This window comes from Callorhinchus milii, unplaced genomic scaffold, assembly GCF_018977255.1.
Source record: "Callorhinchus milii isolate IMCB2004 unplaced genomic scaffold, IMCB_Cmil_1.0 Scaffold5, whole genome shotgun sequence".
NCBI classification, from domain to species: Eukaryota; Metazoa; Chordata; class Chondrichthyes; order Chimaeriformes; family Callorhinchidae; genus Callorhinchus; species Callorhinchus milii.
This window is the reverse complement of record NW_024704746.1, coordinates 58,161,680-58,233,768: the sequence shown is the minus strand read 5'-3', so window position 1 is coordinate 58,233,768 and position 72,089 is coordinate 58,161,680. Positions and strand designations below refer to the sequence as shown.

General features: G+C 40.0%; 1 non-coding gene across 1 annotated transcript; it reads right to left on the bottom strand.

Moving 5' to 3' along the window:
* Positions 1-52,303: 52,303 nt before the first annotated feature.
* Positions 52,304-52,382, bottom strand: trnaa-ugc. Its single transcript has one exon. It is a non-coding gene; the product is annotated as a tRNA-Ala (tRNA).
* Positions 52,383-72,089: the final 19,707 nt, after the last annotated feature.

Sequence of the window (72,089 nt, the reverse complement as noted above, 5' to 3'; positions counted from 1 at the left end):
CGGAATTCATGCACCTGCAAAATATTTTTCAGCAAGGAAACTTTTCTCCGAAGTTTAGAATGCAACCTTTTTTTTTGCTGATAGAACTGCAACTGCTGCTCTTGTGGATCTCACAACAGCCATGGGTTCCAAATATAAAAAGATGGTGATACCTGTCTGTATAATATTTCCTGATAGCACTGCATTAACTTATTTGGAAGTCACATTATGCAGTACATCAACCATCTTCTCTTTATTATTTGATTACAAGGAGCGTCACAAAGCTCAAAATTGGGTTTACAATTCAGCCAAATGAACTAATTAGGTTTTTTCCTCTCCAATGGTTTCTAATGCATGTGTGTACTGAAATACACTTACATAGACAGCATTTAAAAGTATGTTTTGTTAACCGGCTTTTAGTTTTCTAACAATGATCAATTTATTAGATTTACCAAGGAGGAACCTGGAAAATATTCCTTCTAATCTCAAGTTTTGTGTGTAGTTTGATAACTTTTATTCTGCACAAGGTGAGTAGCTTGCATTATCCATTATTATTGGTATTTTATTATCCATTATTGTTGGTGTTTTACAAACCTGAATTATGTCCTCCATAAGAAGTTGTCATTCACCTCATGGCTGTTTATGGTAGTCTACTGGCACAAAAGGCTGAAGTGTTTGTTTCTAATACCAGCCACTGGACCTGACAGTAACTACATTACTTGTGACATCCTTTAACACATGATATGATGTTACAAAAATACAAGGTTTTTCTCAAACGTTTCTCTTGTGACTCATGGAAGCAAGTTCGGTTCTGTAAATCTCTTCTTAAAACTCCTTTGATCTCTACATCATCCCTTATTCATCAATGTTCTTTTGAAGGCAAGACTCGAAGAAATGCATGCAGTGGGGTGTTAATGTAATATTATCTTACAATATTCTTAATGGGATTCCTTTATAAGGAATCAGAGTTGTATCAGTGAGAATTCGTTTAGTAACCAGAAGCACATCACACTGACATTATTAAAGAATATCATTAAGAAGTGACACAAATGAGAGCCCACTATTCCATATATTATTCACTTGAGATGCAAAGTAGAATTTCATTAATAGCTTCATAGTTTCTGGATATTTTGTATGCATAGTCCATAATCACAACCAATCCTCTGCCTTTGATACATCTTTATGGATTCATGTTCCACATTTCCTGATCAAGTTTATTCTTAGTAATTAATAGCTTTGAAAGGCAAAGAAATAACAATTTACATTTATGTGGCACATTTCACATCGAGAGACTGAAAGCACGATTGAAGAGATAGGTCTTAAGCTAACCAATTATTATTAAACTCTTGTTCTTAATTACCTGATAATTCTATTAACATTCCAAATATATAAAGCCACCACCCGAAAGTATTACAAATGCCCATTAAGGACCTTGAAAAAGAATTACACTAATTTGAAAACAAGTCCATTTCACCCTTCCTGTATCAGGTTATGTATTCTCTCTAAATATATACATCCAGTACCTGAATGGCAGGGAAACAATAGTTTTCAGTGGTTCACAATTGTACATTTCGCAAGAAAGAATGAGCCTCAAAATAACCAATTATAATACCACACAACAGTATTATAATTAAGCTGCTTTCTCAAAGCATTTTGCACTGCTGGAATGGCACCATAGCTGGGGACTAGAGGGTTGAGGAGGGTAAAAATGACCAAAAGCATGGTCAACGTTTCACATTTTGAGTCATGCCTTCAACAAGTAAGGGAGGGAGGGAGGGAGGGAGGAGGTCAGAGGGTCTTGGAATTGAGTTCCACAGAGTAGGGGCAGATAGTTGAATATAATAGAGCTATCTCTCAATGTAATATATATTAAAATATCACAGAATCACAGAATTTGGCCCAATATGTCTGTACCCATAAGCTTTTTCATAAACAATGCATGGTATAACCATGACCTAACTAACAAATTTCTGAAAAATGAATAGATTTCACTTAAAGCATATCAAAGCTCCCTAAATTGTGGCCGAACAATATTTGTCAATTCTTGCATTTGGTGTAGCATCTTATCACATCTTCACAAGATATACTGTAAAGTGATGTGACTATATGTATTTTGTGGGCAAACATGGTAGCCCAGATGAACACAGTGATGTCCTACAAACAACTTTGGAGTGAGTGTCCAGAATTATTTTTGGGATTATTGGCCAGAACACCAGGATAAATTCCTTTTTCTTTTTGAATGGTGCCATAGAATCTGTAACATCCACCGATACAGGCAGACAGAACCTCATGTCTCATCTGAAAGACAGCATCTCCAAGCCACTGAAACACACACCAACTCTCCATTGGAGTATTTGCATAGATTATATGGGTTCCATGTCCCCATGTGGGGCTTCAACCCACAATCTTCTGACTCTAAGGTGAGAGTGCGACCAACTAAACTGGGATGACACATGACTTAATCCCAATTTCAGAAGATCATTTCCTAAAGCATCAATGCAACATTTCTCAATTTCCTCCAATCTTTGATACAAGGCCATCCCCTTATTACCTATTAATACTGTTCCTCTGTTCTACCTCTCAACCAAGACAAGAACCCTTTTGATGATATCAATTTTCCTCATCAACATATCCATCCAAGAACAGAAAGGGAAATTTATCAATACATTTCCACTTAAAATAATAACAGTCAAAGGCATTAGATAGAGATAAGGCAGACACCACTCATTCCCAGCAAGGTTACAATGGTTACAAAGTGCAATCTTTAACAAAATTCACTTAAATGTATAATACCACAAATGTTCAATAATTTCTATTACAGGCAAAATACTTAGTAATAATAATAATAATAATCCTTGCATTTGATATAGCGCTTTTCATGTCGGGAGGACGTCCCAAAGCGCTTCACAGAATATACTGTAAAGTGAATTGACTCTGTATTTGTGGGCGAATGCGGCAGCCAATTGCGCACAGCAATGTCCCACAAATAGTCGTGGATTGAAAATGACCAATTTATTACTGTTCTTTTGGAGGGATTATTATTAGGCTCTGTGTGGAGTAAGGAAACTTGCCCAAGGTTTCGCCCTCTGCCTGGAATTGAACTCAGGTCTCTCACTTGCAAAGCGAGTGCTCTAACCACTGAGCTACAGGACTCCACGTATACAACAGTATACTTGTCAACGAAACAAGGTTTCACTAATCTAGAGCATTAAAGCAATTACAAATGTATGTTTCAAGCTGGCAACACTTATCAATTGTATCTATGCACCATTCTTATGTCTCGTTGGGGGTGGGGGAGGGGGCAGAAGGTAAGTGGGGTCTCCTTGGAGCTGAAATGGCTCCAATGTGACATGCCTGGCAATGGAATGTTGTAATCGAGCCAGGTCTGTGGCGGTCTCGGTAGTCTGGTTCCTGAACCAGGTGGTTCCACAGTATTTTTTTCCCCACGTGATAAATGTGACCTCGAGATGCCCTATGCCTTTCCAGATTCCCTCTCGGAAAGCAGTACACTCGAGGGTTAGAAAGCACGAAGCACGAAAGGGTTATCCCGGGGATAAAAGGGAGGAGTGTGGAAAGTGAATTTAGCACATTCTGCAAAGTTAGCAAAATAAACAGGACATGTGGACCTAAGACTAAAAGGGCAAAAGGCCAGGGGGGCCCCTAGCCTTAAGTGAAATATATGTTGTCATAAAGTCAGCTACGGATGATCGAGATTGGCATTTTCTAAGATAGATAGGCGAATGTCTGGTATCGGTACCGCATTCTGAAGTCATATCTGGAATCGGTTCTAGGGTCAGATAATGTTCAGCAGCATTTGTCATGGTCTAAATGTCGCTTTTCCTATATGTTCCTTGTTGTATAGACAAAATGATTGTCTTCTAAAAACAGACACCCGGACACGAGGCAGACTATGTCGTAATGTAACCAATTTAGAGGGTCCCCTCGTGATTATTGATTGACGCATAGTTCAATAAGATTTTGTATAAAGGTGAAGTGCTTGCTCCCATTCAGTGTGTAGTGTTGGGAGCAGCACACGAGCAGTTGTTGCCACAATACTACACCCCACATGTGTGAAAATAAAGCTTGTTAATTGAATGCCGTACTGACTCCATTGTTGTGCTTCAGGTCATCAAGAGCAATCGCATATCGTAATTGGGTTCAACAATTTGGAGGTTCCACCGAGATCGAAAGACTGGGTTTCTCCTTCGGCTTCCTACAACTCTGCAGCTATCGGCACAAACATCGCGCACAGGTAAGCATTCTTACCATTGTTTGTGTCTGATGTGTTGATGAGACGCGGTTGCCAAAGAACTCCCGGTCTCTTCGATTTAAGGTGCAAAATTTGCGATTTGTTAGACCTACATAATTTCAGGCGGCTTAGTATTGTAAGGTATAGACATCTTGGGTATAACGAAGTGGCCAGAAATACTATAAGAAATAGTATATGTGTATAAGGAATTGGCCAGAGATACTATAAGGAAATAGTATATAGATGTCTTAAGTAAGATAAAGTCTTGCATGCATAAGGAATCGGCCGTTGAAAATAGAAATAGATAATTGATTGTTTTTTTTTGATTGTATTGGGGCAGCCACTCACCTTGTTCTTAAATTATCATGGGACAGTCATAAAGTTCGGCCCAAAAAGCCGATAAGGGGACTCCAGCTGCCTATATGGAAGCCCATTTTGGCCAACACAGTGTTCGCTATCTGCGAAGCTGGACTAAATTAACTAAGTGCCAGCCTTGCTCCTGGCCTCCAGACGGGTCCTTTAACAAAGATCGGATTTCCGCTCTTCAGGCAGCAGTACATGCCAAGTCTGAGCAGACTGGATGTGGTAGCTGCGTCTGCAGAAAGCATAACCTATCCCCACAAATAACGGCGCTTAATCTATGGGTCTCCGAAAGCCAAAAGCGACAAGCGCAGAGTATTCTGGCCAGTCGCCAGGACTCAGCGGCAAAGCTAATGGTGGCTAGGAAAAAGAAAACAGAAAGGGAAAGAGGTGCGACTGAAGAAGTTGCCCTCTCAACAGAATGGAATGAGGACGAGGAACTGACGATGGCAGCAGCTGTCTCAGCGGTGGGGGTATGCCAATATCCCAATATCGGCTCTGCCTCCACGCTGCCTTGGGTTTCCTCCTGTTCCCCAAATACACTAACCCCTTCAAGTGGTTCCCATAGATTAACTGCAAGTACTTCATCCGAACTCCCAGCTTCCTCGGTGTCTGATGTAAGGGGAGTGCCCTCCACTACTACCCTTATGTCTGAATTGTCTTCGTCCTCCAAGGGAGGAACGCCTATGCTTGCTCCTGCTGACATAACCCTGTTAACAGGCACTCCTGATCTCCGACCCTCTGCTCCACCACCATATTCCAATTCCACGCCTACTGGCGGCTCTTGGGTTTCGGAACCAGTAATGAGTGACAATGGGGGAAACATGTTCCCCATGCGCGAGTTTCCAGCCCCTATGGGCGGCCCATTTGACATTTATCGCCCATGGACGGCGACAGAATTGAAGGATTTGATCTTACAAACCCCTACCCCAGACGAGGATTTTGCAAAGGCAGAAAGGTCATTAACGATTATACGCATGTGTCACAATCCTACTTTTATAGATTGGACTGTGTTCTTGGAGGCATGGTTACCACCCTCCAAATCCTCCCAATTATTATCAGAATTACGCCAAAGGTGCGCCAATACTGACAACACTAGACCAGCTCGTCCCTCCGTGATCGCAGTCATTATACAAATTTTACAACGTCTGTATCCTCAGACCTCTGATTGGACTAAAATCAGCAGTTGTACCCAGAAGAAAGGGGAAACTCCTGATGAATATGTTGAGAGGTTTTCGAAAATCTTTTCGCGATATTCAGGGATTCAGAATGTAGCCGATAACCAATCGCCCTTCGTAGCGGCGCTGGTGGCTGGTCTTGAAAAAGACTTGCAAGAAATGTTTAGACCCTTATGTATTGGTTGGGAAGGCAAGGTAATGACAGACATACTACCGGTGTTGAGACACTGTCACAAACAGCTCGAAATAAAGAAGGAAAAAGGGACCAAAATGGCCTTTGAGATGGCGGTGTCTACGATTGCTGATGGGTTGACGTCAGCTGTGCGAGGATCGAGCCCTGCGTTGACCACAGGTACTCATGCACCCGACACCATGAGTGGGCTTATGCCTACCACCCCTGCCACCGGTCCCACCATAATGCAAAACGCCGCACCTCCCGGAGCATGGTTTTGCTCAGGAGACACGATACCTCAAATGAGAGGCTTCCAAAGGCGGAGACCCCGAGGGCAAGGTAGGGGAAGAGGGGGATGGGGCAGAGGGAGAAATAATTTTGGGTACAACCAAGGGTATAACCGACCTGCCTTTCAGCAAGGCTACCCTCCCCTTCCTCAGCCTCAGCAAGTTCCCAGGGACACTAGTCAGAATTGCTTTTCGTGCGGGGCATATGGACATTGGTCCCAAGATTGCCCCACTAGGAGTCAGAGATCCCAGATCCAGTTTTACCCCCAAGATACGGCTGCCTACTCGCCCCAGGGATATCAGCAGGCACAAACACGGTTCCCGCACCCGGCACTGGCGTATCAAATGCCTATGATAACTGAAGGAATGCCACCACAATGACTCTCAATGGCCCCAATGACTCCCCTATCCCATGTTACCTCCAAACCCTTGGAAATTCCCGATCCCTGTATTCGTCTGACTGTAGATGGGGAGGAAAAGACGTTGCTTATTGATACAGGAGCTACCTATTCAGCCTTAAAAGATTCAAATTCCATACAACCAGGCAATATTGTAGCGGTAGTGGGAGTTTCTGGGAAACCTGTGCAGATGGCTAAGACTCAACTGGTTGAGGTAAAAGGGGATATAGGTGACAATACAATTGAGGGTTACCACCAGTTCTTGGTAAATAATGAATTACCAATTAACCTGTGTGGGCGAGATTTGTTATGTAAGATGGGAGTAATCATCCAATGTACCCCGGATGGCATTACTTTGTTGGCACCTGAACGTGAGTACTCAAAATTGTGCGCCTTAATTTCTCCCAGCCCCCAGAAACTGCAATCCCCAGGTTACTTTTGCTGGACATTGCTAAAACCTGAGGTGTTATCCTCTGTCCTGTCCTTTTATGGTGACGAGCCACTCCTTGAATGTTATTTTTTAGAGCATGGTTTGACAGCACCCACTTCCACATTGCATTGCACGGCTTTTTATGTTGAGAATATGGAGGTGGACATAACTCGGTTCAAGGAACACGTAGCGGTTGTTTCCACTATTCAGGCTCACTTTCTTTATCTGGGACCACAAGGTGTTGCAGCTGCATGTACTCTGACAACGGAGGAGCAGCTCTATTTTAAAGGTAATGATTCCGACCCTCATGTAACATTAAGAGTAGCAAACGGGTTCAGCCCAAGGGACTTAGGGCACATGGTCAGGCAGGCAAACTGGTCATCAGATTTCACTGAACTTTGCCCTGACATTTTATACGACCCAGTTTTACGGATTTACAAGCTGTGTCTAGGTCCCCTCCCACTTTTTACTATGTTCGAGTTTATCCAACACACTCACACTATGTCTTCTCATGTCCTGCCTCTTCGGCCGGCAGATCCAGAGTGGTTGGAAGATATAGACTCCACACTATGGACAACACACCCCAATGACGTAGGGAAAATACTGACGGCAGCACCCTTTAAGGTACAGGTGCACCCGGAAAAACCCCTTCCCTACCGCGCGCAGTATCCATTGAAAAAGGAGGCAGAAGAGGGAATACGGCCAGTAATAGAGAGCTTGCTGAATCAGGGAATCATTATTAAATACCGTAGTCCCTGTAATACTCCCATTCTACCAGTCCTTAAAGCAGATGGAAAGAGATGGCGCTTTGTCCAGGGTTTAAGAGCGGTTAATGATGTAGTAATACAATGTTGCCCTGTAGTTCCTAATCCGGCAACTATTCTGACAGCCATTCCCGCTGTTTCGGTTTGTTATTCAGTTGTTGATTTGTGTTCCGCATTCTTTTCAATCCCAATTCACCCCGAGTCCTACTACTTGTTTGCTTTTACATACAAAGGTGAACAATATACGTGGACTAGGTTACCCCAGGGATAATAATAATAATAATAATAATCCTTGCATTTGATATAGCGCTTTTCACGTCGGGAGGACGTCCCAAAGCGCTTCACAGAATATACTGTAAAGTGAATTGACTGTATATTTGTGGGCGAACGCGGCAGCTAATTGCGCACAGCAATGTCCCACAAACAGTCGTGGATTGAAAATGACCAATTTATTATTGTTTTTTGGTTTTGGAGGGATTGATACTGTGAGAGTCCCACTATCTTTTCTCAGACTTTGCGGCATGACTTGCAGGATTTGCGTTTTCCAGGGAAAAGTACCCTAATCCAGTATGTGGATGATTTATTAGTTGCGAGCCCATCCGTAGAGGATTGTGAGACAGATACTAAATACCTCTTGCAGCAACTGGCGGTAAAAGGCCATAAAGTGGCGAGAGATAAATTACAACTTGTACGGCCACAGGTCCATTATCTGGGACACGATTTGTGTCAAGATACTCGTCAACTTTCCCTTGATAGGATAGAGAGTATTAGGAAAATTCCCAAACTATCCACAATCAGGCAAATGAAACACTTTTTAGGGATGGCCAATTACTGCAGGCAGTGGATTAGCGATTACACTCAACTGTCTAAACCCCTGACTGAAATGACCAAACCGACCACCAGCCTAGAACCCTTAGTATGGAAGGCAGAGGCAGACCAAGCCTTTGATCGGCTCAAAACGGCTTTACAGAGCGCCCCCGCTTTGGGCATTCCAAATTATGACAAAGTATTTAACTTATTTGTGCATGAAGTCAAAGGATTCGCGCAAGCAGTCCTCACTCAGGAACATGGGGGAGGCCAGCGACCGGTTTCATACTTCACTTCCAAGTTGGATCCGGTAGCCAGCGCTCTTCCAGGATGCCTGAAAGCTGTTGCTGCCACATACTATGCAGTTATGCAAGCTGAAGGGTTGACGTTAAATCACCCCCTTACCGTGCATGTCCCGCACTCGGTCGAGGCATGTCTACTTCGACATGCTACTCAACATTTAACAAGTGCCCGGAGCAGCAAGTATGAGGTGGGTCTACTATCTAACCCAAATTTGACTATTATACGTTGCACTGTTCTAAACCCAGCAACCCTTGTGCCCATAGAAGAGGAAGGAGAACCCCATGATTGCCTTAAAGTCATTACATTAGAGACAAAACCTCGCTTAGATTTAAAGGAGAATCCCTTGCAAAATGCAGACTTTGAATGGTTTGTAGATGGATCAGCTTGTAGGAATGATTTCGGTCAGCCCTGTGCAGGGTATGCTATTGTATCAGCTAACACTATTATTGAGAGCGACACGTTACCCTCCACCACATCTGCACAGGCTGCAGAGCTAACTGCTCTGAAGCGAGCGTGTGAATTGGCTGAAGGGCAAACGCTCAATGTGTTCACTGACTCCCGCTATGCATTCGGAGTATGTCATGATTTCGGTCAATTGTGGAAAAACCGGGGGTTCCTCACTTCAAGTGGATCCCCCATTAAACACAAAGACCTTATAGTAGGTCTTCTCACCGCATTACTACGGCCAAAAGCCATTGCGGTCATAAAATGCGCGGCCCATACTAACCAAACTGACCCAGTGTCTAAGGGAAATGCTCACGCAGACGCTGCTGCTAAGAATGCTGCTTTAAGTAAGCCTGTAAAATTACTTGCATTACAACCGACTATCAAGCACCCCGCTGTCACTGATACGATGCGTGATGAGATATTTCGGATCCAATATGAGGCCCCTCTGGAGGAGAAGCAACAGTGGTCCCGTCTACATTGTTTCATTAACGACCTAGGGATTTGGGTCTCGAATGAATTAAAGGTAGTCCTACCCCGACAAATGTTCCCATGGATGGCACATGTGTTGCATAATTTTACCCATGAAGGGACCCAGTCCATGTATAATTGGATAACAAAATTGTGGTTTGCCCCAGGATTAACCCCTTTTCTCCAGCAGGTTGTGAAATGTTGTGTGATATGCCAAAGGTTTACCCCAGGCAAGGTTGACGATGTGACTCCGGCGTCCCATCCTCCCCCTCAGGGTCCCTTTGCGCACCTTCAAATGGATTTTATTCAATTACCAAAAGCTGAAGGATATCAGTATGTGTTGGTTATTGTCGATATGTTTTCTAAATGGATTGAAGCTTTTCCTTGTAGGAGGAATGATGCCACGACAACGGCCAAAATATTCTTAACAGACATCCTTCCTCGGTTCGGCATACCATCTCGCCTTTCCTCCGATAATGGTCCTCACTTTATTGCCACGGTAATAAAGGACATTTGCAAAATGTTGCAAATAAAACAGCATCTGCATTGTGCATATCATCCCCAATCTGCAGGGGCTGTTGAAAGGGCTAATGGGACGCTAAAGTTGAAATTGTCCAAACTGTCTGAACAGACAAAATTAAATTGGGTAACAGTCTTGCCATTAGCCTTGATGCAAATGAGGAACCATACGAATGCAAAAAGCAAGCTGTCTCCTCACGAGATCATTTTCGGAAGGAGCATGCCCATGGTTTTCTCCGCACACATTGAACCATTGCCTGATGTGCATGCCCTCGAGGAAGGGATGATGCAATACTGCATTGCGTTGACTAACACCCTATCTAGTTTTAATTCACAGGTTCGAGCGCTCCAACATCCACCGGCATCTGATCAATGCCACAAGTTTCAGCCAGGTGATTCCGTTTACATCAAGACCTTCAAACGAAAGAATGGACTGAGCCCGCGCTGGGAAGGACCGTTCCAAGTTCTATTGGTGACCCACACTGCTGTGAAGGTTCGAGAAAGGTCTACGTGGATTCATGCTAGTCACTGCAAGCAAGCCCCAGCGGACTCCGACGATTGCGAAAAAGCCTAACGGTGTCACTTTTCCATTTTCTGACGGACTTTGCTTCATTATGGGGTTGTTGTTGTTTTGTATATCTTTATTGTTTTTGCTATGTTGTCCTACTTACTCTTTTGTCCCAGGGGGAGGTGCTTACCGACTTTTGATCTCCTTAAACCGTGATCTCACCATGTCTGATGATCAGTCGGAAGCCTGTTCTTCCGCCATTTGTTACACTAATATGACCCTTGAGAAACGATCCTACTTGTTTAATGCTCATTTTTTGTTGCGAAATGCTCAGGATAGATCATACGCAGACGATTTGAGCTGTCCTGAGGATTCTGGTCAGTGTCACTCCGTCCATAACAATTCCATGATTATGTGTTATTGTTCCATTTATTATCATTGTTCTTTTACCGAGTCTTGTTTGTACTCTACTGAACGCGCCCGGTTTTCCAACGAAACCCAGTTCATGTTTTTGCGTCCTGGTACCTATGGGACTAGAATTTATACCGATGGGTCTCAGGACTGGCACCAGGTTTCAGTTGAGCCCCACTTGCCTTCCTCGTCACTGGTCTCACTTCCACGTGACGTTCCATTTTTTGACATGTACCAACAAAATCCCCCCATCCTTTCTTATTGAGAAATGTTTATATTCAAATGCTCCAGACTGTGAGTTTGCACAGAGACAAATCCCAGCATCATGTATGTGGATTGTCCCCACCGTCAGTCCAGATGGGGTACCCTATGATGGCTTTCCCATTGTCTACCTGTGAGCTTTGTTCCCTTTTTCATTTGCAGGTTAGGCAAACCCCACCTTGTTCCCTGTTGCACGATGAATTACACGAATTGCAGTGTGCTCGCCAATCCTGGAAGCCACGAATGTGTAATCGTGACTGCGGCAAGCCCCCTATGATTGGCACTGCCACTGCGGTCTATGCGGGTTTTTCATTTTGTGTCGAGTCCTTTTCCGGGACTGAACCACTGGGATTTTGGGATTCCCACCTTTGTAACACCACATATCCTTATGCTGCGATGGCTTCTTTCCCCTCTAATTTCGGGGATTGCCAGGTCGCTTTATCATCATACATTCACAGGATGATAACGTACTCCGTTAATCAGCGCTGTGCCATTTCCCCGATTCATAAGGATTTTTATTGGGTTTGCAATACTACTGTCTATGCTTACTTACCGGCAAATTTTAAAGGGAGATGCGCTCTCTCTCATTATTTTCCTATGATTCGTCTAACCAATACCCTGCCTTCTGCCCCGGCCCCACTAGTCCTGAATAGCTCCAGCCTACTCCCTCCCCGCCAGGTTCATTGCTCTCGTAGAGCCGACCCTTTTCACACCCATTCCCAGACCCTGTGGAATCGCATGCTCGGGGCTCTTCTCCCTAATTATGGAGTAATGTGCGCCCTTGACCAGATTGCCATTCTCTCTCAGGCGGTCTCCACATTGGCCTCTGATACATCTGCGGCATTGGCTCTCATTAACAAAGAGATGTCTGAGATTCGTCTATATGCTATGCAGAACCATATGGCCCTTGATTATGTTCTGGCCGCGACGGGAGGAGTGTGTAAGGTCATTGGACCAGAATGCTGTATAACAATTGATGATTTTTCTGGTTCTATCACAAACATTACCAAAGAGATCAATCAAACAGGGCATGATGCGAGTAATATCATCATACATTCTGGAGGAGGATTACTGGATTGGTTGGGTAATTGGTTGCAAGGTATGGGGCTAGGATGGTTGGGCAGTGCTGTCCAGGTTCTATTGGAAATAGGCCTAATCCTTGTTTTTATTGTTCTCATCATTAAATGTGCCTTCATTTGTTGCACACAATGTTGCAAAAAGACTACACGCACCATGATGACCATGAACATGGTCCACGTTAATCAACACCTTAGCCCCTTTTCCCCACGTGATAAATGTGACCTCGAGATGCCCTATGCCTTTCCAGATTCCCTCTCGGAAAGCAGTACACTCGAGGGTTAGAAAGCACGAAAGCACGAAAGGGTTATCCCGGGGATAAAAGGGAGGAGTGTGGAAAGTGAATTTAGCACATTCTGCAAAGTTAGCAAAATAAACAGGACATGTGGACCTAAGACTAAAAGGGCAAAAGGCCAGGGGGGCCCTAGCCTTAAGTGAAATATATGTTGTCATAAAGTCAGCTACGGATGATCGAGATTGGCATTTTCTAAGATAGATAGGCGAATGTCTGGTATCGGTACCGCATTCTGAAGTCATATCTGGAATCGGTTCTAGGGTCAGATAATGTTCAGCAGCATTTGTCATGGTCTAAATGTCGCTTTTCCTATATGTTCCTTGTTGTATAGACAAAATGATTGTCTTCTAAAAACAGACACCCGGACACGAGGCAGACTATGTCGTAATGTAACCAATTTAGAGGGTCCCCTCGTGATTATTGATTGACGCATAGTTCAATAAGATTTTGTATAAAGGTGAAGTGCTTGCTCCCATTCAGTGTGTAGTGTTGGGAGCAGCACACGAGCAGTTGTTGCCACAATACTACACCCCACATGTGTGAAAATAAAGCTTGTTAATTGAATGCCGTACTGACTCCATTGTTGTGTTTCAGGTCATCAAGAGCAATCGCATATCGTAATTGGGTTCAACACCACATGTATGAGGATGACACCGACCTCTATTTCTCTGCCTCCACCCTCAACTCCAGGACCACTGATGTCCTGACAGAATGTCTGTCAGACAGCAAGTCCTGGATAAGAGCAGCTTTCTACAGTTGAACATCAGCAAGACCAAGGCTCTCAAGATTGGCTCTGCACCTCAGGCACTAACAGCATCAGCATCCACAGATGCACACTCCATCTCACCAAGCCAGTCAGGAACAAAGGCATCTTGTTTGACCCTCAACTGTTCTTTCTTCCCACATCTGTGCCATGACACGCTCTGCCTTTCCCCAAGTCCGCAAATTACCCGACTCTGTCACTGCCTCACCATTTAGGCTCCTGAAACCCTCATACATGCCTCCAACTCCCTGCTTGTCAACCTTCCCAACTCTTCCCTCCACAAGCTGCAGATGATTCAGAATTCTGCAACTCGTGTTCTCTTCCGCACCAGGCTCCGTGATCCGAGCATCCTCAACCTGACCCACCTCCACTGACTCCCCAGCCCCTGAAGCCTAGAGTTCAAAATCATTGTCCTTGCTTTCAAAGCCCTCCACCGCCTTGCTCCTTCCTATCTCTATGACCTGCTGACTCCATAAAGATCTGTCCCCTTCCTCCACTCAGCAGCTCCGGCCTGCTCCATGTCCCTCGCCTGACCCGCCCCACCATCAGTGGTCGGGCTTTCAGCCTCTCTGCCCTACCGTTTGGAATTCTATCCTACAGTTCCTTCACCTTGCTCCTTCCCTTGCCTTTTTCAAGGCCTATCTCAAGACCCTCCTCTTCGACCGTACCTTCGGTCACCTTCCTACCCTCTCTGCCCTCCACCCCTTTAGATCCCAACTCTCAGTTCAGGTCGAAATGCCTAACTGTCCAGCGCCTTGAGATGTCCTCCCGTGTTGTTGTTTATTGTGATTTTCCTGGGATATCAACAACTTGTGGAGACCATTTACACAATTGAGCAGTAAGCTCCAGTTCGATACTGGTGAAATACTTTGGAATATCAACAAAAGAGCTACGCCATCCTAGTTTGACTTTCCTTGATATTACCGTTAGTAATAAATAAGCTTGATAAAATCCGAGCCAATATCTAAGAGAATGAACAGATTGTACTTCTATCCAAGCTTCAGGCAACTCTTATGCAGCCTTATTAAGGATTTCAAAGCACATCCAGCCTGGACAATTCAGCTAAGCTCCAACATCCAGCCATCTCCTCATCTAAACTATACAAGTCATTTTAATTATTGAACATTAGTTTGCAGGTTGTTTTTGATGATAAATAAAATTCAATCCACTTCTTGTTATTCTTGTAACACATACATTTAAATTCTATGATCTGTTTTTGTTTTTAATGCTACATTTAACTCCCACTACCCCCTTGAACATCAGCATAGTAATAGTTTTGATTAAAGATTTCAGCACTCTGTTTGCTGTTCACAATCATTCATTCTGAATGGTGATCCCTAAAATAGGATAATAGTTTAACTCAACTGATGTCCTGGGAAGCAGCATCAAATGTGAGCAAACTTGAGGAACCAAAATGGCAGGAAAACATTTTGAAAACAGTCAATTATCCAAATGTAGTTCGGAAAGAAGCTATAAAAATGAATTCATCAAAGTGATTGTAGGAATTCTGCAAATGCTGCATTGTACAGAATATTTCATGGTAGATGATGGATGTACTTACAACCATAAAATAGGAGTGGTTGTGAACCAATACAATTTATGATCTAGATGTAAAAATACGACTCCAGGCAATAAAAGTAGATAGTATGAAAGTGAAAAAATCAGAGTGAAACACGAGACAATTGGACATCTCTTGTGTCTGGTTTATACTGCGGTTTTGTGATAAAGCGCAGCATGAGACAGGATTGAGTAGCACAATCTGAAAGTAAATTACAGCTCCCCGCTGCTAAGAATACCTTGAGAAGGAGGTTTCACAAACTCCCAAGATACACCTGGATAGAGAAGGTTTGAATGAAGAAAACTTCTCTGTAATTGGTTCCTGACAAAAAAAGATAGAGATTTGAAGAAACTTCACACAATAAATCTAAGCTCCTCTTCGGGACAGTCAAGGCTGACACTTCAGTAAAGCACTGAGGGAGCACTGCATTGTCGGGGGTGTTGTCCTTCAGATGAGACATTAAACCAAGGCTCAACTGTTTGTTTAAGTAGATGATGCCTATTTGAAAAGAGAAGGGAGTTTCTCCTGATATCACAGCCAAAATATGCCAGATTTAAAATAAATGATTGACTTCTTGGTTGTTTATGGGATATTGCTGGGCCAAATGGGTTTCTAAATTTGTCTACGAATACACAATCACTATACTTTGCAGCAAATCCTTTGAAGCATTTGTACATTTTTGAAGAATTTATAAGGTCCTGAATCATATCCAAGAATTATTTTTAAAAGCTCTCACCAAGATCAGTTTGATTGGTGGAATGGCCTCTTTCGCTTGTAATTTCTATGATTTCTGTGATAACACTTTAGAATAATGATCATCTGATGATAGAAGCGGAGCCAGATGGCATAATTTGCATAATCTCAGTCTTTTTTGTGCTTTACTGTAGAGCAGCTGTTGTGAAATGAAAGAAGCATAAGTTCTAAATACCGCGTCATCGGGGAGAAATCCCACCTGGGTCTAGAATTACTCTATTTATGTAACAGTTTAGGTCACCCAGAATTTGGCAAATTCTTAAATCTAGCCTTAATGTTGAAGCTGTAAAGTTCTTCTGTAAATACTTTTAGAAACCACAGTAAACCAACTTCACAATTAAGATTGAATTCAGCAATTTGAAAATTCTGAACTCTCCAAACATTAATTGGCTGCTGTGTTTCGCCCACAAAAACACAGTCAATTCACTTTACAGTATATTCTGTGAAGCGTTTGAGACGTCTCGAAGACGTGATAAGGCGTTATATCAAATGCAAGGATTATTACAACAACAACAAAATTACATTTGTATAGCGTCTTTCATGTCGAGAGGACGTCCCAAGGTGCTGGACAGTAAGTGTTTCGAACCCAAGACCGGGATTGGGAGGGTGGAGGGCGGGAGGGAAGCAGGATGATCAAAAGCACAGTCGAAGAGGAGGGTCTTGAGATGGGTCTTGAGGGAGGGGACGAGGCGGAGGGACTGTGGGGTGGAGTTCCAGAGGGTGGGGGCAGAGTGGCTGAAGGCCACCCGCCATTGGTGGGGGGTGGTGAGGCGGAGGACGTGAAGCAGGACGAAGCCCGCTGAGCGGATGGAGTGAGCAGGTTGATAGGGGGTTAGGAGGCCACAGAGATATGGAGGAGTGAGGTCATTCAGCGCTTTAAAAGTGAGGACCAGGATCTTGAACTGAGTCCTATGTGTGATGGGAAGCCAGTGAAGTCGGGCAAGGACAGGGTCACGGAGCCTGGCGCGGGAGAGGACACAGGCTGCAGAGTTCTGGATGATCTGAAGCCTATGTAGGGAGGAGTTGGGGAGGCCGACAAGCGGGGAGTTTGCATAGTCAAGCCTCAATGTTATGAATGCATGTATGAGGGTTTCAGCGGCCTGCAGTGTGAGACAGTGGCGGAGCCGGATGATGTTGTGGAGATGGGACAAGGCAGAACGGGTCATGGCATGGATGTGGGGTAGAAAGGATAGTTGAAGATCAAACAAGACACCAAGGTTCTGTACTGGCTTAGCAAGGCAGAGTGTGCATCCTTGGATAGTGATGCTGTCAGTGTTTGAGGTGTGGAGGAGCTGATGGGAATCAATCAGGGGAGCCTTGGTCTTGTTGACGTTCAACTGAAGAAAGTTCGCTCTAATCCAGGGCTTGATGTCTGAAAGGGAGCATATAGATATTGAAGAGGATCAAGGACAGATCCCTGAGGAACATGATACGGTGCAGGGGCTAGAGGAAAAATCGTTTGTGGAGATGAAGTGGAGATGATGTGAGAGGTATGATCTGAATCTTCAAGGACAGAATTATTATTAGAGTCAATCTAGAACCTGGTAAAATGTGCCTTTACGTGTGTCTGGACTGTGAGAAGCTGAAGAAATAATAATAATAATAATCCTTGCATTTGATATAGCGTTTTTCACGTCGGGAGGACGTCCCAAAGCGCTTCACACACAGAACACACTGTAAAGTGAATTGACTGTATATTTGTAGGCGAACGCGGCAGCCAATTGCGCACAGCAATGTCCCACAAACAGTCGTAGATTGAAAATGACCAATGTATTATTGTTTTTGGTTTTGGTGGGATTATTATTAGGCGTGTGGAGTAAGGAAACTTGCCCAAGGTTTCGCCCTCTGCCTGGAATGGAACTCAGGTCTCTCGCTTGCAAAGCAAGAGCTCTAACCACTGAACTACAGGACTCCAATAGGTACTTCATCAGGTACATCATCAACTGTTACCTGTAAAGTGACTAACCAAGTGGGGCAATAGCTAAGGCATTCATTTCACACCTCCGTGATCACAGGTTCATGGTAATAAAAGTAAAGACATTGGCTCTGCACACTTTTTCCAACTGTCGCTCCACTGAATACCAAATTTGTGGGACACAAACACAAAATAAATTTCACTGCAGTTGGCTGCTGCAGTTGGCTGCTGCTGCCTCGACCCCCTCCCCACCAATTTACTGGTCACCCAGCTGCCCCTCCTCTGCCCACTACTGGCTGATGTCATCAACCAGTCCCTCTCCTCCGGATCAGTCCCTGCCTCCCTCAAAACTGCTGTCATCACCCCCCTCCTGAAAAAACCCTCCCTAGATCCCTCAAACCCCAGCCATTACCGCCCTATTTCTAACCTGCTCTTCCTCTCAAAAGTTCTAGAACGTGTTGTTGCCAACTAACTCCGCGCACACCTCTCCTCCCACTCCCTCTTCGAACCCCTCCAGTCCGGTTTCCCCCCTGCCCACAGTACAGAGACTTTGCTTGTGAAAGTCACAAACGACATCCTCGCTATCTGTGACCAGGACTCCCTCTGTCTCCTTGTCCTCCTGGACCTCTCCGCTGCATTCAACACGGTCGATCACGCCATCCTCCTCCACCGCCTTTCCTCTGACATCCACCTCAGTGGGACCGCACTCGCTTGGTTCGAGTCCTATCTCACAAACCGCCAGCAGTACATCTGCACAAAAAGCTTTTCTTCCCCCTCTCACCCGGTCACCTGCGGGGTACCCCAAGGATCCATCCTTGTCCCCCTCTTCTTTCTGATCTATATGCTCCCTGTTGGGGATGTCATCCTCAGACATAGGGTACACTTCCACATGTATGCAGACGACACCCAACTCTATTTTTCCACCTCTCTTTGTGACCCCCAGTCCCCTGATGTTCTGTCAGCCTGCCTGTCAGATCTCAGGGGCTGGATGAGCACAAAATTTCCATCAGCTGAACGTTGACAAGACAGAAGCCATACTCTTTGGTTCTCGTCAACGTCTAAAATCTCTCTCACCTCCTCCACCTACCCGATCTCCCCCTAAAACTCTCCGAACCTGTACGCAACCTAGACGTTAGGTTCAACCCCCAATTATCCTTCCTTCCCCACATCCAGTCCCTCACCAGCACCGCTTTCTTCCACCTCCGACGCATCGCCCGTTTCCGCCAATACCTCACCCCAAAAGCCTCTGAAACCTTGGTCCATGCCTTTGTCACTTCTCGGCTGGACTACTCTAACACCCTCCTCGTCGGTCTCCCATCCATTACCATCCATACAATCCAAATCATTCAAAACTCTGCCGCCCACATTCTCCCCCATACGAAACTCCGTTCCCCGATCACCCCAGTCCTTGCCAGACTGCACTGGCTGTCTATCCCAGAGAGGATCGATTTCAAAATCCTCACCCTTCTATTCAAGTCCCTGCACTCCTCTGCACCCCCCTACATCTCTGACCTCCTCTCTGCTCAAAACAGTACCCATTGCCTTTGTTCCTCCGGGTCTGGCCTTCTCCTCGTCCCATGAGTCCTCCGCTCCACCCTCGGCGGCTGTGCCTTCCGCCACTATGCCCCGAGGCTTTGGAACTCTCTTCCTCACTCCCTTCACCTCGCTTCCTCCCTTCCTATTTTCAGGTCTCTGCTGAAGACCTTTCTTTTCGACCACGCCTTTGGTCACCTTCCTCCCCCTCCCCCTGGCTCGGTCCCGGGATCTGTTACTGTGAAGCGCTCTGAGACACCGTCCGGCGTGGAGGAAATCCAAGTTGTTGTTGTTGTATTTCCCCAGATTCTCTGAAGAAAAAACTGATGCCATAATAGTCCTTAAATGATATGACACTGGAACTAGCACCCGAAGACGAAGACGGATTTTAACTTGCAGTCCAAGTTTAAATCTTGAGTGTTAGCCTGGCTCAGTTGGTAGCGCTGTCATCTCTGAGACAAAAGGTTATAGCTTCAATATCCATGGGCTTTGATCTCACGCTGTGGGCTGACACATCAGTGCTGTGCTGAAGGAGAGCTGATTTGTTTGATGTGCCTGCCTTCACATGGGATATTAAACTTATGTCACACCTGCCTATTTAAGTGGACATTAAAGATCCCATGACACCATTCCAATTGAGGAGGGAACTTCCTCCAGCATCCTGGTCAACAATACCCAAATAAATTGTTTATTCATGGCTGCTTGTAGAATGATGCTGTGTTGAAATTGGTTGCTGTGCTCATTTACAAATACAAAGCCTCTGCACTTTATAGCAATATCTGTAAAGTACTTTGAAATTTTACAGATGCTCTATCAAATGCAAGGACTATTATTATGAATTAGCCAGAGGAGTCAGAATTAGATGTCCCAGCACTTTAGAATGCTGATGTCCATGAATTCAGCTGACCATTTGTCTTTTGGCCCATAGCATTTGACCCCTGGTTAGAGGGAACAGCTCTTTGTAAGTTGGTCTAAACCTTTAACTAACAACTAAAGCAACCAACTGCAATCTCAAAATAGAATGCTCCAATGGTCAAGCCAGAAATCGAATATGAAATTGAGTTTCATGGAAAAGAGAATAGAATCGGGGTAGCTTTCTTCTGGTCGGTACAAGTCATGTTCTAATTGATACCTGCCAATTTTCTAAATTCAAACCATGAGTCAGACCCTGATGATGACACTCCAATATTCAGAACTCTGCTGGAATGGAACAGGATTTCAGTGTTATGCTGCACATAGCAGTAACGGAAATAATTTTGCACACAGACTGACAGATCATGGAAGTACAACAGCAATTCAGGGAAGTGGAACATATGATTAGTGAAACTGATTGTGCGGCTATTCATTTTTTTGACAGAAATTTAAATAAGTTCTAAGTAAAAGACAATTCGTATGCATCGGTCTCCTGAGAAAACAGGACACTGGGATGATTCATTTCAGGAACATTTGTTTTAGCCAATAGATGTTCTTCACAATTACTCCAGAATCTTTAGTGTCCCAGACAGACAGATAATAGTCCAATATATCCTTCAAAAGACAGCCCCTCCAATTACCATATGGTGTCACTGAAGTCCCTCCATCACATTGGAATTCTTGCTGATTTACTTAATTTCTTGATACAAAAGCGTAGCCTGAAGGAGAAAAGCGGGCGTGAAAGAGAAAAAGGAAGCTATGGATTAAAAATAAGAAGGAGATTCAGAATATATTAGCTGGAGTGACACTGTTAATCATAAATCATGAGCCACATTGATCTTTACATCATTACTATCCTCCTTGAAATCAAAGCAAACCATACATCCAGAAAACGACGAAGAGCAGTCTGAAGCTGCTCATTATTTTACAAAGTTGAAACCGTTTCATACGAGACTCAATTAATGTAGATTTCTGATGGGGGCAAAATGTACATTGCCCTAAGGCAATAGTTTTCCTTCCCAGTTGATACTCCTCACTGAATTGTTTTGATCTTGTGAAAGAAATGAATATTTCCTCAAACAATGCAATGAATAACACTTAGTTCTTATAAATAAGCAGGTAGTTTTAAGAGGATTGCCATTGAATTCTGAAAATTAGATACCGAGGCTGATAGATACATTTCTGATCCTACAAGTCTCCCCACCACCACACAAAAATATTGACATGCTGTCACCTAGAGAAGGATGACGTGTTAATAACATTTAACAGCATGAATTAGATATTCGGTAAGCTTGTGCGCTGTTAATTTCCTTTCAACACAAGCATTCATTTTTTAATGATTTGCATCCCGATACCCACCACAGATATGTCATTTTTCTTCCAAAGGTATCAGATTTAGAGCTGAAAACCTCCATAAAATGATAAATCTGTTTCCGTATCAAGTTAAAAAGTGTACTAGTTATTGAATGTTCAAAATGCTTGTGCTGTTTAACCTGAGCCTCCCGTACTACTGCAATATTTCCTACTCCACTGAGCCAGCAGGTTTGTATAAAGATTTCATTACACCTGCATTGGGTCATATATTGTGGGAAATCTTGTTTTGGAATAGTGTATTATACTTTCCTTTTGGAACTTTAACCTATTTGTTCTCTAGTCATCATGTCTACAATACTTGGTGCTTCCTCACTTGACAGAGACAGTAAAATTAAATTTCAATTCCAATAGCTCCAACTTTCTAACTTGCTTTGTTCTGCAATAACTCGCCTGCTTTACATACCTCGCCCTTCCCTACCACCGTTGCTTTCCAACTTGCTCACTCCCTTGCCTCGTTCAAGGTTTATCTCAAGACATACCTCGTTGATTGTGCTTTCTGTCATCTTTCTCCTCTTCACTCCTTCAGCTCCCATCCCCAGCCAGGATGCCCAGTTGCAGTGTCAAGCTCTTTTAGACGTGTCGCATTGAGGAAAGGCATTCTATGGATGTAAATTTTACTGAATTGTAATTGGTCATTCTGAGACTTATTCTTTCTAACTAAATGTAACTTTTGCAACTATAGAGAAGAACAGAAAATTCCCTTTTCAATCATTTTGATATTTCAATATTAGATTTTGAAACACTGACCTTTACGTTTTCTGAGAAAAAATATCAAGAATTAACAAATGCTTACAATAAATGATGCATTTTACAAGTCATCCATTAATCAGTGTCAAACCTATCAATGTTCAAACACACTGAGAATAAAGAACAGGTTCCAAAAAAAAATGTTACGCCCAAAAATAAAAGGCCAATACATCACTTTCAGATTAATGTGCATAGTTAGTGGACACTTTGTCTTCTTATTGGCTTCTATGACTTTTTGAGATTCATTTAATATCACCTTTAACTACTGTGGAGAGGTAATTAATTTCATAGAAAAGTCTTGGGTGGGCTTGAGGAAGAAAGCTTTGCTGCAGTTAATGTTTGGTAATGCGACAAGCAAGTATGGCTGACAGGGATGACTAATTTACTACCTTCCAGGTATGTAAATTGGAAGTGCAGCATAAGGTCCTAATGCTGGCATCAAGCTTTTACTTTCTAAACTTCCTTCTCAGATGAGGATCCTGAAGCTGCAGCTGACTGGGGAAGCAATTAGACATGCAGGGAATAAATCTCAAATTGGTTTTGACTTTCCACTGCTTTGCACTTTTTCAGGGCTGATGTCTCCTATAGGGAATCAGATGGTGTGATGTGTTCCCTTTGCAGGGAGGTAGTGTCTTGTGCCTTATGGCAACAGCAAATGTGCATTTCTAGGGATACACTGGGCACTAATTACCTTTGTGCAGCCAGTACACACAACAGAAGGCAGGTACCAAAGAATGAGCTCTGGGAACAGACTGTTGCATCAATTTGCATTATGGCTCAGATTCAAAAGGGATCAACACTTATGTATTTACTTTAAAACTTGCAAAAATAGCATTGCAGAGGTCAATCAAAGACTGTCAAACAATTTTTTTCAAAACAGCTAAACATATTGCTAGGATCTTAACTCTATGCTTAAAACATCAGGAAAGGTCAGCAAGGTAAGTGCGCCCCTCCTGTGGCAACTTTCCTTGTTCCTTTCGAGCTGCTTCAGATTCGACACCATTACATTTTAATGAGGTATTGCTTTGTCCCCTCACTGACCTTTAGACGGATACTATACAAGCAGAAATGCATTTTCTGGCCTCTTTACAAAAACTCTTTACTAAACCATTGCCTAATTCAATGGTCAGAGGTTATCTTCACGTTGAGCCTTGGGCCTGCTAGACTTGCACCAATTGCTTGCACCACCGTCTTGACTTCATACCTTGTGTGGAGTCCTGTAGCTCAGTGGTTAGAGCACTCGCTTTGCAAGTGAGAGACCTGAGTTCAATTCCAGGCAGAGCGAAACCTTGGGCAAGTTTCCTTACTCCACACACCTAATAATAATAATTCCTCCAAAACCAAAACCAATAATAAATTGGTCATTTTCAATCTACGACTGTTTGTGGGACATTGCTGTGCGCAATTGGCTGCCGCGTTCGCCCACAATTATACAGTCAATTCACTTTACAGTGTGTTCTGTGAAGCGCTTTGGGATGTCCTCCCGACGTGAAAAGCGCTATATCAAATGCAAGGATTATTATTATTATTATTGTAGTGACAAACAATATTACGCAGGTTTAACAGTAGGAAGCATATTGTAAGGTACCCACTCTAATTTCTCAGTCCTAACAATTCAATTTTAAATGCAGTTACAGAAATCAAAACTGGTATTGTGGAACCAGCTTGATGACTGTAAGATATTTAGGTCAGGTTAGAATACCTAAGTGGATGATCATCCCTTTCCATTTAATGAGTCCTGTATACATATTAACTCCACTGGTATCTCAATGACCAAAACATGCGTGAGCGTGAGAAAGCTCTTTCATGGGTATCAGGTTGTTGATAATTTGACAAAAGCAAGTCTTGGAATATTAGCACAAATGGGTCTTTATGACCATTTTATATGCCGGACAGAAAATTGTTCCCTGAAGCTTCTTGAGGCTAAATAGGTTTATTAACCTTCAACTCGGAAGATCTTCTGCCTCTCACACCTACCACCTTTAATGACTGACTCACAGGGTTAGTATAGCACCAATTTCTCTTGAGCTGTTTGCAGGTTTATTTTGTGGGCCTGTAACCATTAAAAATTGAGCTGAATGTTGCATATTGTTTAAAGCTAAATTGGTAACTGGACGTGGAATCCTGTAGCTCAGTGGTTAGAGCACTCGCTTTGCAAGCGAGAGACCTGAGTTCAATTCCAGGCAGGGCGAAACCTTGGGCAAGTTTCCTTACTCCACATGCCTAATAATAATCCCTCCAAAAAAAACTAAAAACAATAATTAAATTGGTCATTTTCAATCTACGACTGTTTGTGGGACATTGCTGTGCGCAATTGGCTGCCGCGTTCGCCCACAAATATACAGTCAATTCACTTTACAGTGTGTTCTGTGAAGCGCTTTGGGACATCCTCCCGACGTGAAAAGCGCTATATCAAATGCAAGGATTATTATTATTATTATTATTGACCAATGAGATTCTGGGCAATGGACTGGACAGAGTGTTGAAAATGGTTGAAATAAAGGAGTTATTGAATCTAAACAATGTTGTGGATTGACAAATAATACGCTGAAAGTGTCCAAACTTTTTCACATAAAAATCATGTAGCCAATAGGGAGCAAAGTAGAGGAGACACAACAACAACAACTTGCTCTTCCTGTCGGGTAGAGGCCTGTAGTGCCAGAATCTGACCCTTAGCCAGGGATAGAGCGAGAGGGAGGTGACCGTAAGCACGATCAAAAAGAAAGGTCTTTTGGTGGGATTTGAAAGTGAGATTGGAGGGGACAAGGCGGATGGATTGGGATGAGTTCCAGAGTTTTGGGGCATAGTAACTGAAAGCACAGCCACCAATGGTAGAGCACGGGTGGTGGACTATGCAAGTCGAGGATAAGCAAGTTGGAAAGGTAGGGAAGTGTGTGGGCATGAAAGGATTTAAAAATGAGAGTGAGGATCTTGAAGTCGATCCGTTCAGAAATTGGGAGCCAGTGTAGTCTGGCAAGGACTGGTGTGACTGGTTTCATCCCTTCCGTCTAGCTGGATTCAAATCTAGGACTCAGATGTGACAAAATAGTGTATTATCCAATTGTTCTTCTCACCGCTCCGAATCTGGTTTGGTAAATAGTTCAGTTTGGCATATGCGTGATACCAAGGTACATATTGTTTCCATGATTAATGTAATGATCAGAGCAGGTCATTTTACATATGCATTATTTACACAGATTATAATAAATTCATAAACTGGAAGTCACTATTGTCTAGTTCTTGAAAACTGCATTTCCAATCGCCCTTAGCAACCTCGAGTTCTTTAATATAATTTTTCTATACAATAATATGCAGTCTAGGGATCAGTTTGGTAACATAACATTAATGTTCGGGCATCTCCAGGGTAGTATAGGATCCCAACTTGGATTTAATCAGAAGAGACATATAAATATATTTTCTACCATCTGTATAAATGCAATACTATTTATAGCTATTTCAATTGTTTCCTTCACATTTATACTATGAGTGGTGAATTTATAACAAACTTTAAGGACAATAAATTTGTTTTTAATCATCTAATACTGACACCAGTAATATACTCTAATTTACAATCTAAAATTGAATGGGAACACAACAAGATTAAAATGCACAACGCAGAAAACATCTTCTCTGAATTAAAGGTAATGTTACTTTAAAATTCAACTCTCCTAGATTTATTTCTGGATTTTTATTAATGGTGCCAACCTTGCCAGAAATTGGTTGTTCTAAGGAAAGTCAGATTGATTTTAATACAGATAAATGTAAGATGCTACATGAAAACATAAATGTGCATGATTTGAAGGGGCATCCAACAGTTGAAGTGAAAAATAAAAACAACCCGAGTGTAAATATTGATCACTCGTTGAAAGTTTTCAATCAATATAAAACTCTTACCAACAAATCTAATAATGTCAAAGCAATTGATTATAGCATGAATGCATTTACTTTTTATAGCACCTATAACACCAAAAAGAGTCTCTGAGTGCTTTTAAATAATTGGTGTCACTTTAGTGACTTTTTTATGACTAAATATCAAACGAAAAATATTTTAACTTTGATGAGTCCACATTTGGAATAATGTGCAAATGCATGTGTTTCATCCATTGAGATTTGCATGTGTTTTCGCTTGAGAACCTGCAAAAATATTTGTTTTCTTCATGACTACATGTTGCAATGTAGCATAAATCACTCCTTTCGATAACTCATTAAACTGAGAGGACATCCCGTTTGTCTCTCTGTCCTCAGTTAGACATTTAAAGATTCCAGGATTACACGGTACGATGTAGCATAAATCAATCTTTTGGATAATACGTTATGTTGAGGTTCTATCTGTCTGTCGGTAATTGGACATTTAAAGATTCTATGATGCTATTCGGATAGAAAAGGGAGTTTCTTCTGGTATATTTCTCCACAGCTCTGTCCTTGACTGGTTCAAATCGTATGGCTCACACCGCCTGCACTTCATCTCCAAAAACGGCTTCTCCTCTAGCCCCCGAACCATTTCGTGTGGCATTCCTCAGGGCTCTGTCCTTGATCCACTCCTCTTCAATATCAATATGCTCCCTCCTGGTGACATTATCCACAGACATGGGGTCAACTTCTAAATGTATGCGGATGACACCGAACTCTACCTCTCTGCCTCCACCCTTGACTCCAGAACCACTGCTGCCCTGACTGAATATCTGTCAGACATCAAGTCCTGGTGAAAGCTAACTTTCTTCAGTTGAATGTCAACAAGACAGAGGCTCTCCTGATTGGCTCCCGTCAGCGCCTCCTCACCTCAGGGACTTTTAGACACAAATTAGTTCTGGATTGGCCTACAAAACCTTCACAGCAATTAGCTGTGAAATGCTTTCAGATGCTTCAATGCAATAAACTACCAGGAATGCAAGTTATTAAAATAGGATTATTAGGGTTTTATTCTGGGCTCAGGGTCGAAATCCAATCTCTTTGGATTAATTTTTCCTTTCAAGGCTGATTAGGGTTCTAATTCAAATCAGTTTAGCTGGGCTCAATTTAGTTCCCAATAGGCATATGAGTGCATGACACACGATGCCCATAATTTGGTATGAATGAATAAAGATTAGCATTTTCTGAATCCATACAATTTCCTCGGGCCCTCACAACCAAAGCATTTTTTTAATTTTTTGATGCATTGAATCAGTCCCATTATTTGTAACATTCAGTATGTAACCTCCCCCACCCTGTGTACAATTGGATTCAATCCCCCCCCCACCACCACCCCCTCATTTAAAGAGGATTTCATTTGAGCATGCTCATTTTTCTTGGTTAATGTCCCTAAAATACAAAGTCACTACAGTTCACAGTAAAATCTTGTGAAGAGCTGTGAGACTTATTTCCGACATAAAAGAGGCTGTATCAAATGTAAATTATATTATCATTAATTATTATTATTTATAACCGTGCCCTTTAATTCTGAAATTCTACCCAATTGCAGCCTACAAAACCATTTTGGTTTGAAATGTATTACAGGGAATTGTAGAAAATTCTTAAGTACTGCTTTAATTAGAAGCTAGGTTTTCCAAAAAACTGTGGAAAACTGAAGATATTTAAAATGTTCTGCAATTCTAAGCAATCTTAAAATTCAACACAAAATGGTTTCATAGGATCAGAAGGAGCACAGTTTCTAAGTTTGCTGATCCCACAAAAATAGGGAGTGCAGCTAACAATTAAAAAGATTGAAAGCAACATCAAAGGGACAGAGATGAGTTGCTCAGGCAGAGAAATGGCAAACTTAATGCAGACCAATATGAGATTATACATTTTGAGAGGAAGCATAAAGACAATAAGTATATTTTGGGTGGTAAAATATTAAAAGAGTGGAAGAGCAAATTATAAAAATGGGAAGACAGATGGCAAAGCTGTCAAAAAAACTAATGGAGTCTTACAATTTATAATACTATAACCTTGCATTTGATATAGCGCTTTTCACATCTTATCGACGTCTCAAAGCGCTTCACAGAATAGACTGTAAAGTGAATTGACCGTATATTTGTGGGCGAAATTTACAAATATTATACAAACCTTATATGAATCATTAGTTAGACCACAGTTGGAATATGTCCAGCATTGGTCACCCCACTTTAGGAAAGACATTAAGCCAAGAGAATGGTTGCAGAGGAGATTTATTAGGATGGTACTAGGATTGAGTGGTTTGGCCTATAAGCAGAAACTGAAGGACTTTTTCCACTGGAACAAAAGTGACGGTTAGAAGTCTTTAAAATTACGAGGATTTTTAATAGGTCAATAGGGACGAATTATTTCCCTTGGTCGGTGAGTCAGCAAATGGAGGGCATCAATTTAAGATAGTTAGTAAACAAGCAAATGGGGAGGTTAGATTACTTTCATGAACAGTGCAGCTAGGATATGGAAGGCCTTACTGGGAACGGTGATTGAAGCAGAATCCATATTGGCCTTCAAGAGGAACTCGATAGATTACTTTAAAAAGTGTCAGCTACAGCAGCATGGTAAAAGGAGAGGTAGATGGGATTGAAAGCATTGCTGTACAAAGAGTCAACATAGAAACGATGGGCCAAATGGCCTTCAGGGGAGCAACCTCTCCTCCCTCATCCACATCCTCACCCTCCTTGTCAATCCTTCCCCTCTACACCCTCATGCCCCACATTCCGCTAACCAACTGTCCCTTCCGCATCAGCCTACAAAATGTCCGCTACCTCTCCAATAAAACACTCACCATCCAATACCTACTTTTCGATGAAAATATCGACATACCAGTCTTCAACGAAACCTGAGTCACTACAGGTGACACCTTTCCCCTGACAGAGACCACACCACCTGGCTACACCTTCCATCATACCCTATGACTTAACCACCATGGTGGCGGTGTGGCTCTCGTCTTCCGGACCCCACTTAACCTTTCCCTCCTTTGAGCACCTTACCCTCTATCACCCTTCCAAACTTTCCCTCAAAATTCAAGTTATCTATCACTCCCCCAAGCCCTTCCCCACCTTCCTCCCCGACATCTCCACCCTTCTATCTTCCCTCTCCCACTGCTCTGAATGCCTCCTCATCTTAGGTGACTTCAAACTTCACTTCAATCCCTCCTGCTCTACTTCTGCTGACTTCTCCTCCATCCTCTCCTCCCTCAACCTTTCCCTTCACATTCACTCTGCCACCCACTTCCACGGTCATACCCTCGACCTGGTGATCATCTGGGGCTTCACTGTCTTGGACCTCACTGTTACCAACAAAGCCATCGCAGACGATTACTTCATCTCCCTTAACTCCTCAATCCCTATCTCACTGCCAACCAACCCACCTCCATCCCTTACCACTGGAAAAATCTCCCACCCCTCCCTCTCTGCTCCTTGGAGTCATCTGAACTCCTCCCCACCTGGGTTTTCCCCCACACTGGACTATCCTCCTCGGTCACTCTGCTCCACAACTCCTTCTTCACCACTTTAGATGCCCTTGTTCCCCTCACTTCCGGAACAATCTTCTACTCATGAAAGTCAACCTGGTGCACTAGCCAGTTGCGCTCCCTTAAGGCACAGGTGTGTGCCGCTGAACGTGCCTGGTTCAAATCAAACTTAATGGTCCATCATTAGATCTGGTTGGATCTTATCAAAGCTTACTGCTCCGCTCTCGCCGCAGTGAAATCATTGTTTCTTGGAGGCCAAGGACAATCCCAGGCCCTTCTTCTCCATCACCGACTGGCTCCTCCACCCACCCTGTCACACCTCGACCATCCTCTCCTCCGACATCAACTACGAGGAAAATTCGAGGGAATAGGCTCAGCTGCCTCTGCCCTTCCGTCTACTTCCCACTCCCCATCAACCCTTCACACACCAGCCCTAACCCATCCCTCCCTCCACACCTTCAAACTTGTCTCCCGCTCCTCTCTCACCACCACTATAACCAGCATAAAACCAACCACCAGCTCCCTTGACTCCATCCCTACCCCTCTCCTTCTCTCCCAACTATACCTCCTTGCCCCTCTGCTCACAGACATCATAAACCTCTGCATGTCCTCGGTACCGTTCCCACCCCTTTAAAAATAGCTATAATGAGTCCTAGCCTTAAAAACTCTCCCTGGACCCATCTCTGCTCTCAAACTAGTGTCCCATCTCCAACCTCCCTTTCCAAGATCAAGGAATGAGTCGTTTCTTTCCAGCTTCACTCCTTCCTCTTCCGCCATCCCCTTCACGAACCCCTTTGATAGGCTTTCTGTGCCACCCACAAACAGCTTTGGTCAAAGTGACAAATGACATTTTGTCATCTGTGACTAGGACTCCCTCTGCTTCCTCGTCTTCCTTGACCTCTTTGCTGCCTTTGATACCATTGATCACTCTATCCTCCTCCATCGCCTCTCCTCTCACCTCAACCTTCATGGTCCTGTCCTTGAATGGTTCAGATCCTACCTCTCACACAGTCTCCACTTCATCTCCACAAATGGTTTCTCCTTTAGACCCTGCATCATGTTGTGCGGCATTCTTCAGGGCTCTGTCCTTGGTCCCCTCCTCTTCAATATCTATATGCTCCCTCTTGGTCACATCATCCACAGACATGGGGTCAACTTCTACATATATGCAGATGACACCCAACTCTATCTCTCTGCCTCCACCCTTGACTCCAGGACCGCTACTGTGCTGACAGAATGTCTGTCAGACATCAAGTCCTGGATGAGAGCCAACTTTCTTTAGTTGAATGTCAATAAGGCTGAGGCTTTCCTGATTGGCTCCCGTCAGCAACTCCACACCTCAGGCACGGACAGCATCATCATCCAAGGATGTACATACCACTTTGTTAAGCCAGTCCGGAACCTTGGCGTCTTATTTAATCCTCAACTATCCTTTCTACCACACATTCGTGCCATGACCCGCTCTGGCTCCCCACACCTCTGCAACAACACCCAGCTCTGCCGCTGTCTCACACTCCAGGCTGCTGAAACCATCAGGCACACATTCATAACACCCAAGCCTGACTATGCAAACTCCCCAACTCCTCCCTCCATTGGCTGCAGATCATCCAGAACTCTGCAGCCCATGTCGTCTCCCACACCAGGCTCCGTGACCCTATCACCCCCATCCCCCAACTCCACTGGCTTTCCATCACACAAAGGATAGAGTTCAAGATCCTGGTCCTCACCTTCAAAACTCTCCATGGCCTTGCTCCCCCTACCTCTGTGACCTCTTATCCCCCTTCCGCTCACGGGCTCCAGTCTTCTTCACTTTTCCTGCCTTACCCACCCCATCATTGGTGGGCGGGCCTTCAACCACTCTGCCCCCATCCTCTGGAACTCCATCTTGCAGTCCGCCACCTCGCCCCCTCCCTTACCTCCTTCAAGACTCATCTCAAGACCCTCCTTATCAACCATGCCTTCAACTATCCTCCATCTCCACCTGCCCTCCAACCTCCCCGAACCCAACCTCCAGCTCGGGTCTGAAACATTGATTGCCCAGCACCTTGGGACACCCTTCCGATGTGAAAGGCTCTATACAAATGTCATTTTTTTGTTGTTGTTCTGTGCTGTAAATTTCTACAGTTCTGTAAACTTGCTGGAATTGCAAACCTCTAATTCTTATGGCATTAATAAACATTACATTTGACCCTACCGCTAAAATGTAGGTTTTCCCCACCCATGTGTCTATATTATTGCATCTTCTAGCTTCTTGCAGGAACACAGAACTTGGAATTTCCAGTTTTAGTTCTACCCACAGCATTGAATTAAAGCAACATTGGCAAATGAAAAAAAAGTTGTTTGCTTTCTCCCACAAAATATATAGTCAATTCACTTTACATTATATTCTGGGAAGCACATTGAGACATCTCCTACAGGACAGGAGTCCTGTAGCTCAGTGGTTAGAGCACTCGCTTTGCAAGTGAGAGACCTGAGTTCAATTCCAGGCAGGGCGAAACCTTGGGCAAGTTTCCTTACTCCACACGCCTAATAATAATCCCTCCAAAAAATAAAAACAATAATTAAATTGGTCATTTTCAATCTACGACTGTTTGTGGGACATTGCTGTGCGCAATTGGCTGCCGCGTTCGCCCACAAATATACAGTCAATTCACTTTACAGTGTGTTCTGTGAAGCGCTTTGGGACGTCCTCCTGACGTGAAAAGCGCTATATCAAATGCAAGGATTATTATTATTATTATTATTATCTCAAAGATGTGATAAGATGCTATATCAAATGCAAGGATTATCATTATTATTATTTCTGTTTGTAGGACATTGCTTCGTGAAAATTGTTTGCCGAGTTCTGTCACCTATATAATGCACAGTCACTATCCTTTCACAATATATCCTGTGACACACTTTGAGATGTGAAAGGCGCTGCATCAAATGTAAGGAATTTTATTATTACTGTGTACCTACGCCTTTAACGGCACATGGTATTATTGGTGATTCAACATGGCAATGAACTAGAGAAAGCATTCACGTTCAGGTAGTGGTTGCAATCCTGGGATCCAGGATCCTGTATGCTAATGGTGTTCCCAACATCCTGGGATTTATAGAAGGGAATCCCGAGTTTTTCAGGATTGTAGTCAGGAAACATTTCACTTGCTTTTCTTATCTTTTCTCTCCCTCCCCATCTTTCTCTTCTCTTCCTCCCCCAATTCACCTTCCTTCTTTCCCTTTCTCCCTCTTTCCCCCTGAATACTGTAACCCGGTCCCTTTACTGCTGTGTTTGGAGAAGGTCAACTCGCTGTCATCCCACATGTTCTCCTCCCCGCTCATCCTCCATCTCCCATTGCTCCTCGTCCTCCTCTTCACCACTCCACTTCTGGCACCTCATCAGTGAGATTGTCAGTCACAAAGGAGACAAGAGTTCACAGCTCAGCGCCCCTTTGCTCCCTCCCACAAAACTCTGCGCGCAGCCAACTCAACAGCATCTTGACATCCTGAGATTTGGGGCATTAAAATCCAAAAATAATAATAATAATCCTTGCATTTGATATAGCACTTTTCATGTCTTCCAGCTGTCTCAAAGCCATTCACAGAATATACTGTAGAGTGAATTGACTGTTTATTTTGTGGGCAAAATCAGCAGACAATTGCACCCAGCAGTGTCCCACAAACATTCGTTGATTGAGTGCGCAAATTTTTTTTTTTTCTTGAGGCATTATTATCAGGCGTGTGGAGTAAGGAAACTTGCCCAAGGTTTCGCCCTGCCAGGAATCAAATCCAGGTCTCTCGCGAGGCGAGTGCTCTAACCACTGAGCTACAGGACTCCACTTTCTACTGTAATCTTGGTTCTACACTAATTTCTCTCAAGTGGGAAAATCCCTAGATTCACAAAGAGCACCTGGACTGCAACCCCTGATGACAGGCAGAGTTTCACTTTGAGACCAATTCACCGTTTGTCCCAAGTGGTCTGAAAGTTTTTGCATTATTACTTCCTGATCGTCTGCCGTCTCATTCAAAAATTACAGCGACTCAGTCTTCCGTGCAGGTTAATTATTCTACTGTTGAGAAATTATCAACAGACCAACCAAATTTAGATCCAATTATCTCATCAGTGTGAACCTTGTGCAATAACAGCAGGCACTGCACATCTCCCTTGAATTCAATCATGCTGGAACTGGTCATTATTCTTTTGAATAATTCCAACCCATCTCCGGAAGAATCATTACATTTGCAAACCAAGATTCCTTGTTCATTTGGTGAAAGTAATCATGGAGTGAAAATTGCACCATGTGATGTGATAATTAACACATATTGTCATCCTGTATCTGTCCTTATGGTAAAAGAAACTCATAGCTGATTTTCTTGATCTTTCCATTTACACTTTATGTTGTAAAATGATTTCCAAACTTTATAAATCTCAACCGAAAAAATTGAGCAGTCAGAGCATTATTGCTCAACTTGACAACATTCCCAACAATAGTGTTCACAACAATAGAACAACAACTTGCATTTATATAGCGTCATTCTCACAGTGCAATGTCTCACAAAGCTGGGGTCAGATCCTGAGCAAGGGAAGGGCAGAAAGGAGAGGTGGTCAAAGACGTATTAGGTCAGGACTTAAAGACATTAGGAAGCGGTAGAGGGAGGGAGTTTCAGAGGTTAGGTGGATAGTATTTGAAGGTTTGGCCACTGATGATTAGCCTCCTTCCAGGAAAACCTTATAGGTACAGACTGTTGAAAGCTTCTAGATGAGTCGTCTATGGTGTCTATTGCACAAAATGTGGGTTATACATGAATTTAGTGTTGTAGAAAGAAAGTTCTGTTAAGTAGTTTGCTTGGTTTAACAAAATACACACAGGCAATGACTGAAACTATTTGATAATGATATGAAACAGTCTCTTAATGAGTTAAATTGTCATATAAAACTATGGCTGGTTTAATCCAGCTGTGGAGACTACACGCTGAGAGTCTGGATAGTTCAGTTGCTAATCTGTTTCAGAGGAAAAATACAGATTGCTCTGATAGTTGGTGCTCCATAATGAGGAACTCATCCTGTTTTGTACATGGGAATTCTGTCAATCTTCTAAGCTTGTATGAGGGTTCGGCAACATATTATGGAGCTAAATATTGATGTGGAAAAGATGAGGCAGATCTGAAAGCATTACATGAGAAAATTGCAGGCTTAGAGAAAAGTGCAAAGGTGAGCTTTGTTTGTAAAGCAATATGTGGTTGAACACATGTGGATCTGTTTCTACTACAGCCTTAAACAGTTATGTTCTTCTCTCACTGTACACATAAACCAACAGTGCTGTGATCAATAGATAACACAAGTAAAGATGTCAAATACGCATTAAATATTATGTTAACCAAGATTTGCTTTGGGGATTGTTTTGTTTCTGTCCAACAATAAGTAAACATTGTCCAACTGAGAAGATGGTGGAGCTTAGAACTAAACAGTTAACCCCATTGTGAAGAATGGACACTAGAAATAATTGATAGAGAGGGAAAATTTGAAGGTAAATACTGCTTTTCCCTACTTCTAGAGATATGTATATATTGTATTAATTATGTGGTGACACAGTCATTAGTGGCAATAGTCAAATATACAAGTTTAACATAAGTTCTCTCAGCATTGAGAAGCACAACAAACTGTAACATGGCAGGGATATGAAAGCTTTCTGCCTTGTGTTACCAGAGCAGAGCCAGACCCAGAAGCAGAGTGAGGGAAGGACAGTGAGAGGGAGCAGCAGTGAGGCAGGACACTGCTGGGCCACATCTCCAAACACGTTTAGCAATACAACAGGCTCACACAAGTAGGTAAGCAACACCAGCTACTGCAGTGTTGGACCAGTAAAGGGAGGGCTATGATGGAAGGAGGTAGCCAAGAAGATCAATACATCTCTTCTTGTCCTCATCCCACCCCTATCAACTCTGTTTGCATTCAATCAAGTTTTAGGGCACTGCTGATGACAGCCAACCTGGAACATCGACAGGACCTGGAAGGATGGACCAGTCACTGGGGACAGGGAGTCATCCTTGGATACTACATATATATATATAACATTATATTGTGCACCGTATTATACAATTTGTGTCAATCTGGCTCAGTTGGTATGACTCTGAGCTGCTACCCTGCAAGAAGGGTGCTATACAAATGCAAGTTGTTGTTGTTGACTCTTGTCTCTGAGTCACAAGGTTGTGGGTTGTGAGCTCATGTTGGGACTTTGAACAGACTGGGCTGATGCTCCAGTATGGTGCTAGCGGAGCATTGCATTGTTGGAGGTGCTGTTCTTCAGATGAGATGTTAAACCTAAACTTGTTCAGCTGGACATTAAACACTCATGGTACTATTCAAAAAAAAAAGAGATTCTCATGGTGTTCAGGTCAACAATCTCCCAAACAAAATTGGTCAATCACTTCATGTTTGTTTGTGGGTCATTGCTGTGTGCAAATCAGCCGGTGCATTCATTTACAAAATATGCAGCTGCTACACTTTACCCTGTGAATAATCCTGTGAAGCTCTTTGAGACTCCTTCCTACATAAAAGGTGCTGTATCAAATGCAAAAAAAAACCTTTCGCCCAAGAAGAGGAAAGAGGAGGAATCTAAAAGTCAGCATAATTATGGTGTTTAACAGCTTTGCCAACTGTTGCATAGCAACATTGAAATATGTTATCTGTCAACATAATATTTGATATTACCCATGCTGTGAAATCTAAACTTTATTCAAAATGCTCAGACCACAGTGGATGAAAATCCTGTCAATGCAATTACAAGATGCATTATTTTCATTTCTTCCTGCACCATTTTGGCTATTCTGTCACGTGTACTAGTCATGTACTGATCTCCAGTGACTTTGATCTGAAAACCTCAAATCAAAATAGGGACAAGAATATTTGTATAAATGAGTGAGTAGTGTGCATTGCTTGAAGGCATTCTTAAAACTCCTGTAAACTACCAAATCTGGAGTTTATAGACTTTTAATATTCTGGAGCATTTCTAACAGGAGTAGGCTATTCAGCACATTAACTCTGTTCTGCCATTTTATTTGATCATGGCAGTTCTGTTTTTTTTTTCATTTCACTCCCTTTTCACCACTCTTATTTATGTAGCTAACTCATTTTGAAACCTCAAAAATGATCTCAATGGTTTTAAGGGCAGTGCATGCATGTTACATTCTCACAACCCTGTGTGGCAGTAAATATTTTATCTTTGCTGAAACATTCGCCTCTTTTTCCCATTATTGATCTTGTGGTTATTATTGATGTTTACGAATGAGTGACTAACATTCAGGACTGGGCATCCATTTAAACATGTGTATTCATCTCCTCAAAAATGTACACAGATTTCTCTGTCAGGCTTAATGAAGTGTGTACAATCGACACTTCAATATATGCACATGAATTTGTTGCCCTGACAATTCTCAGCCAGACTATAATCAATGGCAGGTGGAAGATGTAGTCTTCAGTCTTGTGATTCTTGACCCAACAACCTTCTCTCCCCCCCCACCTTCCAGCGGGATACTGGTGAATTATAAATTTTGTAAATTACTATACTGCAGTGCAACAAAAGTGTCTGAAACTAATGAGGTTGGGACTCCCTGTCTTTATATTGGAAAGCAACAAATATCTGCATGAAATGCAGAGGATTCGTCACATCGATCGACCTGAGGGAGTTGTATGTTCATTAATTTTTTTTGAAAAAGAAGATAACTTATCTGCAAGGAAATGCAAACAGACTCACCATTGAACCACCGGGCTCTTCCGGGCACCCACAGAGTTTATCTTAGTCGGTACCTGCTGAGCTGCATTTAAACTTCATGTTCAATTAAACCAGTGTTGTGTGAACCAGCAATGAAATACAAAACGTTCAAATGGGATATGCTCCCCAAGTCATTTTTGAGCCCAACAATTGTGAGGACATTGAGGTTCATAAACAGCCAGACATTCACTTAAAGGATAAAAGGGCTGGCATTTTCTGTGGTGTGATAATATACCAAAAATGTTCATACTTCTATTTAGCTTTAAATGTTGTAATATTTTAAAGTCAGAAGCTAACCAAGCCTTTGCTTTCTGGCTCTTTTCAGATGATGTTAAGTCCATGAATGGCAGAATAATAATAATCCCTGCATTTGATACAGCATCTTTGAAACGTCTCAAAATACTTCACAGGATTTATTGTGAGAGTGACTTTTTTGTATTTGTAGATACAAACAGGTACGGCTGTTTATGACAGACAACTTTGTTGCAGCTCCTCTCTTATTGGCATGCTGAAGTTCTCTTGCACAGTCTGCTTTGAATGGGTCAATTTTGAGGATTAATTCTTCTAAGTGTTAATGTGAGGTTGTGCATTGACAGCATTGACTGACTGAGGGAGAATAACCAAGAGCCATTTTCTGGGAGCAGATAAATAGCAAAGTACTAATTACATAAGCTCCTGTAGGAATGAATTAATCCGCTAGTAATTAAAGAAATACAGATCGGATGTCTCGACATGCTACAGCCCGGAGGAGCGAATGCCTTTGTCTGGTTTGTGAGGACATTCATTCTTTTGCAGAGTATGCTGAAAGGGAATAGAGATTCTCCAGAAGAAGTCAGAATCATGCTTTTCAGTGTTCCACAGGTTAAACAATATTCAATAAAACAAAATAAAGTGTGTATATATTTTTTTCCTAATGAACTCAAAGAATTATTGATGATTTATTGATTATATGAATTAGGAAGGTCCAAATGTAATATCTGGACAATGATGAGTCAGCTAATCTCACTTTAAAACAGCAGTTAGGGCACTGCAGGGAAGGGAATTACAAAATAGAGAACAATTCTTCTAACAAATGCAGTACAAAGGAGATAATATGCAAATTAGAGTTAAACCTGTTAAAAGCGAAACTGAAGAACATTATTTCCTACAACAAGTTATGGGAATGGGGAATTAACTATCCCAGAAAACTCATAATAATAATAATAATAATCCTTGCATTTGATATAGCGCTTTTCACGTAGGGAGGACGTCCCAAAGCGCTTCACAGAACATACTGCAAAGTGAATTGACTGTATATTTGTGGGCGAACGCGGCAGCCAATTGCGCACAGCAATGTCCCACAAACAGTCGTAGATTGAAAATGACCAATTAATTATTGTTTTTAGTTTTTGAAGGGATTATTATTAGGCGTGTGGAGTAAGGAAACTTGCCCAAGGTTTCGCCTTGCCTGGTATTGAACTCAGGTCTCTCACTTGCAAAGCGAGTGCTCTAACTACTGAGCTACAGGACTCCACAGGACTCTCATAGATGCAGAATAAATTGAAATGTTAACAGGGAGATAGATAAAAAATGATGGGTGTTATGGGATACAGAAAACAACAAATGGAAATCAATATGTAAAATATAAAGAAAGGTGCTATATCAATTATAACTTTTTAATGCCGAGACAGCTCTATCATTGTCAAGTATTTTATTTTTAGTCAAACTAGTGCTGAATTGGTTAACCTGAAGGATTATTGGCCAGTTAAAAAACCGCTTCTCTTTTCAAATAGTATCATGAGATGTATAATATCCATCTGAACAGTTACATAGGGCTTCAATTTAATGTCTCATCCAAACGAGGGTACCTCTGGCAATTGAAGCACTCTCAGAGTAAGCTTCTTGGAAAGCCAGCCTTATTATGAGCAATCAAAACCAAATAAAACTACTCATTTAGTTCAGTGAATAATGATACAAAATAATATTCTGAATGCTTCGTCATATTTCCCATTTCTAGTATTTTCCTCATGTCTAGGCACATTTCCAAGGTAGGTTTTCAGTGTACATCTGTCTAAGCACAATTATTCTGTGTGGCACATTGCTGCAGTATTTTTCTGTTGTCTAGGCACATTTTCAGAGTACTTTCCTCCTTTGTGGACACATTACCAGAGTATGATCCTCTACCAGGCCACAGTTTGCTCACTGTATACACTGGTAATCTCACAAGCTACTGATTGTGAAATCATTTAGTGTTTCCCACTGCCTGTTTCTCATTTGCTACTTAAAATGTCTAAACGCAGGGTTGCCAAGTGGAAAATTCCAATAGTTTGTAATCAAATGGATTTGTCGCCAATTACTTTGAAAGTATCCTTTACCAACCAACATAAGGAAAACCCTTTCTATTTACTCTGAAATGATTTCTGTGTTTCTGAATTCATGGACAATCTATGTTACATAATAAGGATGTTGGCTCAGGAAGCAGCAATCAAACATCAAGTTCCAATGTTATATGCACAATTCCAGGCAGGGCGAAACCTTGGGCAAGTTTCCTTACTCCACACGCCTAATAATAATCCCTCCAAAAAAAAACACAATAATTAAATTGGTCATTTTCAATCTACGACTGTTTGTGGGACATTGCTGTGCGCAATTGGCTGCCGCGTTCGCCCACAAATATATAGTCAATTCACTTTACAGTGTGTTCTGTGAAGCGCTTTGGGACGTCCTCCCGACGTGAAAAGCGCTATATCAAATGCAAGGATTATTATTATTATTATTATTATTATTATTATTATTACTGACTAAACCACTCCCTCTTTCCTCTCTTTGAACGCATGTCTCAAAACTTTGATCACACTTTCGTTCATCATTCCCTTCCCCAATCCCCTCGACTTCCAACCCCAGCTCGGATGTCCATTCAGCACGGTGAAATGTGTTGAGATATCCTCCCGGCATGAAATATAAATTGCATAAATAATCACTCACTTATCGCTGCATTAAGGCTCATTTGTAACAGTACCGGTTTCCTGTGGTCTCAAACCATGTGCTGCTATTATCCGTACCTTATTATCCAATTGCCTCCAAGATTGTCCCAGAGCAAACATCCTATTCTAATTGGCCCAATCCTATTCTAATTGGTAGAACCTTAGTTGCTGCTTACCTGGATGGTTGGTAATTTTAAAATAACAGATTCACACACTTCAATTCATAAAAAATACAATATTGGGCAAACTGTCTCAAGCTATTTTTGCCCACTTCTCTCAGCAACTCTTCCATCTAGCAGATTGATTTGTCCTTTAGACAATGACATTCAATTGATCTCAGGCCAATTCATTTGAAACACTAAATTAATGTTAAACAAGGGGAAGTACAGTGAACATCAAGGTGTATTTTAAATAAGCAGTTGTATTAACCATGAAATAAGGAACATAAGGATAATAATAATAATAATAATCCTTGCATTTGATATAGCGCTTTTCATGTCGGGAGGACGTCCCAAAGCGCTTCACAGAACACACTGTAAAGTGAATTGACTGTATATTTGTGGGCAAACGCGGCAGCCAATTGCGCACAGCAATGTCCCACAAACAGTCGTAGATTGAAAATGACCAATTTATTATTGTTTTTGGTTTTGAAGGGATTATTATTAGGCGTGTGGAGTAAGGAAACTTGCCCAAGGTTTCGCCCTGACCTGCCTGGAATTGAACTCAGGTCTCTCGCTTGCAAAGCGAGTGCTCTAACCACTGAGCTACAGGACTCCACAAAGGATGAAGTTATGAGGTGGGACATACAGATGTGGCAAACAACTCTTCCTCTGTGCTCAAGACTAAAGATGATGGAAACAAATGATTGGATATATTCACATTAGTGCTTAGATCATTCATTACATTACTGAATGAGAGATATAACTTCTGTAATAATATAATAATAATAATAATAATCCTTGCATTTGATATAGCGCTTTTCACGTCAGGAGGACGTCCCAAAGCGCTTCACAGAACACACTGTAAAGTGAATTGACTGTATATTTGTGGGCGAACGCGGCAGCCAATTGCGCACAGCAATGTCCCACAAACAGTCGTAGATTGAAAATGACCAATTTAATTATTGTTTTTGGTTTTTTGGAGGGATTATTATTAGGCGTGTGGAGTAAGGAAACTTGCCCAAGGTTTCGCCCTGCCTGGAATTGAACTCAGGTCTCTCGCTTGCAAAGCGAGTGCTCTAACCACTGAGCTACAGGACTCCACGTAGTGCATCACAAACATCTCCATTAATATTGGTGGTCTGCATTACCTCCAAGGGGATCCATTTCAAGGTCCTCACCCTCCTTACAAATCCATCCCCTCTCTGGTTCCTCCTTATATCTCTGATCTCTTCCTATCCTACTCTGCCCGTCCCCTCTGCTCAGCTAAGTTCAGCTTGCTGCATGTCTCCCATACTTTCTATGCCACCATTGGTGGCTGAACCTTCAATTCTTATGCTCATAACATCTGGAACTCCTTTGCTCTTCCACTCCATTTCTCTTCCCTTTTTCTGTTTTTAAGATTCCCTTCAAATTCCTACCTCTTTGAATACATCTGTGGCCACCCTTGCTCAGCATCCAAATGCATGCCTGTGAAATGCTCTGAGATATTATCTTACGTAAATAGTGCTCTATAAATGCAAGTTGTTGTTGGACAAATACCAGTCATTCAATACCCTTTTACATTATGAACACATATTGGAAGAGGTTATTTCTCTGCTTCATCAGGACAATCAAAATATTTCTATAATACTGCGCAGTCCAATTGCACACAGCATAGAATAATACTATAACTATACTATACTATAACATGGTTCTGAAGATGTAGCAGAGTATTTTGGTGCTTGCAATAATCTGCTAGTCACAATGAACGTGAAAGCCGGCAATCCATCTCCTCACAGTTCTAGAGTATGCTCATTGGTACTCTTTTGAAGCTTCTAAAGTCTGGTTTATGGGCTCAGCATGTGATTCTTTATTGCTGATGTGACGCTGTCAAGGAATGTGTGAATGATCTGAACTCCCAGAGCTCAGTACAGTCCATTGACAATAATTTTTATTGCCAGCTGGCCCAAAAAATGGACTGCGGTGATTGACATGGACAATCCTTGAATTGAGAAAGCATCCAATCTCACAACAGCACTGTCAATGAGTATACTGTCCATCTGTTAACAACCCAATATTTTGTTTGACCTGTCCTTTTGAGGTTTCATTGAAAGCCTTGGCAAGCTATGTGGTTCAGGCTGGTTAAAATCCAATCCACATTCTGGGGTCCCAAGGCTTGGTTCTTACTAACATTCATTTAATACTCTCCAGAATTAGATAATCAAGATGTGTCTCTCTGGGGAGAGCATGCATATTCTGTTCTTAACATGGGAATTTCCATGTGCTGGTAGCATACATGGAACTCTCAGTTTGGTTTGGATAATCTTCAGCATGGTGATGGGTTTCTGCACTTGTCAGGCATCTGGCTAACACAAATCAATGTCCATTAAAATTATTTGCAAGTATGAAAAACAACAAGAATCATAACATTTAATGTTGGGATCAGCAATAACCCATTTTTATTTTAAAGTGCTGGGTGAAATTTCACAAGATTGGTTTGGATTAAGAAGATCCTTGGGCCCACTTGATTTTGTTTTCAGTTCATCTAATCTATTTGTGACTTCTTAAAACATTGAATCATCAAATCCCAACTGATCCATTCAGCCCCTCACTCTATTAAGGTCAATACATGTGTATCATCTAGCCTTAAGAAGGGTAAGAAGGTGGTGTCTCCCTGTGCTCAAAATGTCTCTGAGCAGTCATGTCTCAGAAACCCAGGTTATATGTATTAATCAAGGCATTGCTGACAGCCATCTGTCTGGTTTACTAATGTGACTTGGAGGTGTATTTACTCCCTAAACCCAAAGTTAGAATAAGTAGGAAGATCCCAATGAGATGAAGATTGTAAAACTGACCAGAAGCTTCCAAACAGGCTAATTGATCTGTGACATAACTTGATTAAAATGTAGCTTTCCTTTCAGCTGAAATAAAGGCTGACTTGTTTCCAAAGATCAAGTGGTTATTTCTTGCCATTATACTGAGTAATTATTATGATTATATATAATGTTCCACTAGATCATTGAAATTACCATTGAGTTTAAATTAATATACAAAATAAAATTGATTTGTTACCACACACAGCAATTGAGCATTAATACTCACATTTAAAGGCTAGACACTCTTCATGGCTGGATGCAGGATGATCAGTTATTAATATTATCATTTGAAGACACTTCAGTCTTCAGGTTAGTAACTCCATATGTGTAATTCTAAATTCTAGTCATATTATTGGAGCAATGAAAATCACAGTAAAACATACAGTACTTCATTCAAATTCAATTTAGATGTTGTAACATTGGTTTAAAACTGGAATGTAAAAGTTCCACCTACCACCACTCCCACTCTTGCTTGTTTGTTTGACAGTTTGGAGCAGTGCAAATAATTCAACTGGAAGATAACTTTCAAACAAATTTTGCTATAAATGTGAGACCTAGAAATAGATTCCTGTTGTTAATCGCTAACCACATTCAAAATAGGTTAGAACAAATTTATCAATCAAATTACCTCCTTTTACAGTCCAACACTGGTAGGTTCTTCTCCATGAGGCATAATATACAATACCTATGTTGTTCTCTATTTCATCTGATTTATTACATGGACAGTCTGACATAGACAGACTGGTAAAATGGGCCGACACGTGACAGATGAAGTTTAATGTGGAGAAATGTGAAGTGATGCATTTTGGGAGGAAGAACGTGGAGAGGTATTATAAGCTGATGGTCAAAACATTGACAATCTTAAACGGGGTGAAAGAACAGAGAGACCTGGGGATTCATATAAGTAAATCTTTTAAAGTGGCAGGTCAGGGAGATAAAGCTGTCAAAAAGTTTTAAAAAAACACAGGATACTAGGCTTTATAAATAGGGCATAGAAAACAAAAGTCAGGAAGTTATGATGAACCTTTATAAAACACTGATTAGGCCTCAGCGAGAGATTGTGTTCAGTTCTGGGCCTCACACTTTAGGAAGGATGTCAAGCATTGGAGAGTTTGCAAAGAAGATTTACCAGGATGGTACCAGAAAATGTTTTTCACACAGTGAGTTATTCGGATCTGGAATGCATTGCCTGAAAGGATGGTGGAAGTCAATTCGATAACAACTTTTAAGAGAGAAGTACATAATTATTTGGGGAGGAAAAGTTTGCAGGGCTATTGGGAGAGGGATTGAATTGGATAGCTCTTTTCAAAGAGCCAGCACAGACACGATAGGCCGAATGTCCTCCTTGAATGCTGTATAATTTTGATTGTATGATTCTGTGATAGGCCAATTATTTACAAAGTTCAGTAAAAGATTTGTATATGGCAAGTCTTTGATCCTATTTAACTGGACTGGGACACTGACTTCACTGAGGCGAAACTGAGATAGACACAGAGTGGAGTTCCATTGACCTTAGCTCTGCTTCCAACACTGCTGAGATTTGCTATTTACAAAACATTTTGCTGATTTTCTTAAGTTAGATCCCACATGTAAACATGAGAATATTCTCTATTGGTCACTAGATCACAAGATTAGCTTGCAAGAAGAAGGCCCTACAGCCCATTTGATCTTAGTCTTTCAGAACACCAACCCTAACTATTTTCCCATCACAGGATTACATTGTTTTTTCTTGAATAAGACCAAGCCTTCAGACACCCTTGCTGGCAAGTAAAGGAACCCAAGCTACCTGAAACATATTCACATATTGGTTATCCTCCTAACTCAGTCAGTTAATCAGCTGAACGTGGTTATTGTAGAGAATTGTCTTTATTATGGTTGCAGAATTTATATTTTGACCTATTTCAATAACAAACTGTAAAATAATAATAATAATAATAATAATAATAATCCTTGCATTTGATATAGCGCTTTTCACGTCGGGAGGACGTCCCAAAGCACTTCACAGAACACACTGTAAAGTGAATTGACTGTATATTTGTGGGCGAACGCGGCAGCCAATTGCGCACAGCAATGTCCCACAAACAGTCGTAGATTGAAAATGACCAATGTATTATTGTTTTGTTTTTTTGGAGGGATTATTATTAGGAGTGTGGAGTAAGGAAACTTGCCCAAGGTTTCGCCCTGTGCCTGGAATTGAACTCAGGTCTCTCACTTGCAAAGCGAGTGCTCTAACCACTGAGCTACAGGACTCCACAAGGTTGAACACCAATAATAAAATATTTCTGTAATAAATTACATTTTAATATGATTTCCAAATAGCCAGGGAAAAGGAAGAAACAGCAATAAATGTGGATTTTGTAGCTCATCAGTTGCATTGAATTACTCATTGACTTCAAGCTGTTATAACCAGACTTCAATACACATGCATATTTATTTAGATCAGTGGTGGCCAACCTTTATGGGGAATAATGCAGGAATGTGAAGAATATAGAGTGCTTAGTAAAGTGGGCAGTTAGGTGTCAAATGTAGTATATTGTAGAGAAATGTGAAGTAGTACTATTTTTAAGGAAAACAAACAAAAAAGGAAGTCCACCTGAAATATTATAGGTGCCAAGACACTCCAAGACACTACCCTGCATCAACGGCGCTATATAAATACAAGTTGTTGTTCTTAACTACATTATAATAATCCTTATTTAATATAGTACCTTTCATATTGGGAGGATATCACTCAGCACATTACTGTGAACTTTTGTGTGAAGTGACTGTGTATTTTGAGGTACAGCAATGAGGAATACAGTATGCTCGTGATAACTCGTCCCCAGCTTAGCTTGTCACTATCACTCAAGTATTTATGCTGTCAATGTTCCGGCAGCATTTATTTGCATATTTATACAGATGTCTAACCCAACATTATGGACAACTTGTAACTTTTCCCTTGGAGTGATGAGTTGTCAGATGTTTACTGTAATGATAAATGGTGATAACGGATGATGCCATTACATAGATTTTTAAAGGTGGGAACACAGGCAGTAAAGGAAAGAGGATTCTGGTTTTAATAAAGAGAAGCATTGAATATAAAAGCAAGACAAGTATGTTTAATTCATGCAAAACGTTAGTTGGGAGTATTGTGTGCAATTGTTGAGTGTTCCATTTCAGAAAGGACAGAAACATGCAGTGTAGACTCATGCGAATGATACCAGGGATCAGCAGTTATAGTTATGATCATTGGCTCGAAAAATTGGGTTCCTGAAGGAACATAGAAGGTTAAGAGGGGTTTCAATAGAGTTCTTAAAATTGAGAGGTTTTGAAAGGATAAATAGTGAAAACTATTTCCTGCTGTTTGGATAATCGGTAATATTGGGAAATAAGATCATCGATGTTACTGGAAGAATTAATAGATGTGGATACTTTGAATTGAATAACTTGTATCCAAGGGGACTATATTTTATGTTACATGCTGTCTATCTTTACAATTCATTCCAGGCATCTCTAAAACTCAGAGATTTTTAGCAAGTTGTCAAAATCCAAACAAGCCTGAAGAGTTTTCACGCTGTGTAAGGAGATTATGAAGGTTCCCTCCTCCATGTTGTAAATCTTGGTTTATTGGACATATTAACACCCTCGGGGAGGGATTTTATAAAGGCTTTTGCAAAAAAAGGAATTTCAATCAGTTTAGAGAACATGGAATTGAATCTCATGTTGAATTCTGGAAACATTTTCACGTGAATTAACGTTTTGTCAATTGTGAAAATCAGCAACTATGATAAAATTAACACTCAAATATTCTGGAGTGATTCAAAGCTTTACTTCCTTTCTATACAGTAACAACACATTACATTACATTTGGGTTGCTATACAGTTTAGAGTTGTTTAGGTTTTAACTTATCAGCATGATTTGGAATCTGTTGTCCTTTTCCCTTATTTGTGGTGCGAGGATACTTGATGGAATGAAAATACCACTGATTCAACATCTGAAATGTAACAGCTTGTTCTGCAAAATATTCACAGAACTCCACTCCACATGCACCATTTTTATAAATAGCTGTAAAGGGATAAATGTGAGTTGTGTTTCTGTGTAATTAAGAATTTATGAGCTGTGATCAAAACAACATTAGATTGTCATTCTCACTGGGAATGATTCTGTCTCAGGTGTGCACACAAATCATTTATATTTGTGACGTTTTTACATATAAATATTAGTTATGTAAATGCAATGTTATAATTTTCTCAGTGCTGGTTTAGAAATAGGATAAACAAAGCTATAAATCACAACTGCAAATAACGCACATAATCACTAGCTTGAGACATTATCACTAAACAGAGACACTAACATGCCACACAGGTGAATTAAGCAATATTAATTTTTTAACACTGACGAGCTCTTAGCTGCAGTTGGGTAATGAGTGGGAAAGGCACCACTGAGCTGACAGCTCCTACCAATTACGGCATTTGCAACACAATTGCAAATTATTTATATTTGTTCTGTTTTAAAAACAGCTTCAGTGCTTGGGGCCACACAGAGGACTTTAATTGATGTGTCTTTTGTACATCAATCATAAAATAATTCTGTGGCAATAGCCCAACTCCTGGCTTTTTAGTATGTTATTAAGTGATAAATATGCTCGGGTAATGCATTGGTGGTTGCACAGTAAGCACTGCTATAATGCACATCCAATTACTGACACTGATAGATTAACTCAAAGTTGGGAGAATTCAAATCTACTTTCTCAACAAGCAAGAATGAGAGCAAAATTTAAGCTGCAAAGCAACCAAATTTTACAGAAATGTGAATGTTTATTGTAGTGAAAGCAATTAAAAGATGGAGCTCTGCATATTTACCATCACAATACCGCATTCATAATTCATTGCCATACATTAGTTTATGTAAAGTGCCTCATTCCAACTCTCAGAGATACAATAGTTCTTCAACATTCCCTGAACTCAACAGGCAGATGTAAAAGACAATGTTTCTTGGTACTTATTCATAAATATGAATTGATGAGTGAGCGATAAAAGAGCTCTTGAATGTTCAATGGACAAATACACAAAAAAAGAAAAGAATTAGAAATAACTAATGTTTTACACTCTGCTTTCTATAAATTTACTGGTTAGTTGATGCACTTGTTTTATAATAATCCTTGTATTTAATGTAGTATCACTGCCTCGAGACATATCAAAGTGCTGCGCAGGATTTTACTGTGAATTATTGTGATTGTAAGCAAACTTGGCAGCTAATTTGAGCAATGCAATGTCCCTCAAACAGCCATGAAGTGAATGACAAAGATTATTTGGAGATGGTTGGCTAGGACACTGGGAGAAATCCCTCCCTTCCAATTTGTATAAATTAAAACTATCACAAATGAATCCAAGGAATTTTTTACAAATCGATTCAATGGTTTGGCTCACATCACACACAGCTTTCATGTTTGGGGAATGAATTGTGGATGATATAGATTAGCGGATCTTCAGAGGGTGCCTGAATCTCACAATTCACAAATACACTGAACATTTAGAAATTCTGTAACAGTGTAATTATTTTAATTCTTGCATATCTTGTGAAGGTGCAGAATTCTCAGCCCCAGAAAGCTATAGAGGTGAAATCCATTGTGTTGACTGCAATGGGTTAATTCTGTATTATATTTAATTTAAATAAAATTATTGACTTATCTATCTTATGTTTTCAGACATCGAGATAACATCGAGATCACAGAGGCAGGTGTTCATATATTTTATTTAAGAAAACTTTCGTGTAGCAATGCACAAAAAGGCATACTTACCAATCAGGGAAACAGTGTAATTATTATCTTCAACTTTAGGCTAGTTTGTGACTAATTACTTATACCCCTGAAAAAACATATCAAATGCTGTCCTTGATCATTAACTCATGCTATAGTTTACTTAAGTGGACAAAGACTTAAAACAACTCACATTTGTTACACCCACACTCCACTCCACCCTCACTACTGCTTCTCAGAGTTTGAGACTGTCAACAAACTCTTGTACTCTCATACCAAAACCCCACATATCATACATTCTATCTCTACCACACTATCATAATTAATGATTAATACAGTCACTGATCATTTGTATCAAGATTACAAAAGTTCTTAGTAAACTCTCATTTAAAGCCATAGCAATACAAATGTTCTGTAACTTCCATTAAAAACAAAATACATAATAAACAGCATATGAGTCAACTGAACAAAATCTAATGGTTTTGAATATTAAAAATATATTGATTAAATAATATATTGATTACAAATATGTGTCATACTGGCAAAGCTTCAGCATTAGTATATATATTCCCATGATTCATCATTCTTATACCAAAACAACTCACCCATGATGCTAAAATTGGAATATTTAAAAGATACATAGACAGATACTTGGGTAGTAGTAGTAGTCGTGGAGTCCTGTAGCTCAGTGGTAAGAGAACTTGCTTTGCAAGCGACAGACCTGAGTTCAATTCCAGGCAGGGCAAAACCTTGGGCAAGTTTCCTTACTCCACACGCCTAATAATAATCCCTCCAAAAAACAATAATAAATTGGTCATTTTCAATCCACGACTGTTTGTGGGACATTGCTGTGCACAATTGGCTGCCGCGTTCGCCCACAAATATACAGTCAATTCACTTTACAGTGTGTTCTGTGAAGCGCTTTGGGACGTCCTCCCGATGTGAAAAGCGCTATATCAACTGCGAGGATTATTATTATTATTATTATTATTATTATTATTATTATTATTATTATTATTATTATTATTATTATTATTATTATTATTATTATTATTATTATTATTATTATTATTATTATTATTATTATTATTATTATTATATTCAGTGCTCCAAGGCACTACCCTGCATGAAGGGTGATGTATAAATGTAAATTGTTGTTGTATAAAGAGGTATTGTGAAAGGGTGGAACATTTAAGATATGACAATATCCATTAAACTAATGGAAGAGGCTTTATGACCCCGAATTGCATGTTCCTGTTCTGCTATTTCCCTATGCTACACTGCCTTGACAATTGTATTTTGTTTTAGAAATGAATGAATTATGAAGTGCATACAATGAAAACCTCACTCAATTCCTAAATAGAGTTGAACATCGAGCTCTGAACAATGCTGACGTATAGCATTGCTGCTGAACTGCCATCTCTCAGAATGAGTATGAGATGTAAAAGGCTCCACAATGAAGATCACAAGATTGGTTTAGATGAAGAAGGTCCTTTGATCCACCTGATCTCATCTTTCAAAAATACTCACCATATCATAGAATCATAGAATTATACAGCACAGAAGGAGACCATTCAGCTCATCGTGTCTGTGCCGACTCTTTGAAAAGCACTATCCGCTTTCTCCCCTTAGCCCTGCAAACTTGTCCTCCCCAATCATCTTTCCATCAATCAGAATCAAGCTGTTTCTTAAAATGATATCCTAGCCTGACAGCATCAGAAATGACATCTGAGCATCTCGGTCTTAAGCACCCTTCCTGGTAAATTGTTCCAGTTGTTAATTACCCTCTAGGTAAAAAAAAGAAACCTCCTTTTGCTTGTTATGAAATTTCTCTTTACAACTCTAAACATATGTTCTCTTGTTTTCCTGTCTCGGTGCATCTGAAAGTTTGTTCTGGATTAGTTTTTCAATCCAATTTAAAATTATACACACCTCTATAAAGTCTTCTCTGGGGGAATCTCCTTTCAAAACTGAAAAGCTTCAGGTTTTCCAATTGCTGCTCATAGCTTATTTCTCTAACACTGGGGATCATTGTCATTGCTCTCCTCTGCACTATCTTGAGTATGACGTCTGGGGAACAGAACTCAAATGAATTGGATGAATTGGCATACTGCAGCAGGATGGAGTGGTGAAACTGACGAAAATAGCCTTTAAATTTATAACCTTCTCAGTCTGAACCTCAGTCCTCATGCATTGCTCTTCAGAGAGGACACAATAAGTACCTTTTTGGCTGTAAATTCTTGTAGGTATACACTATAGAGGTAGAGTCTTTTTCTGTTTTGTTTCCCATTTCATTGTGGAGCCTTTTACATCTCATACTCATTCTGAGAGATGGCAGTTCAGCAGCAATGCTATACGTCAGCAGCTAAATGTCAAAGACGTATTCCAAAATAATTATAACAATCCTTGCATTTGATATAGTGGAGTCCTGTAGCTCAGTGGTTAGAGCACTCACTTTGCAAGTGAGAGACCTGAGTTCAATTCCAGGCAGGGCGAAACCTTGGGCAAGTTTCCTTACTCCACACGCCTAATAATAATCCCTTCAAAAACCAAAAACAATAATTCATTGGTCATTTTCAATCTACGACTGTTTGTGGGACATTGCTGTGCGCAATTGGCTGCCGCGTTCGCCCACAAATATACAGTCAATTCACTTTACAGTGTGTTCTGTGAAGCGCTTTGGGACGTCCTCCTGACGTGAAAAGCGCTATATCAAATGCAAGGATTATTATTATTATTATTATTATATAGCACTTTTCATGTCTTCTGGATGTCTTAAAGCACTTCACAGAATATACTGTAAAGTGAATTAACTTTATATTTGTGGACAAAACGTGGCAGCCAATTGCACATAGCAGTGGTTGACAAACAGTCGTGGATTGAAGTGACCAATGCTTTTATTGATTTTTTTTCTTGAGGGATTATTATTAGGTGTGTGGAGTAAGGAAACTTGCCCAAGGTTTTGCCCTGCTGGGAATCGAACCCAGGTCTCTCGCTTGCAAGGCGAGTGCTCTAACCACTGAGCTACAGGATTCCTGACATAAATAGGACATAAAGAAATGTGTTCAGTTTTTTAAGCTGACCTGAGCACCTCTAAATTCCATCACAATTGAGAACTAAAGTCATGATTCATAATGATTCACAACTCGTAATCAGATTTGTTTTGACCCCAATTGCAGGTAAATTGGTAGATTTTAACACCCTACAGAAAACAATGTCATCCCAAATAAACCCAAAGTGAATAATTCATTCTGTCAGAAAATTGTTTGAAAATGCGTTTTCAGACAAAACACAATTTTCATTGGAAAAGTGGCATAGAATTGCCAATACATGGAAAGTAGTCCCCATTATGTTCACCGGCTTTTATTTTAACTGTAATTGCCTTACATTGTAAATACTGTTGTTTTGCATTTCGCTTCATAAGGATCTGGTAATAGAACATATTCTGCTTGGCATTATTGTCAAATCAGATTTCATTTTTAATGTTTTGTTTAAGTAGATGCAATCATCACTTGTTAACGACAGTTGACAGTTCCTGATAAATCATAATAAGTGAGAAAGGCCTCATAACTAATAAGCATAGTGTTCTGCTATGATATGTGCAAAGTGGAAAAATGGATACACTTAGACTACGAAAAGGTCTCTATCAATAGGCCTAACCAATTGACATTTCCCACGCTCAATAGGCACCATGATATTGGTGTATAATATGACAAACTTTACTTAAAACAAAAAAAGGCTTATATTTGTCTTAATGTTTCAGACCTTTCTCAATCTAAATAGGATTGTGACAAGTTTTATCTTATCCATTTAATAATAATCCTTGCATTTGATATAGTGTCTTATCATGTTGTCAAGACATTTCAGAAAGTGTAATGACTATGTATTTGGAGACGAACGGAGCAGCAATGTCCTAATGTACTACAAACAGCCATGAAGTGAATGACCAATCTTATTTGGGGGATTGTTGGCCCAGAGTCCAGGAGGAACTCCCTTCTCTTTTTAAATAGTGCCCTGGGATCTTTAACATCTACCTGAACAAACAGACAGAGCCTCAGTTTAACATTTCATCCAATGGAAGGCAGCACGCCGTCAGCTCTGCTTTGGAGAGTCAGCCTAGACTGTGAGTTTAAAGTCCTGACATAGAGCTTGAACCCACAACCTTTTGACTCAGAGGTAAGAGTGCTACCAACTAAGCCAGGCTGGCATTTCAATAGTCCAGTCTTTTTCACAGACAGTGCCAAACATTTGATATAGTGCAAAGATATCAGGAGGACCCAAAGTACTTCACAGGATTTACTGTGCAATGGAGTGTGTTTTTTATGCAAATAACTTACAGTTACAAATGACTTGCATTTAAGTTTATTCCTGACAGAAATATATGTAAGCTAATGCTTCTAAAATATGAAGTATCATACCTCCATAGGTTGAACTCCAGTCCCAGAGAAACATGCCACACAGGTTAAATAGCTTTAAGTATATGAGTCTACTGCAATCACATGGCATCACAGTGTTCCAAGAAATTTGCCACATCCACCTGTTGATAATAATATAAATAATAATAATCCTTACATTTGATATAGAAGCTTATCACCTTGTCGAGACATCTCAAAGTGCTTCACGGAATATACTGTAAAGTGAATTGACTGTCATTTTGACTGAAATTTTGATGAGTTCTGCAGTGCCTAAGGCACAAAGGAACAGCCCCACTTCACTCTGTTTTTGGTAGCTGCCTACATTGTGGAGTCCTGTAGCTCAGTGGGTGGAGTCCTGTAGCTCAGTGGTTAGAGCACTCGCTTTGCAAGTGAGAGACCTGAGTTCAATTCCAGGCAGAGCGAAACCTTGGGCAAGTTTCCTTACTCCACACGCCTAATAATAATCCCTCCAAAAAACCAAAAACAATAATAAATTGGCCATTTTCAGTCTACGACTGTTTGTGGGATATTTCTGTGTGCAATTGGCTGCCGCGTTCGCCCACAAATATACAGTCAATTCACTTTACAGTGTGTTCTGTGAAGCGCTTTGGGACGTCCTCCCGACGTGAAAAGCGCTATGTCAAATGCAAGGATTATTATTATAAGTGGCAAATGGAATTTCAATTCGGAATGATGTGAATTAGTGCAATATTGGAACAAAGAAATAATGTAACTTGAGTCAGTAATGTGCTTAATGGGTAGAGAAGCAGAGCAACTGAGAAGTATAAATCTCAAGGGCTTTTAAATTGGAGATGCATGTAGATAGATCATAAACAAATTAAATTGCAGGTTTGTATACATATTGTATATTTATTTATATTTATGCCCATATATATATATACATATATAGGCATAAATAAAGGAACAAAGAGGAAATACAGTAATTAATTTATACAAGACATTTATGTTAGGTCACAGTTAAAATATTGCAAATAGTCTTGGAATGATGAAAAAGACATTATAGCCATGGAAAGCTTAAAGCACCGATATACTAGGGTAAACCAGGAATGAGATGTTTTCAAAATATTGGTAATGAGAGTGCCAATATTGGTTAATTAGAGAAACACAGAAGGTACGCTTGTTTCCAAAGAAGCAGAGCAAGTTGAGAAGAAAACTAATAGAGGTTTTCGAAATGATGCATAGTTTTGATACTCAGAGTAAATAGAGAATAGGGTCAATTTTGCAGTGCTTCTTAACAGATTTCATAAAGAGTTCCAAGTCATTCTGATTAGAGGACACTCTATTCTGAAAATAGATTGAGTTGGAGCTGAGCTCCTGGGAGTCAGAGTCATGAACCTTCAGATTTCTTAATTAATTACTGATTTCTAAATTAATTAATTGATTTCTAAATTAATTAACTGATTTCTAAATGTTTAATTAATTTCTAAATTGATTAATTAATTTCTAAATGAATTAACTGAGTTCTAAATTAATTGAGAAATCTTTTAAGATGTACTGTAAAAATCAACCCCATTCTTTCTATTGATCAGTGAATCAATGTGAAATACGTAAATCAAAATTGACTGTTGATATTAAATGGTAAGGAGAAACAGCAAAGGAATAGGATTTGACCAGAAATCTCCAGTCCGAGGAAGCAAACACCTGCAAAGGCATGTTAGGCCAAATGGCTTCCTTCTGTTCTGTAAATACGCTGATTTCTCTGTTTCTTCTTACGACAACTTAGAAACATTTGAAAATGAACATCACAAATCTGAATTTGAGGCTACAGAAGCATATAAAATTTGAAGACTGTTTGGAAAGTGATGGAGAGATATTGCTCAATTGTCATTTGGAAAATTATTTTGTAGCTTTGCTTCCAGCTGACACTTGAGTCATTGAAAGAAAATCCACCAAACATACAAACTTTTCTCAGATACTCCTTAGTGCTGAGTTTGTGCTGCTTAGAGTGAAGCTTTAAATTGGGGCTGAACCCCAATTTCAGCATTATGCACATGCTAAATAATAATAATAATCTTTGCATTTGGCATTTGATATAGTGCCTTTTCACGTCTTCTCGACGTCTCAAAGCGCTTCACAGAATATACTGTAAAGTAAATTGACTGCATATTTTGTGGGCAAAACATTCACTTGACTTTCCTTCTTATTCCTCACTCATAGCTTCAACTTTGTGTAACTGGTGTTTGAGAGCTTCACAATTTGCCCACATCAACCTTGTTAATCCTCTGTATACAACAACAGCTTGCATTTATATAGTGCACTTCACGTGGGGTAGTATCTCAGGGTATCATCTTAAAAACATCAGACTGGTCACTTCACAATCTCCTGATTAGGAAATAGATCAAGTGTGATACCTTTGGGTTGCGAGAAGTCTAATTTGCGGCATTGCTTAATAACAATGTACCAATTTAAAGATGGTTACTGGCAAACAGTATGGATTGAATAATAATTTCATTTTGTTTAGCAACAAGACTTTTTTTAAGGCATGATGTTTTTATTAAAGATAAACTTGTATTTATTAATAGTTTTATTTAGCATGATTAATGCTCACCCATGTTTGAACTTTAATCATCTTATTGTCTCACCACTTGAATGTGAAGACTTGGATTTTTTTCAATAAACAAGCTTATGTCAGAGCATTTTCATGGATGATTAACAATTTACTGCATTATGTGCAAATTAGTCCTACGTTTGATGAAGAAGAAAACGTTTCATAACTGTCAACAGACAAAAATTCTCTACACATCAGATCAGAGATTATTTGCCAGCCTTTGTGAAATGTTGTAACTGCTGCCAAAAAGGAAAGCACTTTTTTCCCCTCAAGTGATATACCAATATTACCAGCAGGAATTTAAAATAAAAGTCACTTGAGCATTTGAATTCCATTGACGGAAAGTAATCTAAGAGGAACAACTCCTGCGGAAGCCAACTTGTTGCAAACCATTTAGTACAGAAGAATTATGCGTGACTGACTGTGTTATGAAGTCCAGAGACTTTATACACAATGAGAGTTTATACATAATGGGGTGCCTGTGGCAGATCATATACCCTGCTGAACACAATCCAGCACTGCATGAGAAAATTGAGTGGCACCGAGGAATCTATAATGAAAGACAAATGGTTTCTGTCTCCTTCGCCGACACATCAAATGTTTCACAAATTACTTCCCAATGGTAGTCATATAATAATTGCAAATAATTTTAAGAACCAACATATTTTTTTAAAAAGGAAACCAAAGTGTATTTTTATTGTTTGTATATTCTGAAGCAAGTTGTCAGCTTGACACATAATTTTAAGTTGATTTATCACCTAGAATATCACTCACAAAATATACACAGCCACATCACTTTACCAGAATATTCAGTGAAGTGCTTTGACACATTTCAATGACGTAATAAGGCACTTTATAAAAATGCAAGGATTATTGTTATTCTTATATTTACATTTCAGTTCCATGTTCAGCATTTTATTGATGTGATCAGAATATTTAATTTGCTGGTACAGTATAAAAGTTCTCTTTTTCATCAGTTTTGATTGAATTAAAGACGTACATGAATATTTATTTCTAAATAATTTATTACAACAAAAAGACTGCCTTGTGCATTTGATGCCGGGATGGCTTGTTCACCGTGCTGCTTGAGAAAATTCCTGGTACCTGTTATCACCTCGCTAAGGTTCAAACCTGTGCTTGTCAGATGTCTAACCGGCAACAAGAGGGTATCTCTCTTGGTGGAGGCAAGAGGAATTTCTTTAGAACCGAGTTGCCTACAAAGTGACACTAAGGAGATTGGAAGATTCAAATTAAGTTGATTATCTGAAGTCTAATACAGAAACCAGCCAGGTCAAGTATCTGAGTTCATTGTTTTAATGACTCATTGGTGGGGCTTGAAGACAAGTGACTGGGACTGGGATTCTTGCACCTCAGCTCCAAATAATCTTGCAATTTAAAGCCCTAATAGATAGGGTGATTGTAGTTGGACAAGCAGTAGGAAACATAACTGCAACAATAAGCAGTTTTGCACACTTTAGGGATCCCTGAGCCTCAGCTCTTGCCAATCTGCATCTAAATTAGGTACAGCAGGATGCATCCCTCCGGGGATAGAATGCAAACTCCATACCAAACAAATGGAACCTGTACATACGTGGAATACCTAATAGTATTTGGGAGCTCTTGAGCATCATGTTAGGTTTCTGAGTGCGTCAAATATCCAGTTCCTCAAAAAAGAAAACTACTACATGCATATCAAAACGCAGAAAAATTATGTGAGTGTGTTGTATTAATTGATTTCCTGTTTATTTAGCAGTTAATAGCAGTTGAGAATTGTGGAGTTCAGCATATGTTTGCATTTACATATTTAATTTTACATTCATCATTTACAAATATTTAAACATCAATATAGTTCATTAGACTATTTTATATAATTAAATATTTAATGAAATAAAATATTGGATTATTTTACTGTTATCTCCTATTTATTTAATAATTCTACATGAATAACGCAGGCACTACCTAAAACTGGTATTATTTGTAGGCTACGTGTAGTAGATCTATAGAGCAGTAGCAAAAATAAATTTCAGAAAAAAACAATACAACTGACCATTTTATACAGCATTTTATCATGTTTTCGAGGTATCTCAAAGCACTTCACAGGATTTTACTGTGAAGTGTCGTAAATGTATTTGTTGGTAAACATGAAAGCCAATGTCTCACAAACCACTATATAGTGAATGACAAATTTTATCTGAGGGATTGTTGGTTAGGACCCCAGGCAAAACTTCCTTTTCTTTTTGACTATTGCCATTAGCAGTCATAGTTTTAAACAAAAAAGTCATTAAAAGATATATAAAATGCAGCCACTGCACCCGACACTAAATCCTGTGAATTGCTGCAGACATCTCGAAGTCCCGATAAAAGGCTAGATTAAATGCAAGGATTATTATTATTATTATAAATTAATGTTAGACTCTTTGAATACATTTTTAAGAGTAATGCTGCTGATGGCACTACCACTTTAAACTAGTGTAAACCATTAAGATGATGGGAGTACAAAGGGAGATAGACAACTGAAATTAAAGACAAAGAAAGACAATCAGAGAAAAGCAGAAGGGCAATTCCAATATAAATTGAGACAGCAATGGTTTTAGTAATGTCCGGTAAAGATAATTGGATTAAAGGATTAACTGAAAAGGTGAAGTTATTCCCTTGCTAATGTTTCATTTAAATTCTTTCTAGAAGTTAATTACAGATTTTTTGAATATTTAAACTAGTTGGGGAAAGCTTGATGTGTGTTTGAATGCTAAAGTTCAAGTTTTTTTGCAGAGAGTTGTTCATTGGGAAACTTTTAAACCTATTATGACTTTTATGATTAAAGGCTCCTTTGCTTTACTTTCCCAATCATATTTTCCAACACAAATATGATTGGGAAAGTAAAAATACATGCATTTATTATTTTTAAATTCCACAATATTAAGTAGGTCTAAAATATAAAGTTATTGGGGATAAATTCCACTTTGGTCTAGAATTACCTTGTTTAAGGAACATTTTAGGGAGTCCAGAATTTTGCAACTTATTGATTTCAGTCTTTGAAGTTGTTTTTCTGTAAAGTTGGTAAAGGAATTTACAGAAAAACGGCTTCAAAATTATGGCTGTACTTTAGAATTTGCCAAATTCTGGGTGCCTTAAATTGCTACATAAATAGAATAAATGGAGATAATTAAGATCTAGCTTTCTGACCATACTTTTGGCCACCATCCCTTCCTCCCCACCCCAACTCACTCTCCTCCCCAGCTCCCTCCCTCACAGATACTCCCCTCCCAGTCTATCCACCTTCCCCAGTTCCTTTACCCCCATCAGCTTTATCTCTCAGATAGTTGCGTGAAGTGATAAGTAATAATTCCTTCAAAATAAATAAAACTTATTTGGTCACTCAATCCACGACAAAATATGCAGCCAATTCACTTTACAGTATATTCTGTGAAGAGCTTTAGACACCTCAAAGACATGATAAGGAATTATATCAAAAGCAAGGATTATTATTATTACTATAAGTGCTTTGAGAAGCCATTTCATCGTGAAAGGAGCAATATAATGTAACTTGTTGTAAATCCAGATCAAAGTGGAATTTCTCTCCGATTATACTGTGATAAAAACAAATAAAACCATTATTTTTGCCTATATTTCCTATTTAATTGAGCTGTAATGTGTGAAATAATTTCCATTTAAAAGAACCAACAAGCAATACAAAATATTCATTGCCTGAAATCCCAACCTCATAATTGTTTTCTTAGCTGAGAAACACAGAGCTTGTTAAACATTGACCAGTTCGCAATTAATTACAAAAGATCAAATTCCCTTGATGTGTTTTTTTCACAACAGAATTAGGGATAGAAACACAGGATGAATGAATTGTCTTGTATCAAATGCTGATGGAATATTTAACTGATTTGCATGATAAATGCTTCTTTTAAACCTAGCTGAATGATAAGGGGTGATTAAGAAGAACATAGTTGTTTCAAAGAATTGCATGTTGTAATGTATTATCCAATGGGAAAATAGATAATAATAATAATAATAAAATGGTAATCCTGCATTTGATATACTGCCTTATCATGTTGTCAAGACATATTAAAGTGCTTCACAAGATTTTACTGTGAAGTGTAGTTGAATGTATATTTTGTAGATAAGTTTGCACAGCAATGTCCCACAGGCAGCTATGAAGTGAGTGATCAATTTTAATCAGGGGATTGTTGATCAGGACACCGGGAAAAACTCCCTTCTCTTTTTGAATAGCGCCTTGGGATCTTTAACATCCACCTGAACAGGCTGAAGGGGCCTCAGTTTATTGTCTCATCTGTGTGGCTGCACCTCCAACAATGATGCAACATACAAAGTGTAGGCCTAGATTATGAGTTCAAAGTCCCAATGCGGGGCTTGATCTAATAGAATGGGAACTACTTGCAACTAGAATATACATTGTATATTCTATATACATTATAAGCTTCAAGAAGAACTGCACACCAGAGCTGTCAAATTACATCAACATTTGGGGCATTTATCTGTTAATCCAGTTATTTTGCACCATTGGTTAAAAACAATTTTCAGGTTGAACCATCTCTTTAAGGAGCGTAACACAGGTTAAAAGAAGTAATATGATACCACAAAGGAGGTAGCCTCACACTGTTTTGACTTTTGCATCAATGCTATACCAGTACTATATCATTTATGAACAGTGTAAATAGTACAGGGACCAGAGCAGACTCCAGTGAAACTTCATTAGTCACAATCCCTTGGTCATTTATCACCACCCTTCTACCATTATTACAAGGCCACTGTGGAATCTAATTAGTCATTTGTTATTAATTCTGTGTGCCTTGATGTTCTCAGATCTTGTCAACTGCTTCTGAAAATTCAAGTGGTTTATATTCATTGAATAGTCCACTTTCAAAAATAGTTATTTCTTCCAGGAATTAATGTAAATTTAAGAGGCAGAAATCTTGCTTCTAAGGCAAGAACAACAACTTAGATCAATTTACATTGATATATCTTGCCTTTTACATCGGGAAGAGTTGCACCAGGACAGTAAAGCAAGAGAACATAAGATTAGAGTTTCAAAGGACAAGGTCAGGATAGATACCAGAACATTTTTTATTAACTTAAAGGGTAATTAACAACTGAACAGGTTACTAGGAAGAGTGGTAGAGGCCAGGTCATTGGACTCATTTAAAAAGCAGCTTGATGCTGTGATGGGAGGATGGTAGGGTGGGGATTTTGGAGGGATGAAATCAAATGGGCTGGAGAGCTTCTTCATTCAGACCAACCTTGTGATCTGGTATGATAGAGCAAGCAAGTCAAATTGTAGTCATAGGGTCATTTCCAGAACAATAGAGTGAAAAATGTACGGGGGTAAAACATTTCTTGCTGGATAAAATATCTCCAAGGTTAATGTTGGCGTTACTTGTTTCGCATTTTTAATGAGAAACACTAAATAGCCACTGGATGGCAGTGTCCCCTCTGAGCGGTGTCCAATTCTTAGATCAGGAACTCAATGCCACCTTTGATTTCCAAAGCATGTAAATGAAAGGCCATTATAATATTTTCTTTTTTCTGCATTTAGATTTGTATTTAATAATTTTCTGAATCACACAAATCTCTCCCTACCCTAGAAATCCTTTTTTATTACCAATCGAGGCTCAGATCTGAGTCCTGGATTGCAATGCATCTACCATATGATAATATTCCATCAATGGGACATTTCCCAGCGTAGATGATTTGAAAAATGTTATGAGTCTTCTATATAGAAAACATTATATAATGCTAGTTACTATTAGATTGGCATAATTATTTCATTATCAGAATTATAATGTTTTGCCATATCTTTCAAAAATATCAGAATTTGTTAAATAATAACAATAATCTTTGCATTTGATATAGCGTCTTATCGTGCTGTTGAGTCTCGGAGAGCTTCACAGGATATACTGTGAAGTGGATTGACCATATTTTGTGGGCAAAATGCAGCAGTCAAATTCACACAGCAATGTTCCCCAAATGGCTATGGAGTGAGTGACCAATTTAATTTGGGGAATTGTTGGTCAAGACAAAACTCCCACCTCTTCTCGAATAGTGCCATGGAATCCACCTGAACAGGTAGGCAGGATCTCAGTTTAATGCAGTGGTGACCACTTGAGCGAGGGCTGGAAGTAGCCCATAGCGTCATCAAGAAATGGCCCCCCACCCCGAACATTCACATGAGTCGAGTGTTCAATCGTTAATATATTTTCAGTTTTTTTCTTGATTGAATATTTCTTTATTTATGGCATAATTCAAGAAGTATTCAATCAAGAAAATTGATTGTGTTAGCCAGACATAAAGGTTGGTTTCATGTCTCATCTGAAGGACAGCAACTCCAATAATGCAGCGTTCCCCTAGCACTGCAATGTTGTGTCAGCCAAAACTGTGAGTTCATATTCCTGATGTGGGGCTTTTGACTTGGAGACGAGAGTTCTACCAATTAGCCCAGACTGACACAAGTGGTAATGTGACCCAATCACGAATAATTAACCATCTTACAAAGAATTAAACTCACAGTAATTTTTCGATCTCTAAAACTCATAAAAATCTCAAACACTAGTTGACCATTCTAGTTTTAAAACTTACTTTGTTCATATCACAAAGGTCAAAGATCTCCATTGGAAATCTGAATCTTTAACTTTATTTCCCTTTGGTTGGCCAAAAAAAGGCCAAATCCAAGATCAATTCTCAGTGAAACAAGCCAATACCAAGTGGGTATATAATAAAGCAATTGCCCTTTCTATAAGCAAGCAGGTCTTTGATTCTTGTGGTTAGGTGGTTGAGTAATATGACTTCCTGATAACTATCCAATAGAATCTATGATTACTGTTAGAAAATTATTGATCTACATTATAGAGAGTTTTCCATTTGAAAGGAGCTGCAAAATGCAGTTCTTCATGGACTTGTATTAACTCAAAGAAGTCCTAGATTGCTGACTGTCAGTATTTGGAAGAGTGGATTTCATTTTTTGCATATGATTTTATCAACACCAATAAATCATGAAAGTTACTGATTATTTTGATTCCCTCACAAAAGCATATACTGCAGTTTAAAAAGAATGGTTTTGTTGTTGCCATTTATGGGGTCAAAGCATAAGATGATGATGACAATAACAAATAATAATAAAATACAACAATAAAATAACTGGATCAAAGTGCATAAATATTTTGGAGTAAATTAAAGTGATGGAATAGGTCATAAAGGTATGAAATGGAAAATTATTTCTGAATATATAAGAATAAACTTGGTACTTAAAACAGAGCTGAATGCCAGAAATAAAATATTTGCTGATAATGCAATTGCAATATTAGTGATAACCTACAATTTTGGTTAAGATCTGAAAATATTGATAGATAAACACAGAAACTGTTGGCCATTCATGGCTTACATGAAAACGCGAGAACCAGAAAAATAAATTTTCCATCACCAAAGAAACAATCAAGATCAAACAAGAATATGACATTCATCAAAAAGCAATAGAAAGTAGCTCATCTAAATCAACAAAAATGGCACATGGAATGAAAATTCGCATCAGAAAGAAAATTATGTCTAGTAGAAAAAACAAATGGAAGAAAATCATGCATGTTCAATTTTCAAGAGAAATAAAAGGACAAGGTCCAGATATAAAAAAAAGCTAACAGAAATCTGAAATCCAAAATAGAAACTCTCATTATATCAGCATAAGACCAATGTATTACCACCCAATATTATGAAAATAAGATCTTAAAGAGAAAAAAATTGATCCAAAATGCTGAATATGTCATCAAGCACAAGACACAATCGGCAACATAGTGTCATCATGTCCAGCCGTAGCACAATCAGAGTATTTGATTAGACATAATAATGGAGCTAAATATGTTCACTGAACAATTTGTAAACACTTTGCTATTGACGTAAAGACCAACTGGTCTGAATATCAAGCAGCGACATCAAAAGTGACATTGAGAAACAACATGACAGTAATCTGGGATTCTCAAACACGTACAGACAGGACCATCAGCCATCACAGACCAGATATTATTATAAAGAATCAAATAGACTAACTGTATGTGTAGTATTAATAATAATCATTTAAAACAATAATAATTTAGTCACTCAATCCACAACTGTTTGTGGGACACTGCTGTGTGCAATTGGCTGCCGCGTTTCACCCACAAATACAGTCAATTCACTTTACAGTATATTCTGTAAAGTGCTTTGAGACGTCTCGAAGATGTCAAAAGGCTGTACTAAATGCAAGGATTATTAATATTATTTTTATTATTACTGATGAACTATCCTAAGTGATTACAACATAAAAAATAAGGTACTAGAGGAAATCTGGAAATATATTGATCTACAAATTGAATCCAGACGTATATGGCAATGTAAAACAAGCATAGTTCCTATAATCCTTGGTGTAACTGGGACTGCTAATAAGACTATTCAAAAATGGCTTGACAAAATACCTGGTGAACAAAATATCAAAAAATAGCTATTTTGGAAAGCTCAAATATATTAAATAAAGTATCATATGTAACGTAGCAGTGTTATTGCTGATCGATCACTGAAAACCATTTAGAAATTATACCTACAGAGTGACTTGACCTGCAATGACATAATAATAATAATAATAATAATAACAATAATAATAACAATATTGCTAGATTGATTGAGATAAATGCCTTATTTCTAGGCATCAACTCAAACAATTCATGTTTGATATGGAGAATTAGTTAAAGGTCCGGGTCCATTGAAAATCGAGATGAACAATGAAATTTCTAAGTCCCTGCAGGATATAGTTGTAGTCATTCTTGCCCCTTTAATTCACTTTCTCATTCAGTTGGTTTCTAATGCTGGACAAAGAGTGCTACAGGTGATGTCCTTACATTATTAGGAAGAATTATTGTGAATAAATGGGACATCCATGTTCAAAATGATCTTTCAAGAACTGTTAAGAATTTCAGAACATGGCAGGACGCAGCAGTCATTACCAATGACCAGAAGGAAATGATGGTAACTATTTCTGAGTGTTGGCAAAAGGTCATCCTTAAACAAATTGTTCATCCTTGTAATTCTCACAGCTGCTACATATATGTTCCTTCCTATTCATTTGCAGTGTCACATCTTGGCTTAATGGTCTTGCAGGGATAATATATTTTGTAAGGTACTGACATTTCACTTATCGTTTGACTTTGCATTTTATCAGATGTAAAATATTCAAAGGATTTTTCTGTGTTTTGCTTTGAATTATTTTTGCTCATGGAATATGGAATCAATTAAGAAAGTGAAGACTACAAGTGTGTTCTAAAACCATGGCCATATAACCAGCTCAGACACATTCTTGCACTTCTCCCAATGGTATCGAGAGATTAAGCGCTCTGGGATGCTACCCTGCGTGAGGGGGACTAAATAAATGTAAGTTGTTGATGTTAATATTGCTGCTGCTCTCACTGTTTTGACTACACCATCAATTATTGGAGAGGATAAACTTTAAAATGTTAGAAATGGCCAAGTATACTAGCTTATATTTTAGGGCTAATGATTTCCAGAAGGTTAGGGTTAACGGAAATTATTTCAAACAAGATAAATTATTCGGTATAGTATATAGTTTGGGACATGACATGGGTATGCGACTGCAAGGATGGTGGAGGCAAACTGGATGGACCTTGGTCTTCTTTCGCCTAGCAAATTCTTATGTTCTTATAATGCACAGTGAACAGTACAAGGACACTTTAATGTTCAAGCCTTTCAGACCTCAGAAAGATACTTGTACTGTAATAACAACAATAACATCTCGTTTTTATACAGCATCCTTCATGTGGGGTAACGTTTGGGAGCACTTAACAGTGCCATAGCTTGACGCTGAGCCAGGAAGAGAGGGTCATGATTGAAGTCATGATTCAAGAGGAAAGTCATCAGATGCAATCTGAAGAAGGTGTAGGGATTGAGGCAGGAAGTTCCAAAGTGTTTGGACATAGTGGCTAGAAGCATGGCCGCCAATGGTGGAATGGAGAATACGTGCAGAGTGCTAGAGCCAGCTGGGCAAAGGAGGCAGGTAGAGGAGTGGGATGCAAGCAGGTTGGAGAAGGTGGTGGGGTACAAAAGTGATTTGTAAGTCAATGTGAGAATGTTCAAATCAACCGAATCTGCAATAGGGAACCAGTGAAGCATCCCCTACAAGGACACAGGTAATGGGAATTTGTCGCTTGGTACAAGTGAGGAAATGGGCTCCAACAACAACAACTTGCACTTGTACACGCAGGGTAGCGTTTCAGAGTGCTTAACAGTAGCAGACCCTGACTCCGACCCGGTGGTAGGGGGAGGTGGCTAAATGTATGGTCTAAGAGTAAAGTCTTTAGTTGGAACTTGAAAGAGGGGAGAGAGGGGGCAAGGCAGGTGGACTGAGTTCCAGAGTTTTGGGGCATGGTGGCTGAAAGCGCGACCTCCAATGGTGGATCGGAGGCTGCAAGGGATGAGCAAGAGGTCAGTGCCAGTTGAGCAGAGGCACTGGTTGGTGGATTGAGGAGTTAAGAGGTTGGAGAGGTTGGGAGGTGCCAGGGAGCGAATGGATTTGAACATGAGTGTGAGGATCTTGAAATTAATCTGTTCGATGATGGGGTGCCAGTGGAGTCTGGGCCAGAACTGGTGAGATGTGGGTACAGACTTTGGTCCACGTCAGTATGCAGGCGGCAGAGTTTTGAATGAGCTGGATATTTTGAATGGTGGAGCTGGGGAGACCAGCGAGAAGTGTATTGGAGTAATCCAAGCGGGAGGTGACAAACGCATGCACAAAGGTTTCCGCTGCATTTGGGGTAAGGTACAGTCAGAGGCAGGCAATGTGGCGGAAGTGGAATAAGGCGGTCCTGGTCAGGGACTGGATGTGGGAGAGGAAGGACAGCTGGGTTTGAACCAGACCCCTAGGTTATGCACTAGGTTCGGTGAGTCTGAGGGAGAGCCCAGGGAGGTTGAGGAGTTTAGATCCGCAGGAGTGAAGATGTTGATGGGAGCCAAGGAGTATGGCTTCCGTCTTGTCCATATTCAGCTGCAGGAAGTTTACACTCATCCAGGTCTTGAAGTCTGCCAGACAAACTGATAGAAAATCAGTGGACCTAGAGTTGGTACTGGAGGAGACCAAGTAGATTTGTATGTCATCTGCATATGTTTAAATCAATTGGGTTTGCTGGTGTTGCTGGATTGGAGTTTAACTGATACACCTACCTACCCCCATCATTCAGCCATTCTACAAATGGGATTAAAATTTTATAGCAGCTCATCCAGTGCCAATCTCCATTCAAAATAATGTCCTTAAAGTCCTTCAGATAATGTTTTTTCTTAAGAGTTGGTGGATTACGAAATTGCACTCTTGGATTGATGCGTTGATCTAAATCAAGCAAGTGAGAAATTGCTTTGGGACCAGCTAGTTTTGATACTAATGTGTGACTGAATAAGGACTTTATCTGTGCCGACAATGTGTGCACAGGTGTATTGTAACAATGAAATAAGAAATGTTGTGTCAGTTCTGATGTTTTGGTACCTCAAGGAAATAAACTGAATCTGATAAACACAGCTGGTTAACATTTGCATTTGTCAATAAAATGCTTCTTTTAAAGTCAATGTACTGTTGATACTGAGTGAGAACACATTGTTCTTTTCAAGACACCAAGTGCTACGATTCCAGAGTCTCACATCACAGCAACGATGCTTAACTATTAGATAAAGGATAGAATCTTGGGCTCCAACCAATTCAGGTTAAGATTTTGAAGGGATAGTATAAAAATGACATTGTTTAATCTCCTTAAAGCAACATGTGAAAATATTTGCTGACAAAAATGAATTTTTTTTAGTAAACTGTAAAGTACAGACCTCGATTTTCATCAATGAGAGTCTCAAGACCTTCCTCTGTGAATGTGCCTTTAGTCAACATCCCACCCCACTGACGATTGCAAAATCTCGCCTGATATTTTCAAAGATTAATATAAGCAAACAAAAAAGTCATTGATTCACTGGAGACTGGATTTAGATAGACTAACTAAAGATACCTGTTAAAACTACTCACCTCTAAATCAGAAGGTTGTGGATTCAGGCCCCACATTGGAGCTTTGAACTCACAGTCTAGGCTGCTGCTCCAATACAGTGATGAGCAAAATGCTGCATTGTTGTAGGTGCCGTCCTTTGAATGAGACTTTAAACTAAGGTCTCATCTGCCTTTTTCAGGTGGATATTAAAGATCCCATAACACTATTTGAAAGAGAGGGGAGTTTCTACTGATGTCCTAGTCAATAATCCTCCAGATAAAATTAGTCATTCATTTCATGGCTGATTGTGGGATATTACTGACTGCAAATTGGCTGCTGAGTTTACCTTTAAAAAAGAGCCACTGAATTTTGTACTGAATCCTGTGAAGCACTTTGAGATGTACTCTCAATGTGAAAAGAGTAATGTCATTGCAAGAATTATTATTATTTTATCCAGGTTCTTATTGGGCCAACAACTAAAAAGAAAAGTTCATAATTTGGTAAAACATGGCATTAAATTGGAAAATTAATTCATGGAGTGAAGATGTTCAGAATGGTAGGTAAGATTGACATGGTCATGATGGGAGATGTTATTTGAAGGTTGGGGTTGATGTATATTGTTGGAGGCAGAATAGAGTGGAGGAATTCTGTATCTTGCAATGATATACCTGACTTGAGAGATTTGATACATATACTGGCCCACAGAAGTAGAAAAGTGTTCTATTCCCAGCCTTGACATTAGTTAAGATTATGAGCACAAAATTGCCACCAAAAGTATAAATACGTATATTTTTTTAAAAATTCAAAGAAATCCTTAATGCAAAGTTTAGTAAGTAAATGATGTGTAACTACATTGCACAATACTTGTCCAACTCATGTCACCCACCCATTAGTGCTTTAGCTTCAGGCTATGTCCACACCACCAACTTTGCCTTGAATTACTGCAGATCTGTCCTCAGGCCAGTTTTGCCCAAGGGGCTTTTGGCAGAATACTTGGCTAAACAGTGGGAACCATTAATAAAAAATTGAACAGAAACTTGACACTGCACTTTAATCATCTAGTGAGGAGGTAATTGGCCATAAAGTTTAATACTAGCTTTAGATAAGAGTTTGGCAGCTCCCCCTATGAACTAAATAAAGGCACCACCCAGTGCAGCAGCAACTTATATAGACAAGAAAAAATGTAGTTTCAAATCTCAGACTGTGCTAAGTTATCTTATTTCAACTGGGTAGCAGTTGGGATACTACAGTTGGCCTTAGCACCACTAGGTTAGGGAGGAGTCTTTCCGCATTCGATTGCTATCCAATTACATCTGCTGGAAGTTGCTCAGGTGGAGGAGGACAAGATTGGGCTCGGCTGTAATATGACCCATTGTGGAAATGGCCTGCTGACACTCACTGTCAAGGCTCCCACATGAATAATGGTCAGTCAGGCAAGGGACTGAAGGGCAAAATAATGTTAAACTGTATCTCAAGTGGATTGAAAAGTAGAGTAAAGTGCCTTGAGGGGAGGAGTGAAATAAGCAAAAGTTCAATGTCGGCAAGACTGATTGTGTTGGCTACAGCTCAGCAAAATATTATTTCACTCAATGGCAGTCATGAGGTTATCAAATAATCCAGATTGTAAAACTCCCGCAGTTCACAATCAGTTGGATTCTTCTTAAATGTCACATAAATCTGCTGCAACAAATTGTCAAAAATGTGGCCAACGTAAAACTTTTTATTTTCAATTACAGCTAATTAACACAATATTCATAAAGCTGACATGATAGCATCACAGATTGATGGATGAGATAGCAATTCTAAAGTGCATTTGTTTTGTATAGCCCCATTAATCACATTTCTAAGCCGTTATTCACACACAATTAGATTTTGTTCGGATAGGATTTTATGGATGTTCTAATCACTTTCTTCATAGATTGAAAAGGCTCAGTGATTTGATTTACTGTCAACTCTGCTGGAGATAAAGATCTGCAGATTGATAAATTTTTCAGCAAATGAGTTTGTTGATCGAAGCTATCTGTAGCTTGTTTTTGAGCATTAATTAAAACGTCATTAAATCAGACATGCTTCTAATGAGAGATGCTAACCTGCCGTTTCCTTTATTCAGCCAGAAAATTTACTGAAGACAGATCCCCAAATCCATCAGTGCAGCTACTCAGCCAACCAGCAATGAGTGTATTTATGCATTTTAGAATTTACTGATGCAAGTAAATCCTTGCAATTATTTCACGCTTACTTAAAATAAAAGAGATTTTATTTTCAATATATGGCGATTACAGAGCTAAATCCCATAGAAATATATTCTGTAGCTTCAAGTTAATTTCGAAACTGTGTGGACAGTTAAGTACAGTTTATTTTTTACTCCTGCTGTTCCCCCGAATGATACCTTACCATTCTCAGCTGTGGAGTTGAAATGGGTGAGAAATTAGGTGATTGAGGAATATTTAAACCACTCTTGAAGACCTGTAACCAATCCAGAAGATCACAAGAATTTGCTAGACAAAAGAAGACCAACATCCATCTAGTTCACCTTCTACCATTCTGGCAGTTGCTTGACATGTTGTGTCCCAAATTAGGAGTCTTGTAGCTCAATGGTTAGAGCACTCGCCTTGCAAGTGAGAGACCTGGGTTTGATTACTGGTAGGGCGAAACGTTGGGCAAATTTCCTCACTCCACATGCTTCTGTTTACCTAGCAGTAAGTAGGAACTTGGTTGTTAGTCGATTTCTCGATTTATTTTATAACTCAAAATAATAATAAATTGGTCACTCAAACTATGACTGTTTGTGGGACACTGCTGTGCGCAAGTGGCTGCCACGTTCCGCCCACAAATTTACAGTCAAATCACTTTACAGTATATTCTGTGAAGCGCTTTGAGATGTCACGAAGACGTGATAATGAGCTGTATGAAATGCAAGGATTATTATTATTATAAACAATATAAGAACATAGGAGAAATCTCAGAGGTCTTTGCCTAATATACTGGAATAATTTAAGTGGCATAGAAGAATTTGAAAGGGAATACAACTATGACATTAATAAGAGACAAGTTGATATTAAAAATGTATAATTTATCCACTGAAGCATAATGGCAAATTAATATGTGTGAATTGCTAGTCAATGCCAGTGTTTATACTCCACATGAGCCTCTACTCCTCATAATCCACTCTTCATTCATTCTCCCAATCCCCAATATTCCCTTCGCCTACATGTCTGCACAAAATTCCTCTTAATTATGTTGATCTTTCTGCTTCAATCACAACAACCAGGAGTGGGTTCCACATTCTCACCACCCTCTACATAAAGAGGTTTCTTCTAAACTCCCTTTTAGATCTGCTCCTGGCTATTGCACATTTATCCCCTTCTTGTTTTGGACTCACCAACAAGTGGAAACATCCTATTAATGTCCACTTTACCAAATCCCTTCATAATTTTAAACATCTAATTATGGTACCTTTGATTATGATATTCCAATACCAAGCATGTCACTGTGAAGCCAGCTCAACTCTAAGCTTACCTCCCCCAAAGGGAATAGTCATCAAATAGATCATTTGACATCTGTAGTATGGCAACCAGAATAGCACATGGTACTCCATCTGTAGATTAAACATCATTACTTCCCTATTTTTGTACTTTATTCCTCTGGACCTAAAGCCAAGGACTTTATTTGCATGTTTATGGTCTTGTCCACCTGTTCTGCTACTCCTCTCCCTCTGGCCTTCAACCCTCACCGACCCCTCTTCTCCTC